Source organism: Haemorhous mexicanus, chromosome 3 (assembly GCF_027477595.1).
Source record: "Haemorhous mexicanus isolate bHaeMex1 chromosome 3, bHaeMex1.pri, whole genome shotgun sequence".
In the NCBI taxonomy this organism is placed as follows: Eukaryota; Metazoa; Chordata; class Aves; order Passeriformes; family Fringillidae; genus Haemorhous; species Haemorhous mexicanus.
In genome coordinates, this window is record NC_082343.1 from 84960065 (window position 1) to 85021367 (window position 61303).

General features: G+C 37.9%; 1 long non-coding RNA gene across 17 annotated transcripts; it reads left to right on the top strand.

Moving 5' to 3' along the window:
* Positions 1 to 3326: 3326 nt before the first annotated feature.
* LOC132325341 (uncharacterized) lies at positions 3327 to 44914 on the top strand. 17 transcript variants are annotated; one of them, XR_009485905.1, is made up of 9 exons: positions 3327 to 3440; positions 4503 to 4609; positions 8881 to 8964; positions 14962 to 15100; positions 24099 to 24274; positions 26763 to 26901; positions 27255 to 27359; positions 28902 to 28952; positions 41162 to 44424. It is a non-coding gene; the product is annotated as an uncharacterized LOC132325341 (long non-coding RNA). The 17 variants fall into 17 exon arrangements; XR_009485913.1 differs by lacking the exon at positions 3327 to 3440 and adding an exon at positions 44453 to 44914 and having other exon boundaries at positions 4447 to 4609; positions 41162 to 41286; XR_009485901.1 differs by lacking the exon at positions 3327 to 3440 and adding an exon at positions 39648 to 39785 and having other exon boundaries at positions 4447 to 4609.
* Positions 44915 to 61303: the final 16389 nt, after the last annotated feature.

Genomic DNA, 61303 nt, shown 5'->3' on the forward strand with positions numbered 1-61303 from the left:
ATCTACTGGATTTTGAGCTTTTGTAGGACGTACAGAGCTGATCAGGAACTAGAAAATTGCATAGAAATGGGCTGGTCATACTAAAATGTCTGCTTTATTTGAAATTAATTTTATTTAAAAAAGCCTTCATGCATATAAGTAAAGAGGTCACTAGAGGTATTGTAAGATTTGGCAAGCAAACTCAGTAGTATTATCTATGGATAAATCTGCTTGATGTTTCCCATCATCAAACTCTTTTTAACCTTACTTTTAAAGTTGCTTTTAATTTTTTTGCAAGATAGGTCTAAAATTTTCCATTCCATAGCTTTGCCTCAGGTTGTGTTTTATATTTTATATTTGGAAAAAATCAGGCTTGTCTGAGGGTTAGATAATAATTCTGGCATTTCTTTCCATTTGGGAAGTTTTACTGTTCTGTGCTTTAATGAGGCTTGAAGTTTGTCTTTTATGTACACCTCATTATTATCTGCCCCAATTCACCTTTAAGATGGTGTCATTTAAAAACAGCTGGGGAACTTTTCAGAGCTCAGCAGCCTGTTATTCCTGATCAGCAGTCAGTTCCTTCCTTGTCCCTAGGAAGAGCTGGAGTTAACAGATGTGTTTTCCATAGCATATTTGGGTATATTTCCTTCATCTGGTCCATTAAATTAATGCTCCTATTGAAAATGATACCTCATGTGTAGTCTGGACATAAGTACTTTATTCAAGTTTGGATACTGGGACAGAAAACAAAACTAGTGTCTGTTCACAACCACCTTACCCCCGTGGTGAAGGCAGAAGCTGGTGGGATCAAAACCAAGGGGGAAATCTGAACTGAGGAGGAACAAGATGAGAAATACCAATAAAACAATCCCCCAAGGAAATTCTTTCTAGCGAGTTAAACCCAGGTTGTGCATAATGCACAGCAGTGAGCACAACACAGTACCCAAGTGGCAATGGGAGTTGAACAGAAAATGATTGTGTGCATTCATGTAATGAAAGCCTGTATTGCCTGATTAAGTTTGTCCAGGCAGTTTTCATTCTGGCTGTCCTCAATCTCTGAATGCTTGGCTTTGAACCAACGAGTTCTTCAAGTTCTTCTAACATACAAAGTGTCATATATAAATGGTGCCTTTGTTTTGAAGTTTGTCACTTCACTGCTTCCTCCTGTTCACTGAAGAAAAACAAAACTTATTAAAGATGGTCATGAACAAAGGAAAATATATTGGAAAAAATTAATTTGTGCAAAAGTTGAAGTTTGGTACTGGAATCCTGAGGCTGTTTTGTAGAAGCTGAAAAGAAAATTATGCTTTTGACACGAGGAGCACGACAGCTGGACTCTTCATCAAATCCTTTTGCTTAGATATGCAGAAGTACTTGTATGTTAACTTCACAACAGATTTGACAAAAAAGCTGCTGGCTTACTCCAAGCTTTCTCCAAAACACTTGAAATGATCATTCAGAAATGTTTATTTAGGAAGAGATCAAAAAGCCAAAATCCAGACAATTCTCTTTTACAAGACAGCCATTAAGGACAATGAAAAAGAAATAACATCTGGCTGAATGGGGGTTGTGACAGCTGAAAAACGAACAGTTTTTTGGACAGTAATTGTGACCTCACTTCAATGCTGTCTTCCTTTGCATTTGTGCTGCTCCTTTTTTGACCAGTGAAAATGTGATCCAATCCACCTGCCCTTCATTCATAGAAGGGAGCTGCAGTCTTCATATGTTCATTCATTTACTTGCAATTCAAAGTTTCAAGTTCAATAGCCATTAAAAGACAAATTGTTCTGATCTGGGTAGTCAGAAGAAAGTACTTTTAGAAGAAAGTACACTTGTACTTTTTGGGGCTTTTTTTTTGATTTTCTGTTTCAGTACCCTTTGTTCAGAGAGAAGAAACAAACAAAACCCCAGGCATACAAGAAGCAAACCAAACCACACCAATATCTGCTTCTTGCATTGGAGTAATTCCTAATGGAGAATGGGCTTTTGTGTCACACCTGTGTATTGAGGGACCACTCAACAAGAAAGAGGCAACAGTACTCAAGACAAGCAAAGAATCATTAGTCCTCTACAGTGGGAGGTTGCTCTTTTAAGACAGACACACAAACACAGTAGGGGGACGACAGAATAGAATGGAGAGGAACATGTTATTTCCTGGTTAGTGTCTGAATCTTTTTTTCCTTAATTTTATTTTCCCTGAGCAGAACATTTGGGAAGAAAAATGGAGGCCAGGTTTTGTGTCAGAAGGCGGCTGAATAGACCTGGATATGTCATTCCCTTTCCATTTCCTTTTCCCTTACCTGCTTACCCCTTCCACTTTTACAAACTAAATTTCTCCTCGAGTGAAGTGTCCAGTTGTAGGTTCTGCATGTGTATATGTGTTGACCTGCCTGTGCACACATTTTATCTTCCAGTCCCTGAATTGACTCACCTTGCCTATGATTGATTCCTCCTGTTTCATGCTGTAGAGCTTCATGGCTACTGCTGTGATTCAGATTAGACCTTACTGTGTGGGCTTACTCTTCCGGAAAAACCTTTGATCTACCCTCAGAGTTCTTTGTTTATGCTTTCTTAATTCCAATATTAGCTTGTTTTTGGTAGCTCTTAGTTTGTTGTCTGTAGCAATCTGTGAAACTGCTTCTTAAGTGCCATGTCTTCAGGAAGGTTTATATTTTGATGGATTCCTCACTTGAAAAGAGGCTACACCACAAACAGATGGATACTTAATATGTTCCCATGGTCTAGAAAAACCCTATAACCTTTTTCTCATCAGCTCCCAAACCAAAAACAGGGGCCAGTAATCATTTTTGCTACCTGATAAATGTATGGGGACCGTATCTAAAGTGGGATCTTGGACTATGCTTGAACACATCTGTTGGAGACAGAGCTGTAAAATGCCTTCTCAGCCTTAGGGACTTCTACATCTGTATAGACCAAGCAGGGAAAGTTCTCATTGAAGAAGGTAGAAATCCAAGGAAAGTCTGTGTCAAAGGAGAATGATCCACCTATATCTGTCAAAAGTGAACATTTAGTGTTATACTAGCAAGAGCAGGCAACTGTGGTCAAGGGAGCTGTCACAGAGATTTTCTTTGTAACTTCTGACCTTCTTAGTCACTGTGCATGATATATCTTTGAAAGGGACCTAAACCCTACAGTTTTGGTTTTTGTTTTAGTCTTTAGACAAATACACTTCCAACAGAGCTTTAAAAAGTGTCACTCCCTTCTAGAAGATAGAACAGGAAATGTTGCATTTTATTGTTGTTATTGGCAGTCTTGCTTCCATTTTTTCTGACAAAGCAGACAGTGGGAAAACAAATAGAACAACTGCATTCTTTTTCTGTAATACCAACAAAGATATCTGTTGGAGGAGGAGAGTGTGGTCTCTACTGCTTTAACTTAATGTGAAACAGTGAATATCATGGAAACAGGGGTGGTTTTGCTCCAGAAAATTTCTTGTGAAGGTAAATCCTCTGGGAACATATTCAATGGGAGCAGAGATGTAGAAAGAGATCTACATAGATACAGATTTGTGTATGGTTAGAGGAAATCTGCTTTAGCAAAAATACAGTGTTCCTATTGAGTCTGATGATTTTGGAAAGTTCAGCAAAATTAATGATTTATGTATTTTATTTTATTCCATGGAAAAATGCAAAGTAAGCTGGAAGGGAACCTTACTGATCATCTAGTAAAGCTGCAAGAATTAGAACAACTTATAGTGTTTCCCTGAGATATTTGCTTGACTTGATGTCTTGGAGGATTTCACACTTTTTCTGGGCAATTTAATAGAGTTTTTTATTAAGTTTCTTGGTAAAAGATTGGGGAAGGTTTTTAATTTGTTACTTATCTATTTCAAAAATATAGAGAAATGGTGTTCTTACTGAAGTATCTAGTGCTTGACTTAATGCATAAAGAGGCTAACCTGGACCAGAGGCTGGACAGAGTTAAAGGGATAAAGTAGGTATTTATTGAAAGGCCTTCAAAGGATGCACCCTGGGCAGCACAAGAGCCCGGCTGGGGCTCTGCCCAAGATGGACACACAGTGATGAGTTTTCACATTTTTATAAGTGTTGGTCCATTTACATATTGGGGTCAATTGCCCAATTTCAGCTTTAGGTTATGAAGTCCCATCCTCCCAGACTGCTCTCCTCAATTCGCTGCTGTTTACACTTCTTGGGCCTGAAGCTGCAACAGTGTCCTTGGTTCTCAGGCTGGAAAAGGATTGTTTTGTCAAACTAAACTGTGAAGAGAACTTGCTGACACTTTATACGAGGTTCAGAGTCACACACTTAAGCAGTACAGAATCTAAAAATATGAAAGCTAAAACTTAAGGCATCAGATTTGTACTTAATAAAATCCTGCAAGCTGCACTAGAAAGGTAGTTACAACAAAGGGTTAAAATCTGTCACAGGAGAAGGGTTTCTAACTTGCCTTCAGATATTTACATGTTAAGTATAGACTTGTTACCCTTGGCTCCCTTTATAGAAACAGGCACCTTTGAAGGATAATTAATCTTTCCTTTTCAGCCACTCAACCTTTGGGAGGTGGAAACTCGTGATTTCCTACAGCTTTTTCTTTGAATAAAGCCACTCCACTTTCATCTGTTTCGTGCTTGTTTTGCAGGAGTATGCAGGTAACAAAGTTCGGTAATTTTTTTTTTAGAGACAGTGAATTTTATTTTTAGCACTCAAAAGATTATTTATTAGAAGTTTAAGGAAAGCAAGTTTCAGAGTCAAGAGGATTTGTTATTCAGAACAGGTGCCTTAGGCTGTCAGAGAGCCAAAATGTTATAATGTAATCTTAATGTTCTATCATAATTTAGTTTAATGTCAGATATAAAACATGTTCTATGAATTCTGTCTGAATAATACTAAAACCAATACACTTTTCTGGCAAATTATCTCAGACAAGGGATTTGTTTGAGAACACTGAGAGCTCTCATGAAAAGAGACTGCATTTTTATTTTGGAGCTGCTTCCTTTGTCTGCAGCAAATTTTCCAAGACTCCCAAGTGGACATTTAGTGCCTAATTGAAAGAGAAAGAAAACAAATTGAAATATTTCTCTTTGAATTCTCTATATGTATAGGCCAATACACAATGTGATTTAGATCCTGATTGTCATTTTTCTTTTTTTTTTTAAGCTGAGTGTACATACTTTTCCGCTTTTTTAAACAAGACTGGAGTCTATAAAGCTACACAGTTGTAGAGATTCACCCATGTCGTGCGTTGCTTCTCACATGGGAGATTTTTTCTCTCCTTATATTCCTCCTATTATAGCATGGAATGTCCAAGAGGAGAAAGCACCAAACACTCTAACAGGTCTACAGAGATTTGATCAGTGTCTTAAAATCCTGTTTAGAGAGAGGACCTATTTTAAAACAACAGTGGGTTATTATTTGGAGTTTCTTCAGAGCAGATTTCAGTTCATTAGAAGATTTTTATTGCACATGAGTAAACTTACTCTCAAATGCTACCAGCTGTACAAATCTAGAGGTCAAACCCAAAGCTATTTCACTCTCCAGATACTTCTTTAGCTTCATTTTCTGATGCTAGTATTTAAAAATTTGATCATAACTCCAGGAGTTTTATTTCTAATGGAGCTCAAAACTTTATGTGCAGTCAATAATATAGAATCATAGGAGTTTCAAATTTTACGTTTTGCTTATTTTTTAGCCACCAACTTTTCCTATTACTTTCTGTATTTCTTCATTCTCAGATTTAGTACTATGATTTCTTTACTCACAGCAGTAAATGATGAAAACTAAAATAAATTTTAAATTGAAATTAATTCAAGATTTTGTTAATGTGTTCTTAAATATCTCAAGCTTGCCTTGCATACACCAATTTTTCCTTACTCAAGAAAGTGTTTCACATGTGGTGCTGGTATATTTTTTTCTAACAGAGAGAAAACAGAATTAAATGCTGCTGAGAAGAATGTTGCATAAATAAAGAAGAAAAGTAAAGCAATTCACTAGTTTTTTTCCTCTGGATTTTCCATTACTTTTGCTTTGTTTTATAATTTCTGGTGTCACGATGATATGTCAAGGCTGCTCTTTGCAAGCTCTTGCAGCACCAGATGCTTTAAAAGGTGAAGGTTGTTAAAATTTTTAGCAGAAAACTAATTTCAGGATGTAGCAGATTACACCACTCTTATCAGAATGGGCTAAACACCACCACAGGAGAGGGGGGAGAGAACAGTGCTTCTGACCAGTTTTACTGTGTTAGTCAACAACATTTAGAGAGTAAAAATTAAATACTTGTAATGACTCCATAGGTCTACAAATATTTAAAGACAAAAAAATGTGGCTAAAAATGTTAAATAGTATCCAGGAAATTACATTTACTGGAAGTTTTTCCAGCTAGGAGAAGAAAACAGCTGAATTCTTGGAAAAGGATCCATTGTGAATATGCTGAGCTTTGGAGGACAAAAGAGTGCAAGGTTCAAAAGTAGTGCCTGTTAGTAAGACTGAATTTGACCTGACTCTAGGTGCCACATTTAGCTTATCTTATCCTGTTTTGACCATGTGCAATGTTCATTCATTGGTCTTTATACTCACAAGTCACGTTTTATCTCTGTTAATTTGGAACTAATATATTCCTTGAGAATTCCTAAGCTATAGCATATTTTCTCTAATGAAAGCACTGGTATGAAAAGTATTTAGTCTTAGCTGTTACCACACACCAACAAAGTACCAGGAGTAGGCTGGAATTAAGCTACTTTGCAGTCCCTGTGTGTTAACACTGTTTCCTTGCTAAGCTGCAGCCACACCAGTGTGGGTTGCCTTTTTCTTAAAGAACCAGCCACAACACTCCCTCTGGCTGCAGAATTCCTCAAACTAATGAGCACAGTGGTGCAGGAGAGGATTTCAATGTGACATCTCCTAAGAAACACCACAGAGAAGAGGATGCTTGTGGGTTCCCATGGCTCTCACACACACATTAAGAAATAATGATACTACAGTGAATAACATACTGCAATTATATACTCTATTGTATTGATATAAATTACATATATAAACTTTTTCACTTGTTAAATTACTTCCAGCTCCTTTATTCTGTTTGTGTTTTAAGCAAATGTGATTGATGGTGCTAATTATTTTTGAAGACAGAGCAGGAGATATCTGTGACAGAGTAGCTGAAGAAAAGCAGAATACAGGTAGTGATTACAAGTGTTTGGAAAAAGTGTTGCTGTTTGGAGCCTGAGCCTCTTATTCACATCTCTTGGTACAGTTCTGCTTTACAGGAGGCTGCCAATACTCCCCACTTAGCTCTGCTAGAATTTGAATGTAATCATATAAACTTCCTATCAAATAAGGATTGTAACTGGAATCCTGGCTAGCATCTCACTCTCTGCTATAATTGTAGTCTCTCTATTAATATAAAGAATTAGTGAGTGTAAATAGAGCAGTAGAAAGTTCTAGCCAAAACTCTGGAGTTGCAGTCTGGGTAGTTTCGATGTGCTCAGCAAGGAGAGCTTCTGAATAGTTGCCTGCTATGCAGATCGCTGTTTTATCTCATCTTGGCACCAAAATGATTCAGAGGGCAGTGCTGAATTAATCTGCCATCCCAGGAGACCTAGTATGGAGGAGTTTTGAAGCCTAGTTTTGAAGGCTATTAATTTATCCCTTACTAGCAGAATTTGGTAGTTTGGGGTTTTTTGTGTTTTTTTTTCTTTTTTTTTTTTGGGGTGGGGTGGAGGGGTTTGGAGTTCTTTTGATTTGATTTTTTTTTTTAACCCAACAACTATAAAACAAATTATTATGAGCTGATAGTCCTGTTTGGAAGTCAGAGGTTTCTCTCAGCTGTCTTTCTGACCCTTGTGGTGACACCCCAGGATGCATTTCCTCTTTCAGAGGAGACTGCTGCCTGTTGCCTCACCTCAGGACAGCAAGCAGGGCTGCAGCTGGCTCACCACTCTCTCTACAGGCAAATTTTACATTGTGTCAGGTCTGCCTTTACACAGGGAGAATACTTGCATTGCAAGAGTATGTCCCAACATTTTAAGGCATTGATATTTGTGATGTGAAATACTAGCTAGACATACTATTGTAAACCCAAGAGTGTAATGACATATTTTCTGCTCACTCTCACACTCTGATTTTCAGGGCTAGCAATGCATTTGACCATGGGTGAAAAAACTGTATGACATTTTGGTAGACAGTATTTTTACTTTCTTCATATGTGGAGGCTTGCAGTAAATGATGGGTAGAGTAGGGCCAGAGAGACTCTAATGGACAGTGTGTGAAGATTAGGAGTAAGATGTGCCTAGTAGTTTGAACGAGATATGTTTAGTTCAGCCCACAGAGCCCTGACCCTAAACTTCATGGCATTCAGCCCAGAGAGTGAAATGTATCCCAACAATAAATCACCAGAATTTTGTTCTATTTGACTGTGTTAAAGCAACAGTCTGCAAAAGCTGGGACCACCAACTATGTTTTTTCTGTTGCATATCTGCTCTAACCAATTCACTGCTTCTTTTTATAAGTCAGATGTTACTGAGATGACTGAGAACATCACTTAGTGAGCACAGGTCTGTGCTGTTCATCGCCCAACAATCTGTGCTTGATTTGCAGTGCACCCTTAGCTAGTTTCCTTGGGGAATGTCTTGACATATTGAAACCATATTTTGCTGTTTTCACATCTTCACGTTCCTTCAGCTCTCACTATGAAAATTCTAACCATCATTTCCAGTTACTTAAAAAACCTAAACCTTGAGACTAAGAATAATTTCAGCTTGTCCTAAACAAAAAAGATTACAATTTAAAGAACATTTAATTATAAATTTTCCAGTATTGGAGCCTATGTTTTGCTGGACCAGACTCTGCTCTGCTTTTAGCCATCTTAAGAAATATCTTTCTTTTATACTTGTAATACTTCAAACTCTTTTTTTGTTTGTTTTCTTAGCGTGGAAAAGAAAGCAAGATGTCAGTCTTCAAAAAATTCAATCCAATTTCTTTGGAGTAGTAAGCACACAGCCAAATTTTTCAGGTAAGGTGAGAAGAGCAATACTTTGCATAGAAAATGTGCAATATTGAAGTTCCTCTCTTAAAGAAAACCCAAACAAACAACAAAACAGCAAAACATAAATTAATTGATTCCTATTTTATAAGACACTTTAAGCACTCATGCAAGCACAGGCAGCCCTACTGCTCTTGTCCTGTTCCACTCTTTGGCAAGCCATGATGGAGATCCACTGATGTAAAAATAAAAATATATATATATATAGATGTATGTATATTATATATATATATATGTGTGTGTTTGTGTGTGTGTGTGTGTGTGTGTGCGCATATACATATTTGTGTACATGTGTGTGTGTACTAGTGGTATGATAGAAGTCCAAAAATATTGAAATTTCAAGAAAAAAAAGTATAGTTGTGTAATGCAGAGGTAATGGCTCTTTCTGAAAGACTCACCAAGAGATCCATGTCTCACTGGGGCCGTGGTGACTCGAGAGTGGAGATGTTGGCCACATCCTTAAGGCACATCATCAGGCGTGGTAGTAAAAGGTGACTTGTCAAACTGTTTGCAAAAAGTCTCTCAGGTTCAGAGAACTGCTCCAGCTTTGGGCATGAGTCTGAGCAATTTGGGCTGCCCTGGCCTCCGCCTTCTCTGCAGCCACAGAATGGGGTACAGCTATCTTTTCAGACTTTCAGATCTCGTTGGATATCCCCTTTACTGGCTTCTGTGGTTCCTATTCAGTCTGACACTCCTCCTGGATGGCAAAAGTTCTCCAAGAGTTGGTGTGTTTTCTCTAAAACATATTTTTATTGACTTGATAGTCAATAAAAAACTTGATAGTTTTATTGACTTTTATTGACTTGACTTGGTCCATATTTTTGACTTGATAGGAATGTACCAGGTCAGTGCTGACGGCTTTAAATTTTTTCAACAGGCTTTGCACAGCTTTAGATGACAGTAGCAGAGAATTTTGAAAAAGGGTTATAGTGGGTTGGATTCTGCAGAGATTTGCTACTTCCCTGGCAGTAATACTGAAACATTGAAGAGCTGGAGTTAATTGTGAAAGACTGTGGAATGAAGATGGCCACTAAAGATGTGAAGGTTCAACAGTTTGGGGGAGTCTGAGGTTTAATAAGCTCATCCTGATAGCTTTTATATATCCCTGAAAAGTGAAGGATTCCTGCCTCTGTTTCTGTGTAAGAGCTTGGTGTACCGTACCTCTGAAATGTCTCTTCCTTAAGAAATAAAACCAGAATATATTAAGTATTTTTGATATTGTGGAGCATGGTTTTCAATGTCTTCCATGTTACTGGAGGGCATCAGTGTCATTTTTGCTCCTTGAACAACTAGGCTTTCATTCCCTTAACAGGAAGCTTTTATAGGATTTTTTTTCACATGCTTCCCACTCATTTTTCTCAATGATCTTCCAGATAAATTATTCAAAGGGGTTTTGGCTGTAGGCTACTGTTGCCTTTTCTTGGAGTGGTGTTGCTAAAACACATCATGCAGTCCCTCAGGACATTTTCATGTGCCCACTATATGCAAAGAGTTTATTTAGCCTTTAAAAGCTGCTTGCGCAATTCTGCAACCAAGGCCTGAATACATAGGTCTCAATAGCTTTTATTTGAAGAAAGCATGTGTGTATGCAGGGCAGGTTTTGTACAAAAATAACCAAATACATAATATTTGCAGATGTCTCTCAACCTAGCAAAAGTTATCACTAGAAATCAGCACTCACTTTCTAATGAGATCCATTTATGTATCAGAGCTGCTAGTAGAATGTCACAAAAATATCTGTGAGATTGTTCAGCTGACTTGGAAACTCATTTGAGCTAGTTAGCAGGAAAATTTTAGCTAACACCAAGTGTGGTGCAACATGGGCACTTTTAGGGTTCTAATGTTCTAATCCTTGTGCTTGTTTGCTTAGTGAAAAAGTTTCTACCCGCAGGAATGGTTGCTCTTTCAGTGCCTTAAATCAAACATACCTGGAGGCCTCAAGATGAGAAAAATAAATATTTGAAAAAAAACCTGTCTGTTTGCAAGGTCCTCAATAGCCTGGTTCCTCACTGACACTTTCATTTTCCCCTTCAGAAACTTAAAAGAAATATGCAGAGATCCTGGACACCTAAAACCAGTACTAAAGAGGCTAAGAGGCAGGGCTTGTGAGTTGTGGGAGGAGATTATAAGCAAGAACAGGGTAGCCTTTCAAGGGTGTTTTAACCTTTATACATGCTTGACTGCTTTGAGCTCATCCTGTTTGGGAGAGAGAATGAAAATTAAACTAAACCAGAAGGGCAAGAACTTTGCTAGGTTGAATAAAAAGGTTTAACAAACACTGTCTGTTTATTCCACGCTTGGAAAAAAAGGCTGCTCTTTCATAAAATACCTTAAATTCTATTTTCACTGAAACCCAACAATATTTGTTTCAGAATGTTTAGTTATTTGTAAGGAGGAGTTTTTATATGAAGTAAAAAAAAGAGATACCTTCAACCTTGCTTTTTTTTTGGTGGTATTGTTAGTTTTATAGCATTTTTATTGGAATATAGATGCAGAAAGGATCTATTTGGATCATTGGGTCCAGACCATGATTTGCAGCCAACGTCACTACATATGCATAATACCCTCCATAAAACCAGATAAAAGTCTATCAGTAACAAGTAGTCAGACTAAAAACCTATCTGAAAGTTTTTTCAGTATTTCAATGCCGCAATAGTATAGACCTTTATCTAATTTCCAAACTACAATTTTTTAATCTTTTCTTACTAGATAGTCATCTGTTAATATATACTGTGAAAGAACTAAATTAACAGAGGGATATTGTAACAAGTTGTGAATCCAGTTAAATTCTCCAGGGTAGTGCATACTGTGCCAATAGAAATATTTGCATGGTACTAAAAATTAATGTATGTGGAAGAATATAAATCAAGTAATTCAATGTAAGCTTTTAAAGCTTCCACATGATTTTCACATCTTGCTTGAAGAATGTAAAAGATACACTGGTAGTAACCAATGAAAGTGCAACCAGGCACATTGTTCATGTGCTATAGGTTATATTTTCAAACACATAGTGATAGAAATGACTACTTATTTATTATTGTCATTCATGCAAAGCCAGTGTAAAACTATTACTTTTACAGAGGCTTGGAAATGTAAATAGTTTTGAAGGGCTGGAAGCATATAAATATGCATGTATGAGAGTCTATTCACCCTTTGATGTGGCAATGGTTAAGTCCTGCACAGACTGTGCTCCTTTCACAAGCCATGCAGGCACAGCAGGGCAGGGAGTTTCTCATCTGTGAGGGCAGGCAATTCTGCAGACTCGTGGGGAAGATACACATCTTGATTTCTGAAAGAGATATGATAGTCCTGAAATACGGGGCTAGGCTTTCTCTACCCTTTTCTTCGGGGAAGTGAGTCATGGGATCTGCTGGTGTTTATTCATCACTCTCCAGCTCTCATGTTACGCAGGGGAAATTGGTACATTACCCTGTGCACTGGTGTGTCTACCAAGGTGAAAAAAATATGCCCTTTGAGGGGTATTGCAGCAGACTGGTCCTTCTCCTGCAGTCTTCTTGCAGCAGACTGACAGACAGAAAGGAAGATGTGGGACAGGTTTGAACTGATTTCTTCCACACTTGTGAATCAGGCTATGGAGTGATGATCCACTTCGAGGGTGCAGCAAAAAATGTGATAGAAACAACAGAGGTAAACAAATAAGTGAATTTTGCCTCATATCCTATGGATTGCATATGCTTGGTAAAGTAATTATTTGCTTGGTATAATTATTCAGTCAGTGTCTTGACAAAATTCCATAGGTCTATACACTACTCCAGAGTATAGGAATTTTATTATAAGATGCTGCCAATAAATAATTTGATGAACCTTTTGAAAGACACTCTCTGACCACAAAGGAGCTTATTAAAATGGCCACAATGTATTATTTTCCATAGCAGGATTAAGCAGATAAAATAGTGGTATTCATAGCAGCGTTTGGGAGGTTTGGCTGTCAGTGATCATGTATTAGTGATGTGATAATAGGAAGTTCTGCAGAGGAAAATTGAGCTAAGAGGAGGCTTTTGATGCTGACATGGAAAACAGGCTAGACTGAGTAATGATCTAAGGAGATGGTTGTCAGTGCCTAAATGGGAAGGGGAGGGAGCAGGCTGCTATCTGTCAGCCTAGAGAATCTTGCACACAATTGTACTTCAGCTTCCCAAAATGTTTTCAAAATAGTTCAAAGTATTTTAAAATAATAGTTCAAAAATACTACCTCTGACCCATACGTATCCTTTGCCTAATGATTTCCTGCCACCTCCTGCTTGACCAAGGCAGCTCAGAAGGAACAATGAGTACTGTTTCCTTGAAAAGATTAATCCTTAAATGAAGCATTTGCAGTCCTTGAAGAGCCCAGTAGGTCCTATTTCTCCTCTGGTGTACCTGCTTTTTATTAAGATGCATTAAAAGGACAAAAAAAATTGGTCACAGATATGGTAGCACAGATTATTTCCTTTACATTATATGTGAGGATTTATAGGAAATGATGCAGATTTACATAGACTATGTCTAGGGGAACAAAAAGGTCAAGTTTCCAACTCTAGATCTTTGATTCTTAAGTTTTCTTGGAAAAGATTGGACTAATTATTGAGGTAATTGCCTAGTATAGACCGTTCAATCCTGTCAGAACAGAAGTTATATGGTTTTGAATTGATGGAGTTTCATCTTTTTTCAACACTCTCTTTCTTCAGTATCTCTTCTTCACTTGTGTACAACAGTAGAGGACACACATCAAAGCCAGGACCACTGACGTTTTAGTACAGGGTCCCTGGGTTTTTTTGCCTCTGAGCAAAAGGATTCTCAGCCGATTAAGTTGTGGCTGAATTTGCAAACCCAATGGTGTTTGGTCTAGGGCTTTGAACAGTGATACATTTTACATAAAGTAGATGGGGGAATGCTGCAAGCTTTGTGTGTGGAACATGTGAAATTCTTTGTCAGCACTAAGAAAGACATAGAAAGTGAATAATCTGATTTAGGGACTTGGATGTTTATGGATCATCTCAAATGATTTAATACAGAGAGGTGCAATTTGAGGCATAAATAATTCCAAGTGCTGAAACACCATATCCAGCTTTGCTGCTATATCTAGATGCTCCCTTGTGCTACTGTGATACTGAAAAAGCTCAGGAATAAAAAAATTGACTACTCATATTTATACTGACACTAACCTTCAGAGAAGAGTACTTTTCATGGCAAATTATCTGAGATCTTCATAGGGGTAAAGGCAAAATAGATTAACAACTAAATAAGAAAAGTCGGCGGGAGAGGAAACATGTGCCTCTTTCATTTAAAGGTGTTAAAATGCTGTGTAAGATCCTTTTTGTACTTCACACTTAAACTTGCAGACCACTAGAAATATTTATAACCAATGAAAGCCACAGCATGTGCAGGGAATTTCTTTCCTATTTTTAAGTGTAACTGTCTAGAATATTTGAACATGATTTTGTGTCTCTCCCATTGTTCTCTGGTGAATAAAATGAGAGCGCTCAGCTTTAAGTCCTGGCCCTACACTGCTGAGTCTGCAATAAAAACCTCTTTGAATCAGGGGATAAGAAGAGCTACATTCTGCTGGAATTATCACAAGTTCTGAATAGCCTTGGTAAACAACACATAGGCAGAAGTGCTTCCCTTTTGACATGAAAGGATGTCCTTGTTACAAAGTCTTGTAACCATATTGCCAAGACCTGATTTTATTTGTAGGTTTCCACACGATAATTTAGTAGAGATATTATTGAAGGATAATGTTTGAAGGACTTCTGTGTACATGCATTTTGCTGCTCTCTCAGGCAGTCTGTCTGTAAATATTTAAAATTTTTAGAACCCACATTTAATCCTCTCAAAACTAGAAAGAGATAATATTTAGTTTAAGAAAAAGTGAGATAGATATCTTCTGGAATATTTACTTTTCTGGAAAAGCTTCTTGACCTTTAACTTATGTCATCTTAGCTCTGCTTTCGTGTGATCTTTTAGGTTTCAGCAACTGTTACATATTTATGGGACGGTAGTGCCTGAAAGCCTCAATCACTCTCCTGTATATAAGGACACCACATACCTGCAGTGGGAAAGCTTCTGAAGAGCATCTAGAAGACCTTGGGCTCTGAAAGACCAGGTAACCAGGTTAAAAAAAAAAAAATAAATCTTTCAGTGTTTACTGTGGAACCAGAGGACAGACTAATGAAGTGAATTTCTTGAGATCAAATGAGAAGGCTTCGGGAGAATTTAGAATTTCTGAGTCCCTGACTACCAGCTCAATCACAGAACTGCCTTTTCTCTGATTAGAGGCATTTCACAAATATGTTCAACCTACAAATCTTGGACTTTTGGGGTTGAATCCAGGTGCAAGTTCCATGCTGGGGCTGTACCACATCACTGGCAGAGAGAGTCTGTCGATGCTGGTCTTATGAATACTCTGAAACTTCAGCTGTGGGATAGTGTCTTGAAAGGGAGCAGCTAGGCTGCTAGGCTGACATTGCTTGAACTCTTCCAAAGAAGCCATTCCCAATTCTGTCCTGCTCTAGAGAAGTGAGACTCTTTGCAGAGACATTCTCATTCCCTCCTTCTGGACTAGCAGGTCCTCACTTGCCCAGTCCAGAGGCCTTCAGTCTGTGGGGCATTGGTGTGCAGGTCGTAGGGTTAGAAGTATGTAAACGCCTGCCCTAGGCTGGATTAAATGTCTGATGTTACCTATTAAGGGAAAAACAACTTCTGCATGATTTCATATATTCTCTGGGGTCGTTCTTTGAGCATTCCAGAGAACTGCTGTATGTTCACCTCAGTTTCTTACAGCTTTGTAGGTCCACATACTGGACATTTCCCAGTGATTTTCTATTACTGTGCAAGACTCCTTCCTTGGTTGTTGTTCTGTAACTACGTTTGGCATTTGTGGGAAGGCTTTCTCCCTCTCCCTCTCCCTCTCCCTCTCCCTCTCCCTCTCCCTCTCCCTCTCCCTCTCCCTCTCCCTCTCCCTCTCCCTCTCTCACCATAGCATAACTTTTTACTGGTAGCTTTTTATGGATGCCATGATCATTTAACTGCTGTACCATGCTAGTGAACCAGGAAGCAACATTTAGGCATGAAGTGCTTCAGTCTGCAGCTATCAGTGCTTTCTTCATCGGCCAGCCACAACTTCCCTTACTATTGCCCACCAGGGAGGGAGCCACAAAACAGCCAGGGAGGAGAGTCCTGCCTGCAGGGATGGGGATACTCAGGGCTGCAGCACCCACCAGAGAAAGTGAATCAGTTGTGAGTGGGTATAGGTCAATAAATTGTGATGGGAGATGGATTGGAAAGATTCTTGTTTTTCTTGTTTTTCAGTTTATGCTCTTCTGGTTACACTACTGGAAAGCTTCACCAGCTTTTGATGACAAGAGAGTAAGAGGTTGCATGAAACAGCTATTCTGCTCTGAGTTCCCTGCCCCTGGATGGGCTATAATGGGAGAAACTATTTGACAAAAGAGGAACCTTATAAGGAACCTTATCCCATCTGTATAGTTGAGGTTGAGCCCTGATTTAAAATTGGCTCTTGGTGCAACTGAAGTCCAAAAATAGATGACGTATACTTATTCATCTTTAACAGAAATTAGCATGCCAAGACCAACTTTGTTGTAAAAGCATAACAAAAAATGTATTTCATTTGCTGTGTGCCTTTGTCCTATCTATGTGCATTTGATTTCTGGTTTAAAAAACTAAACCTAAACAAAAAAAAAAAATTAGTAAGAGCCAGTATCAACACAATTGTCCTGATACAACTTGTTCACATCAAGGAATCAATTTAAGAGTGGTGTCAAAGATAGAATATGCTGAAAAACTTTCTTCCTTGTGAGTTTTGTAATAATTTGGTTTCAATTAAAATGGATTTAGTTTGCTTCATTTACATTAAAGCATCTTCTGGTGAAATTTTTTTTTTTTTTTTTTTTTTTTTTTTCACTTTTATCAATTTGAGTAATTAAGCTTTCTGAAGAGAAGACTCAACGTCTTCAGTCCAAAAAATATTCTGGTCCTATTGAAGTACAGAGTAAATCCCACCAATTCACCACTGTAGATTCTGTAGATTCCAGCAACAACTTTATTCCCATCTCACTTGAGGGAACACACGTGAAGTAGGCCAGCAGGATAGATGATGAAAAAGGCAGCTTTTGTGCTCTGTGGTTTATTGGCTTCAGAGTTCTTCAGATGATATTTTAAGAAAAAAGATCATCTTTGGTTTCAAGGTGCTTTGATTGTTTACCTCTTAAACAGGGGAAGTTACAATATTTCTGAAAGCTGTCTGAAAATGCTGAAGAAAAGAGGGAGGGAGGAAGACATTTATCTTATTTTCTTATCTAAGTTTATCTTAGAAAAGCACTTCAGGTCCATGTTTTAGCATATACCCCAATCTATAAAGCAAAACTAAGCCTCTAGCATTAGTGTTTGAGCACCCTGCTGCTTCTGAATCACGGTACTCTGAAAATTATAATCAACTCAGTGAAGCTCAACTTCACACTCCTTTTTGAGCTCATAAAATCAGTTCTCATGAATACTAGAAATCAGAACACTGTTGAACACTAAGATCAAAAACTACTATTGAAGGATTTGAAGGCATTTGAAATTTGTGTCAGGCTTTATAAAATATGTAAAACGTACCAAAACTAACAACTCTTTTACCAAGCCGGTTCGGTTTCTTCTAAGAAAAGAATATATTTTTAATATAGATTGAAATATTGAGTGTCCTCACAGTAATGGCTTCCATCTGGGTTAATTTATTCTGTTGCCATATGAAGTTATGGATGATAAATTATGCATTTGTTTCCAGACATGAGAATTTCTCCCCTTTGGAATTACATGAAAGCAAAGGTGGATTCTGCCTCTCCCCAGGACTACAGTGTGTTCTGCAGTCTGTGCACCGCAGTGGCAGAGAGCTGTGACACCCCACAGTCACAAGTACTTGTCACAGTGACCTCATCTGACCCTGTTTTCAGGGCAGTTAAAAACTATGCTTCCTTCTGTGAATGCAGCTCAGTCTGTGTAGAGAGGAATTTGGCCAGCCATGGCAGTACCACAGATGTAAATAATTCTCATGTTTTCCCGTGACAAATTTGTTCACTGCATTTTTGGACTGGATTCCACTCAGGGAGAGCCATGTTGGCTTTTTAAAAGCTTTGGACGAAAAGTAACACACAATATCTTTTTTTTTTCTTTTTTTCTGATTGTTTGTGCCACTTTCCTCTAATGGTATCTCTGCTAGCAGTTCTGGCTGTAAAGGTTTTGAGGCAGCTATCTCGTAATCTAATTCATGTCAATTAGTTGTCAGTCCAGACAAAAGCCCTCTTATTCAGTCTGTGTAACTAGTTCCCAATAAATCTTTCTTGTGCTCTATCAGCACACATGGCACCTTAGTTTTTTTCAGTCCTCATTTTGTAGCTTTTATCAACAGCTCTTCTCAAGAGACCAAAACCTCTTTCCCACTCTAGCTTTATTTTGTATGTTCTCACCTATGAGAGTAGTGCAATAAAGAGGAAATGAGTGAAGTTGAGTAATCACACACATCTCTCTTTTAACTAACATTTAAGGAAGGTTTTTTACATATGAACATAAACCACTTAACTTTTTATTCAGGAAAATGGGTCCATGTGAAGATGACGTGTTCCTATATGGGATTGAGATACTGAAGAAATTTTTAGGGACCCACAACACAAAGAAACAATGAATAGAATTTTAAATTCTTAATTTCTTCATTAAGTAATGGTGCTTGTCTTGCCTGCGGACTGTCTCATGAGTGAGTCTAAAGGTTTACTATTTGGGAAGGCACAGGGTGCCCAAATTTTCTATTTAGTTGGTAGCCTTGGTAATTTCTGTGATTAACAGTGTACTAACAGAAACAGGGGGCAGGATGACCTAAGTGAAAAGATGTTTAAAATGAAGCTTCAGTACAGAGAAGTGTGAGGAAATAGAGTTTATCAAACAAGTGAGTGTTATGGGAGAAACACTCAAGGCAATTCAGGCAAGAAAACGAAATATTTTGTATGAGTTAGGGTAGAAACACAAAACACCAAAAGCTATTATTGCAACCTCACTGTCAGTTTTGCATTTTTTTTTTGCATATGTGGGGTCTGTTCCCAGATGGGAATTTGAGTCTGTATAGTTTTGGTCAAGTTCCAGCCCCTACTTGAAAGAAATGTGTCTCCAGTAGTGAAAACCAGAGAGCAGCTAACACAAAGGATGCTCCTTCCTGTACTCAAGAAGCAAGTGGGAAATACTCAGGGAAAATGTCCTGTGGGGAAAAAAAAAAAAAAAAAAAAAAGAAAGGGTTTTATTGCATTTAGGCCTCTAGAAATAAGGAAGTAAAATGGTACTAGATGACAGCAACAGAAGCTACAGTGCCAGCATGGAGGCAGGCAGAGAGGTCTTTCCCAGCTGGTAGCCCATACTGACACAAATCCTCGCTGCATGGAGAGTTGACTCTTAAGGTAGAGGCCTCAGGATTGCATTCTTGAAAGGCTGAGGGTTTAATGGCCAGTGCATGTCAGACAGGAACCAAGGGAATTGGAAATAGTTGCCTCCTCCTCCTGATAGGAAAGAATAATCTGCCAACGAGCCTCAGCATTTCACACAAAGTGTGGTCATGCCAGAGCCACACCTGAGACACTGAAGAACAGTTGCCAAAAGACAACAGCTCCTTTGCTTTCACTTTGCATTGGTGCTTCCTGTGGACCATAACAAACCTGAGAGAGGATCTGGGGATGATCTGAAAGAGGTGATTTGTGTCTTCCCATCTGAATATAAAAATCAGATATGAATCAATACATCCTGAAGATGAAGAGTGACTTAAATAATATTTAAACGTTGTTGCTGCGCTGTTATTGAGGTGCCCTCAGTGTGGAATGATGTTTAACATGGATGTTGAATGCAGATAAAATCAATTTAACAAATACTGTGTGAGTGGCTAACTCATGAGAAAGTTTTAGATTCAGACTGACACATGTTGACATAGCAGGAAAGACAGAAGTGTTGGCAGCGTTAACACCATCCAAAAGGTGCTGTAGAAAAGAAAATAAACTCTCCTGTCTGCCCTCTAAGGGTAGGACAACTACTAATAGTTACTCATTTAGCTAAATTTTCAGCAGCTGAACCAACTGTGTAACCTGATAGTCTGAGGACAGCAAACATTTCTTCTTATGTTTAAAACTTCCCCTTGATTTACAGGAGAGTTTTCTAATAGAAATAATCACATCAAACATCATAGTATAACAGTTAAGTCTACAGAAATTTGAAGTAACCCTTCAATCTAATCTATTCCCGTTCTGACTAACCTTGAAGATTCAATTTATTTTCTCAGTTCTGCCATGTGCAAAATAATGCTAATATTTCTCTACCTCAAAATTAAAGTTGGGAGTAATTGGCATCTATTCAGACTCCTCAATAAAACATACCCTGTACAGAGATTAGCTGGCACAATCACAGTTTTCCTGCAGTTGTAATAACTGGACAACTTGTGCCTATCTTTATTGATGGGAAATTTGTATAACTGTTGATAGCAATTTTGTTAACAAGTTGCAAAACAGAGGGGTGCTTCTGGGTAGGTTGTATAAACAATGTTAACTGCCTTATGTTATCCTCCTGCTGCGGAATCTTGTAGAACAGTGGATTTACAGAAATCACCTCTGTTGTACCCAGCTTGCCTCCTCCCACTGTTCAGATGTACCTGTTTTAGTTAAGCTGGCTGCACGTCAAGGAGGTTTCGGACACTTAAGATTCAATGCACTATGGGAAGAGTCTTCAGCAAAATTTATAGTTCCTATGTAGAAAATGTTTCCGTGACATCTCTGGAGACTTCGGGAAAGTTTAGGGGGCACAGAGATTGCAGTCTGGCAAGAGTTGCTGTTTGAGCACTCTTCAGAATGATGCCAGCTGGAGAAAAATGAGGGAAAAGGGAGGGTTGAATACTGGTGGGAGAGGACTTAGAGGCCACATCTTCTTTATCAATTCTCAGCCAAAGAGCATATATTTATGTACAGAACATTTAGTTCGTCTTGAACTTGACTCCTTACTGTGACATTGGAGGAGAGAATCTGTCATGCTGGTTTTAGCTCTTGAACAAGGATTCTCGATTTCCAAGGCTGAATTTCTTAGTTTTGGGCTTACATAACATGGAAGTTTTGTTCTCCAAACCTTTTCAGGTTTCACTGGTGTCCTTATAAACCAAGCAGGCATCATAATATGTAACACATACGGTTATTGAGTCAGACAGGCAGCGTATCAGTCGTTTATAAAATGGACCGTATATCGAAAAAAGGATTTAAGGCAGTTTGCAGAAGTGGATCAGTATTTGTGGAACCTGAATTGAAACCAAAACCAAAAATCTGCCAGTAACCTAGCACCCAGGACATAAGTTGGTTCGAGCAACACAACTGTAATTTTTGTTTTTTGTGTGTAGAGCACAGATTTCACAGAATATTCTCTGTTCAAGGACACCCACAAAGATCATCAAGTCCAAATTTTACATGAATGGCCCATACAAAGATTTAACCTGTGACCTTGGTTTTGTTAAAACCATGCTCTAACCAACTCAGCTAAGCTCAGGGGAAGTTCAAAAGGAAACAGCTGTTGTTTGAAATAATAACTTCACTGGTGTTAATAAGGTTTCTTCACTTTGGTCTGAGAGAAAATAAATTTAGATATGCTAGTTTTTGGTGTATTTTTCTCTCCAGTTCTCTTAAACTCACTCTGTTTTGAATAAGTCTCCCGGTTATTTCATTAAAATAAGTAGTCAGAAGTTGGCTGTGCCGTTTAAACACACCATTTCTGACTCTGATCATGTAATCTACACTAAACACCAATAAGTCAACTGAAACAGATAAAGTATGCTCGTAGCAGTGCAAATAAGATCAAAGCTTCATTTTATGAAATTTGTTTTATAAGAATACAGAAGACTGAGAATTTTAAAAGATATTATTGCTCCCTGCAACTTACTCCAGTAGAGATCTTCAAAGATCTCTCAGGTAAAAAGTAAAAAAGTCAATGGTTACTTCCTTAAAACTTCTGTGACCAGAACTACTGAGGAATCACTGATGTATAAATGCACATATAAATTCAACTCATGAAAATCAGTGTTATTTAACTGAATTTGTATTTTTAAGAGTAAAAGGATTGTTTAACATCCTCTTTGAAGTAGAGATTTTATTCTGGCCCATGCACATCTTATCTCATCCCATACTGCTTTAATACCAAGCTCATTGAGATGCACCAATCACAAAGTACCTTTCAAATTTGTACCTGAACAACACAGTGATTCCACTCTATTGCACTCTGATTGTATTCTTTATATGGTGCTCTAACGGAACTGAAATGGATAAGGCTGGATTTGAGATGTGTCCCTTATTGCTGGTTGTGTCAGTATCAGAAGCAAATGAAGATGACCTTTCAAGGTCAAGTACCTTGAGGATACAAGTACCTCTTCACCTTTAGCTATAAAACCAGTCTTCTTTAGCAGAACAAGTAGGAAGGGTGGAAACCAATGAACGGTATTTTTAAAAGTATTTTTAAGTTTTCCATATATCCCTGAAAAAAACAGTACCTATACTTCAACATTTTTTCACCACTTTCAACTAGTATTTTAATTTTTAAAAAAACCAGCAAAAAAAGAAAAAAGAGGAAAAAGTCAAAGTAAATTTAATTTTCCCCTAGTAAGTTAAATACTTACCTCTGAAGACAAAATGCTGACCTCAACTGTCTGAATATATTACTAAGTGCAGCTTTTATAAGACATTCACAGAAAATTTAAATTTTGAATTAAATAGATTATTACTTGAACTGTTTCATGTGAAAGGAGTAAGCTGTCTAGCTCCAAACCACATGTTTTTATTCTGGTACTTCTCATTGGCCATCTGTTCTTTGTTGTCTGTCCCAGTTCCACCATCTGTCCCAAAAATTTTACTCAACATGATGACTTCACCTACAAAACTGGAAGAAAGCAATAGCTCTGTCAGTCAAAGCAAGTAAACAACCATCAATTCCTCTGCACTTCTTTTTGTCTTCAGTGCTGGAAATAAGGAATGCAGATTATTGCCCCAGATTTTGGTTCCAATTGTGTCTTTTATTAAACTCATCTTACATTTTCACATGGTGGTAGGAGGAGAAAAAAAGGAAGAGAGTGAAAAAATCAGCTGATGGAGATGATAAGACGGGCAGCATTGCTTTACAGAGAACTCCTGCAACTTGCAGAAAAAAAATATTTTTGATCAGTCAAGGGAAAAACTTCTAACTTCCTTTGTTTGTTGCTTTTTTGCATTGTGTTCAGAACAAAATGCAGATTTTTTTTTAACATAAATTTTAGACAGCTCATATTATATGAGATGAATCCTGCTCCTAAAATCTATTTTAAAAGTCCAAGTCTTTCTCCTTTAGGCTTTGCACATGGCAAAACACAATATAGATGCTCCACACCTGAACTTCTCTATTCTTCCCACATGTAGAACTAGTTCATCTTCTTTCTTGTTTGGCTGAATCAATTCAACATTCAGCTGGCTCATGTCTGCAGGCCAAGGGACATCTCAATTATGTCAGGGATGCAGACAGGGGATGGGGTCCTGACCCCAGGTGAAGATAACTGCAAGGGATGTGAGAATTTATTGGACAAGACATAGCTAGAATTTCTGGATGTGACTGGTAACAATACATGAATCTGACAAAGGTTAGAGATATCACTGTGAAGGGAGGTTGGATTTCACAGACGTTTAAGGGAGAGTTGCTTAAGAAATGTCTGCATAATTGGAGAGAAACATGGGTGGCCTTTTGGGCGCAACTTGTGCAGAGCTAGCACTGTCTGGGTAATCATATCAGAAACATCTTAGAAACCAGGAATGTCTAGATAATGGTATCAAACCCTCCAAATTTGGCTACAGATGCAGCAGAACTGGGACTAAGGCAGAAGAAATTGTGGTTATTTAGTTGTGAAAGGTCAGAGATGACAAAAGAGAGAGGTCAAGGCACAGGAAAAGATATGCAAATGCATGTAAGTGGTGTAATTGAGGCTGCCCAGGGCTACCTCTTGCTCAGTATTTCTTTGAGCAGGACAACAAACCAAACTTGTTTCTGACCCCATTTCATGTCTAACCTGCTTCTTTTGTCAGGAGGACTGAGTACACAAGTGGTAGCACCAGTACCTGCTCCGGGAATGACAGCATCGGTGACCTTCTAATGTCCCAGAAGACTGCACAAATCCTTTCACCCTTGCTATTTAAAGTGTTTGTGGGTGAATAACATGAATACCAGTGAGAAATACCTATAGGTTAACTTTAATGTTCTGGTAAGGTCTTAAAAGTGCAGACATCTCCTTTTTCACTTCTGGAAACTAAGGTATTTCATGCTTTCCCTGTCAGAGAGATATTACGATAGTAGTAGAGTACTCTTCTTGGTTTCTGACTACTGTGAGAGGAGGAGCCTGGTGCCTCAGATGGTTACCCACAGAGGGCTGTTCATGTTGGAATATCTCTAGAGCTAGCTATCAGAAAGAGCTGAAACATCACACCTTGCAAGGCGTAGGTGTTTGAGGTCAGCAGCTCATTAGACATTTCTGTACACTTGGAAACCAGATGCTGCAGTCCCTCGTTTGAGGGTACATGCCTTACTGAGCAGGGCTCTCCTATTTCATGAAGGAAATAGCACCACCCATAGTCAGGCAGTCACTCTGAAAGGGAAGAGTATGTGTTCTCTGACCTCTTCAGGCTGAAACATTCATACCCCACCTCCTGGAAAAGTCCTGACTTAGCAGATGAAAGGTGAGGTTTCTCAGGAAGGGAACAGAGTTCTCAGTTCAGCTGAAGCATTTCACATAAGATAACTCTCAGAGAGAAAACTGCAAGGTCCATACGTGAGCTCTCAGCAGCTGCTTGGCTGGAAGAATAGCACTTTCAGTGTGATTCAGGGCTGTCTGGGTGAATGACGCATTCTCCCAGGAGGTCTAAAGGATTATGGGACTTTGGGGATCTGGCAGATCAGCCTGATCACCCTCTGGCTGAGGCTGAGCCCATCTGCTCTCGCACAGATGTTGATGGGTGACTCATGCCCAGCGGCAGAAGTCAGGAAGTCAGATGGATTTTGTTTAGTTGCCTTTCTACTTTAGTCCAGGTGGTTTGTAAGCATCCTTATTTGGTGAGATTAGGGTGATCCCCTTGGGTGGATGAATCAGAATTGATTTTGTGTTGGTGTTGCCTCATTCACAAGCTTAGTTGTGTGCCATGCTTAGCATGTTTTTTTAATAGGACTGTCACTTTGTCTTACTACCACTATAGAATGTTATCATACTGTGTGGAGGAGAAAAAGAAAAAAAAATTGAGCTATACAGGCTGTATTACAGAGGCTGAATATACTGCATATAACTTCATGTTTCAGAGACCTTCACTCAAAAGTTATTAAAAGCGACATAAAAGCTCCCAAGAAAGAAACCTCATAGATTTATTCTTAAGGTACATTATCTGAAAATTATGCAAAAGGCAACAATAGCACCCAGGAAAACAAGAAACTGGTTTTCATTTTGGTTCCATGGGGGAATGGGACAAGTATCTTCTTTTTCCTTGTTTATATGCAATTTTTACTGATACTGATTTTGTACCCCATCCCTATCTTGTATGGTAGAATAAATAAATTGCACAGTAAATCTTCTCTTTCAAAGACAATTATGGTGACTTATGATACTTCTGATCATAGATACTTATCATTGCTCACTTTTTATTGTCTAGGCCTTGCTATAAAATTACAACCTTGTGGGTTAGCACTTTTTGAAATAGGCATAAATATTTACATTTTTTCTCATTTTTGAATTTTTTTTCACTCTACTTTTGTAAGACATATCAATTTAGGAACTGAAATTTAGCCTCTTTAACCTGTTTTAAGAAGGAATGAAATCTGGACATGTGAAATCTAATTGTGGCAGCTGACTAGAAAGTCTATGGACGGTGTGTGCCCATTTAAGGCAAGTTTTCTCCTCTTATATGATGCTTCTACCATTGTGAATCATGTCAGCCAGTAGAAAATTAGAAGCACTTATATTTCTATTCATATTGAGACTTCTCAAAATGCTGTTTCTCTGAAAATATGCTTATCTTTAAAATCCAGCAATACAGCAGGACTTGCAACAAAAAAACCCTTGTCTATATACAAGTTAATGTCTCCTCCATGCCCACACAAATACTAAATAACCTCTGTTTTTTTCTACTAGCAATTTATGTGTGTTTGCTCCCTTTTTTTCTGCACAAAAAAGACATTTCTTTTATGATTTTACTAACTCATCTTTATGGTAATTAGAGATGCAACATCATAAGTTTTTAAAATAACTAAATAATGTTCAAACAGCTTTAAAAAAAAAAAAAAATTCACATAAGTGATGTTAGAACTCCAGAAAAATGTTGTACACTTTTCCTGTAAGTTCAGCACATTTTTTTAAATTTTTAATGGGTTTTTGAGGGGGGGTTTCATGTATTTTTTTTCATTTTTAAATTTTACTTACAAGAAATTATTTTGCATACTTTTATTCTTCCATTATAAGGATTTGCTTTTCTTAAACAAGCCAAGCTTACAGTCCAGCCAGAATTTTACATGCAAATATGACATTAAAATTTCATTTTGTGTGTGTGTTTATAAATGTTAAATTAGCTGAGAAATATGTCAAGCAGCTGAAAGACAATGAACTTCAGAGAGCTCATTAGACATTCCCTAACATTTGGAATGAAATTAATAAAACTCAGTCAATACATTTCCACTTTCTGGATTTCCTTTCTTTCCATTTGCTTACACAGCACAGAAGAGAGGGGAAACAAGCCAAGGCTGTGATAGGAAATGTCGCTGCACAACTCAGAACTGAAAGTTTTCTCTTTAAGTAAACTGCTGATTGTTAAAGTACTTACAGATCTGCTGGTCAAAAGAGCTAAATGCAGGGTAAGATAATTTTTAAGTATTCAAAACCCTTTCTGGTTTAGTGGTATGCAAGGCAATCAGTAAAAAAGGTCTTTTCTAGAACCATGTACAGACCTACTGAAATTGCTTTTAAATGGACAAAGTGCATTTGCCCTAAATGTAGTATATGGTTTCAAGCAACTGTTCTGTAGCTAAGACTATCTGTGTCAGATGTGTAAAAGAAAGCTGGATACCTAAATAAGGCTTACTGGGACCATGTCTCACTAGGTACAGGTATTGTCTCTTTAAACCTACATTGTCATATGTGTATGTGCCAGATGAACAGTTTTCTGTATACATAAAGACCATGCTTCTGTTCAAACTGGTTTTGGTAGGATGACACTGTAGTCTTCTGGGTTGCTTGCAAGCCTCAGGAAGCATGGAGAAGCTGCAAGGGATCTGACAGACTGGATGGATGCAGAACTGTACAGAGGTGCCAGGTGTGTATAAAGGAAGGCAGCAGAAAGAAAAAATTTCTAGAGCTTATTGTCTCCTTTTTGGTCTGAATACAGGCAGGTCATTGGGAAGTGTGGGAAAGGGAAAGATGCCTTAGCCTTAGCCTTAGCCTTAGCCTTAGCCTTAGCCTTAGCCTTTGCCCAGAGGCTGGAAATGCTCTGGACATCCTGATCATTCTCTTTTTTTCCTTGAGCTCGGATACTATATTGTGCTTTAGTGAGAAGCAAAAAGAGTGCCTGAATTTTACATCTGAATTGAAAAATTAAACAAAGTTATATTCAAATAGGAAAGAAATTCCTTATATAGAAAGTGAAATGCCTGTATTGGTGGTGCATAGAAATGGGATGAATTTTGCTGTTGTTAGTGGTCTCAGATGTAGATGTCTGTGATCATTCCATGGTCAATCAACTGTGACATCTCTCAGAAATCAATTAATTTTATTTTAGACTCGTATTTTCAAAGGGGATCAATTGTATTGTGATGTATGTATTCCCTTGTGATGATTATGAAAGGAATCCAGAGCAGTAACTTATCCAAATGCTTTCCTTTTGGATAGCAAACATTCATAAAGGTGAATCTGGCCCTTGATGAGGAAATGAGGCAAGCAGATGTACATGACAAAACTTTTGGAGGCTGCATCAATTTTCAGATTTAATTTTGAAGCAAGCATTACTTCTCGTGGCTGCAAAGTTGTTTTATAAAGGAAATATGCTTTCTTTGCTGCTTAAATATAGAAACTGGGTCACCTTTTAGGTCCATAGAGCAGGAAGAATCTGTCTGTCGATGCATAAAAAGAAAAAAGGAAAACAAAACCAAACTCACCAAAAAAACCCTAAAGAAGATAAAAATACTTCTATTTTTCATATCTGCTGATCAAAACTGAGCTATAAAAATAATAAAAGATAATAAAGAGGGAGCAGAATGAAAACAATGGAAAACTATGCAATTTTATGGCTGGTAAGTGCAGTTTACTGGAGATGTCTGTCATTTTAATTTGATATTTGTAAGAAAATAAACCTCCTCATCATATGTATTTGTAAATGGCATATTTACTTAATACATCTAAAAATTAGAGTTTCGTACCAGAGGACTATAAAACTGACATTGGCTAAAGCTATCAAAAAATTCCTAAAGGTTTGAAGGAGAATGAACACTAAAATTATTCAGCAAATAACTATCTTCTAATTCAGAGTTTTACAGTAATAAAGTTTACCAAAAAAAAAAGAGAGTAATATTTCAAGCCTACTTGGCAAATAAGTACTTGATTGATAAATGACATGACTTGAAGGAAGAATAAATTTTTGGTAAAATCAGCTTAGGATACGGTAAATGAAGAACTTCTTAGCACTTGCAGTGCTTGTGAGCTGAGCAGAGCAATCTATTGATCTTGTGGAAAGAGATTGTTTCGCCCTTTTACAATCAATTTTCAAAAGAAGAAACGTCTTAAGTTCATTAGTAATATTGTCTGAAGCAAGGCTGAAATAGAAAACGGATTTGAATTGCATTTTCTTTTCTGTTATTTTTAGAGACGTTATTCATTTTTTCCCCACTTTGGAGCTCAAGAGAAGAGAAATCCGGTAGGTAATTGGTGTATTTCAAAGAGTGGAATGAATTTGATTGATAGCAGACATGACATGAAGAATTAGTAACATGACAGTTTGCTGGCATGTGTAGGAACAGAGTAAATGGTTGTTAACCATTTGAATGCAGACAGCTAGAAGGAAAAGGGAAATGACTGGTGTGAAAATTTTGCTGCAGGTCTGCTAGAGCAGTCCTTCATGGGTAATGCAAGACAGCAAAATCTGGGGGAGCCCTTAGGTCTGTTTGAGTTGGTACTGGTATGCTCTGTTAAAGTCCTGTTACATTCAGTGTCATATCACATTTCTGGAGACAGTGCAACTCAGGCTTTTTTTCCTGCTGTCCTAACATTGATGTGCAGGACAAATTTGATTTTTGGATCTTAGAATCATAGAAACTTAGAATGGTTTGAGTTCAAAGTGACCTTAAAGACCACTAGTTCTAAGTGCTCCATCCAAGCTGACCCTGAATATTTTTAGGGATTGGGCATCCACAGCTTCTCTGGACAACCTTGGCCAGTGTAGCACTACTCTCATAATAAAGAATTTTTTCTGTATATGTAACCTAAATTTTGCCTTTTTCAATTTCTACCCATTACTCATTGTACTATCACTACAATTCCTGACAAAGGGTCCCTCTCTGGCTTCCTTGGAGGCCACCTTCAGATACTGGAAGGTGGCTATGAGGTCTCCACACAACCTTCTCTTTTCTGGGAAGAAGAGCCCCAACTTTCTAATCCTGCCTTCATGGGAGAGTTGCTTTAGTCCCCTTATCAACCTCATAGCCCTTCTCTGATCTTGCTCCAAATCCTCTGGAGTTACTCATATAAAGACTTGGGAGGATGCTGCACAGCTATCCATGAAACAACGTGGGGAAAGAGAAAGCTGTAATGTAAAGATGTACAGGATCATGGCACGAATACTGTAAGCCTCTCTTTCACCAGAATTTGTGATTCAAATATGATTCAATTTGTGTACTGCTGGTCACTTTTCTCATTTTTAACACACAGTGAACACTTTCCCCCAGCCTTTTCATTGTGCAGCCCTCTTTTCCATAGTGAGAGGAATCCGTGTTCATCAATAAGGAAGGTGGGAATAAATCTCACTGGCTTGGTTTTGTCTGTAATGGAAGGGGTGTCATGGCTGGGACAAACTATTGGCTGACACAAACTATTCAGTAATTTTTGTATGCAAGCATAATGCTCAGTCTTCACTGGATAGGGAAAATTAAGGAGCAGTAAATTCAGTGAATAAATCCAAGCATTGATCTGTAAACTTTTTACCTGTAGGAAAAATAAGAGTGACAGACAACAATGGCATGAAACTAGGAGGATTTAATTCAAATTTAATCTTATTTTGTCCATTCTTAGGTAATTTCATACACCACTTTCTTATCTGAGTAATCAGAATTATTCTGGGAATTGTATTGTTCCTTTCCTATCAGAGTATGAAATGGCTTTGTGAAAAGCCACAACTTGCCAAGTGGCTTGATTCTAATAGTTTCCGTCTTTGATTTTAGGCTAGAAAAATGAACAAAAAAACTCTCAAGATACTCACATTTCAGGGAGATTAAATACTCCCATCTAATAAATTATCAGCTGTAATTTGGCTGTGGTTGTTTAAATGATAAATCACTTCTTTCTGGCTACAACTTACATACTGGAAATAAATTTTCTTCGCTATTACCATAAAAATATAATAAATCATTCCAAAGATCTTTCAGAAATCTTTTTAAATATCATTAAGCTTTATTTAGACAGTCTTCCGTATCATTAATAATAATCACTATCAGAGTCTTCTGTCTTCAAATGCTGATGACATTCTAGTGCTGAGCTCAGTTGGCTCCCAGTGGGTAATTCCTTGGCATTGTTTGGCTTCCCTCTGTATCATCTGACTGTACAAGGTGAATCTGAGGCCCCAAAAATTTCTCTCATGATCCATTTGGGTCACTGAAGGGCTGTGGCAGGAACCGAATTGAAGCAGGGAGCCAGAAGTGGATTTTTGAAGATGTATCCTTATTTTCCTGCCTTAAGCATATCTTGTGAAAGGAGAAGAATATATCCCAACTTCACCTGCTTTTAGACCATGTTTTGCTTCTCTTTTCCTATTAGACAGAATGTATGGCCCTAGAGATGTAAAAGACTGCACTTCAGTATTTTTGTTCCTTTCAGAAAATGCAAGGAATTTTGATTTTGTTTGGAGAAAATTCAATGCTTAAATAACATCTCCTGCTTGAAGATTACCTTAAAAGGCAGTAGCAGGTTACATATGAAGCTCTTGAAAGTGTTTCAATAATTGCAGAAATAGCCTGTAAAAGATGAGCCCTTTATTTGGGAAATTCCCCCTTTTAATCTCCCAAGAGTCTTTGAAGAATTCTAGTCTTAATCAGTTTTCCTTTTCTTGACTTTTTCTTTGCTACTTACGTGCATGTATACTGTTAAGTACATATCTAAACTCACGTACTGCTGAAGTTTTTTGTCCATTTAAAAACCACAGCTGATAGGCACTCCTGATGCAGAAGCAGAACTTTTACCCCAGGTTTTCAACAGGATGGAAAACGTTTTTCATGTCTATGGTGGTGCTGAATGTGATAGTGGGGGATAAAGTGGCCCTTCAGCTTTTCCCTGTAACTCATTCACAGCAGTTGAGAAAGCACAGAGAGGCATCCATCTCAATGACACCTCAGTTAGCTGAAACATTTTATTCCACTCCCACGTTTCGTGCTTTCTGAGTAGCACAGCATGAAACTACAGCCTGAAAAAGGCTGGGAAATTTGTTTAGTGACTGCTTCATTGCCCTCCCCCACAATATTTATTTAATTAATGAAGAGTTTCAAAGCAATTAGCAGAAATCCTGAGAAGTAAGCCTAGGCCCTCAGTGCCTTGAAAAGCAGCAGATTTTGTTAAGTTAGATCAAGCCCATGACAGTTACATTGCAGCACAGACATGCAGAACACATCAAGCTTGCTATTGACATTTTGATTGCACTCTGTAGAATTTATGTTTAGGAAAAGCCTCAGCCAGTGTTTTGGCATATCTTATCTGTAGGGCGCTGCAGCAATAAATCCTATGAAATGCAATCAAATGTTAATAGAAAATCCTTTGTGGGAGAGATCTCCAACAGCGAGTTTTTCTCTCCACCCCCTTTCCTCTCCAAAAGGCTGTTTATCTACCCAGACAGATCTATACATGCCACTTGTAGCTGTGCTGCACTATGTTTTCTGGAGACAAAGAGTGACTTTCAGAGAAAAGAGCTGGGCAGACTTCTCCTAAGGACATGCCAGTCTCGGCTATGAATCTGTTTAAACCGTTGGGCGAGGTCAAGGCTGGGTCTCAAAACATCCCCCCAGGATGTACCTCAGAAGAGAACCCCTCCACCAGAGCAGAAGAAATACAGAAAATAGACTCTAATATGATGGAAAGGCTTTGGACAGGATGAGTCACTGACCAGACTGCTTTCTTCACCTGTCCCAAAGTATGTAGCTATTGACGAACACAGAGCACATTTTGGCCACAGTTGGGTACATGTATATCCTTGATCCTGTTTGCTTTTCTCATAGGCTGTAGTTAAGGTAATTAAGTTTCTTATGTGTTGCTGTGTGTTAAGTGGCACTGGAAGCTTGGCCTGCTCCTGGGGCACTGGCAGCAGGGCCCAAATGGAAATTAAAGAGAGACTGACAGCATCTCAGCCTCATGCTTGTCGCCTGCTTCAGCTCTAAAACCTTCAGGAGCCTCCAGTCCATGTTTGTCTGCCTGTAGCTACAGCAAGGTGTCCCAGGCACAGGGAAAGGGAGCAGGAGGATCTTCATGACACGTGCTACCTGTGGCTGTAAGTGAGCTAGGGGCAGATACCTGTGTGTGCCAGGGGACTTGCTTGATGGAGACAGAACCCACAAACTTGTGTTCTTGCGCCAAAAGAGCCACTGTCTACAGGACAGTCTGGCAAAGAGGCCACAGCATGCCTCAGGCTGCCCTGGTGTTTTAAACCACAGTTCAGGTTCCAAGTGCTTTTCCCTCAGCTCCAGAGACAGCCTCCAGCTCCAGTCTGACTGCATAGACACGGAAGAGAAGTCCTTCAGCCCCAAGCCTTTCCTCACACAGAAGTGCTCACTGCAGCTCAGACTTGCAATCACAGTTCTTTGCAGGCAAAGGAAGAGATGTTTGTGAAGAAGCTGCATTCATCTCTCAAGGAAGGGTGATAGGCCAGGACAAAGTGTCAGAAGGCCAGGAGCTGCCAGTTAGATCCTGGTGATAATGGAAGAGATACTGGATAGTGGAAATAGTCCCTTCTAGTTAGCACTGGTTAATTTTCCCCCCCTTTTTTTCCCAGTAATAGAACAAGCACAGGACATTGAGTGAGTTGCTATTTTAGGTCTATCCTGCTATTTCCTAAGTGTAGAACTAGGAGGATGACATGTAAGTGTCCTTTTGGAAGCTATAGTAACTCAGATCTGCATTCCAACAGCGCATCTACCACCCATTACACTCTTGTTTCAATGTTATTTTCTCTCCTTGGTAATCTCTCCATGGAAAAATATTTTCTTATAATGAAATATGCCAAAAGAAGGCCATGGTGACAGACTGAAATAAAACTGATAGAGCAGAGTCTGGAAATTCCTGGCAAACTCAAATACCCATTACAAAAAAAAAAAAAAAAAAAAAAAAAAAAAAAAAAAAAAAAAAAAAAAAAAATCCAGCCTATGAATGCAAACAAGAAAGTCTAACCTTGCAATAATTTTTTCAATTTTTTTCTTAAGTTTATAGCAATTTACTTCATCCAGGAAACACTGCAAAGTGCTAGTAACAAGGAAAGAGACAGTCAATAAACATTACAGCTATTGCTTGATTTTCAAAGCAGAAAATGAAAAATTAGTTGGTTTATTCACTATTGTTCAGGGTTTATTCACTATTTATTGTTCTAGTGGAACAATTTAGGCCATTTTTGCTCCATAGCTCTTATTTAATCTCATTTAGACTAACCCTCTGCTCACACAGGGTGTGAACACTGCCTAGTTTTCCTGTGGCAGCATGACACTGAAATATTATTACCTAATTAGACTGCTTTTCCCTGGTAGCATGCAGCTCCCATTTGTTTTAAAGACATATGCTTTTGTTGTGCTGTTGGAGAGGTTAGCAGTGCTTGTGTAGATATCTGAGAAAAACACAAAAGGGAAATGAACTTAAAATTTACATCTCAGTACACATTTTTATTCTTGACGTAACTTGGCCTGAGCTGAGATTGTAAGCTCACAAAAGGCCTGGTACTGGGAATAGCAGGACTGTTATTACAGGCAGAATTCAAACACATTGGCAGAATCTGTGGGAAAGTTTGTCCATTTTAGTCCTGGTTTTACTGGATGGTGAAACATTCCTTGAATAGTCAGTATGCTGGCCCAAGGCCTGAAAAAGTCGCTAAACCCTTCTTTTTTCTTTATCTTTTATAGTGAAAGCTGACAAGTAGATTAACAAGACAGCTTACTCACAGCAGGCATTTGCCCCATCAGCTACAAACTGGTCGAGGTTATCAGCCTGGTTCCAAGTGAGGAACACAGGAAAGTGTGTGATGGATCTAAAGGGGACATAACACCCTACATAACATCTTTCTTGTTGCAGAGGGTGTAATCCTCTGCAACATTTTTCTCCTCTTTGCAAGAAACATCTGCTGCATTTGCAGCAACTAGAGTTTACCTCCCATTTTGTAAGATATCATCTCCAGGACTATGACATGTAAACAGAAGGGTTACTATCATCTTTCAAGAATGTGAAAATTTTTCTTTTTTTTCCCCTGCATGATGAACAGTACGTCATCAAACTCTGCCTTAAGAATTACTTTCTCTTAAAATGCTTTTCCTCACTTCTGGAAAATGAAAGAATAATAAATCAAAGAGAAATTAAATTTATGCCTTCAAACAACCCTTACACTTTTTTTGTTCAAAAATTTCATGGCTGCTAGTGTAACTCTACATTGGTACCAATTTCATTGATCCAGAGTCTGAAAAATATCTGGCTCTTTTTCTCCAACTTCTCAAGGCCTATCAAATTTTGGGTGGGGGAAAACATTAAAATTTAGCTTTTTAGAGAGGTCATTGGGTTAGGAATGGCTTTACACTTTAAAAAATATTTGCTTTTATGTGTATACAAATGTACTTTAAAAAAATAGAAAATAGGATTTTTAGCAACAAAAACTTTTAATTCTACAACTTGTCATCCGAAATGTCTTCTTTTTTTAATTTGCATTTTTTTTGTCTTTCTTTATAAACTTTTACACTTCACTTCCTAGGCTTTCACAATTGAGCCCCACCTCAGAAACAGATGGGAATAGTGACAGTAGGGATTCAGAGTTCATAGCTCTTGTTGCAGCTATTTCTAAGCTAACTAGAATGAAAAAAAGTTAATTTTCAGTTAGTGTTCATCTGTCTCCTTAAAATGCAGAATTTTTCTAGTCCACCACTCTGTTGTCCTCAAACTCGAGGTCTTTTCATGTGTGAGAGAAAAATAACATTGTTGAAGAGTTATCTTTTCACAACTTTCTTTTATTTCGGTCAATATAAGGGATCATTTTCAGTAATTTTTGTAGAGAGGAGGACTTTATTGTGAGACACACTATTTGAAATGCAGTATTATAAAATAAAGTTGCAGAATCTTGAGCAGTTTACAAAAAAGAATTCTTTTTCACTGAGAAATTATGTTATTTCCTCATTTATTAAATCATGAGTTAAAGAAAACCAAATGTCTTAAAGTCTTGGAGGAATGAAGACTTGGAAAACATTAAAATGTTTTGACAGCAGTTTATGATTATGTTGACATATAATAATATAAAATTATCCGCTATAGTAAATAATAATTTTACTATGCTGTGTCAAAATTAATGTCATAAAACCAGCTGAGGGAATAAAAAAAAATTTATTGTATCTAAATAAAATACTTTGATGTTGTCAAAATTTAAAGAAAAAAAAAAAGCAAATATTTTGACACTTGCAGATAAATGTCTCAAAAATCAACACATTCCCTTGAGACTTTTTATTTTGACAGAAATTGAGATTTCTGGTCTAAAACTCATCTGTCAAAATGTTTTCACCTTGTCTGAGTGATACCATATTTGTAGCCAAACTTCTGTTTCAGGCTGAGCTTCCACACCGAATAGCTCTGTACCTCACTGTCTCACCTACCAGGGCAGGTTTGATCCAGAGCCAGCCTGAGTCAAGAGTCACATTTTTGTCAAATTAGCTCGTGCACATGAGACAGTTTTTTGTGCTAGAGTTAGGCTGTTGGAGGGAAGAGAACACTTAATTCTGTTTAAAGCCTGTCAGGACAGCATTATTGCTACAGGATGTTACAGGATGTTTTCTGACACAGTTCCAGCCTGTAAGTTTGCACTTCACATCTTGAAGTGATTGTGTTTCTGATCTGGTAGCCACAAAGAGGGCTCTTTTGGAAAAGTGGCTAATGGCCAATGCAAGTTGATATTCATGGGAAGAAGATATGGAGTCATGGCTAACACTGAAATGTCTCTGGGAAAAAACAATGCTTAAAAAGATGTTAAATGGAAGAGAAATTTTCAGCTGTGGTTTGATTCCTTTTTTCCCAAGAATCATTTATATTTGTTGCCTGAGATCTGAAAGACCAGAAAGAAGGAGGTTAAACTTGTTCCCTATAAAAATGTTGTCTTCCTAAGTGGTCAGAAGAGAGTGGGGCTGGGCATGGCTTTCCCCAAATCCTCCCACAGCTCTCAGTATCCCTAACTTTGGGGTATTCTAAGATCTCCTAAAGCTATTTGCTAGACTTACAGCCCATTCCATTTGCTTTTATCCCTCTGGTCAGTGAGGAATGGCACTGTAAATCACACTACACAACCATCTGACACGGTTCTGACCTGCTAAACAGGATATTCAGGAAGGTGGGTGAACAAGTGGCAGCAAACAGGAATAACTATTCTCTTTTATTTTATGTTTACTGTGCAAAAGTGTATTTGAGTTAGCTCATCTTGACTAGGCTTTAGCTAAACTCTTCTCCCAAGTCTTCATGACAAATAAAAAATGTGATTTTTTTCTGCCACTGCATGCCTCAAGAGAATTTCAGCCAAATAAAGAATTTAGAATATCAGACAAATAAAGACAATGGGCGTTGCAAATGAGGATGATTAGGCATTAAGTACTTTTAACACTTTTAGTTATAATTCAGTTAAAATTTCTCTATAGAGCAAAGAAGGAGAGAGTGAAGACCCTTTAGTCTTAAGCCAAACATCTGTTGCGAGCATCCATGCTGTTTCAGTTCTGTAGACCTTTTCTCAGAAGTTCCAATAGAAAAGCAACCTGCTAAACACATGGGTCCTTTTTAGTCAGTGTGGGACACAGCCAGATGGTTAAAAGAGACACAAAGATGCCAAATTCATGAGGTGTGGCCTCTTCATTTTAGCAACATACTTTTTATTTGTTGAGTAGAGAGGCTCTCGGTAACTGTCTGTTGAAATCTCATGCACATACCTGTGTCACAACCAACTTGGAGCACTCTGGCTTTGATCTTTTGTACAGAATTATTTTTCAGCTTCTCTGAAGTAACTCCTGATTTATGTTCCTATAAGTATGATGCCCAGAAGGCATGGCACATGTTCTTATACCCTCATATTTTATGGTTAACGAAAGATTTTGGCAAAATTTCATTTAAAAACTTGCCAATTTTACTCTAGATAAACAGATATGGTTTTCTCACAATAAATACCCAAAGAATACAGCAAATGCTGAAGTAATGGGGTGTTTTTATTTTTCAGAGTCACTTGATATGTTTTATGGGCAACCATTATGATGATTTTTTTCCCACTTGAAAATACATAAATAAACTTTTTTTCTTATTTGCTTAAATCTCCTTAAGTGAATTCAGGGTTTCGTTATAATTTTATGGATGTATGAGCGTCTCAAAATTTCATATTTCCATGTCTCTGAGCATTTAATTTGCTTTTCTTCCCATAATGATGGTACATGCATGTAGAAATTCTGCATTGCCTGCAAAGATTTCATTAGTGCTTGTGTCATGCACAGTGATGTTTGGAATGTCTTGGGATAATACAAAGCTTCTCAGGGATGGAAGAGGACTTTGCAGTATGCCCTCCTTGTGCACTATTAAATTGATCTATACAGGAAAAAGATTTAGGTGCATTTTTCCAATCACCTTTCATCAACTTTCACATAAATGTTTTTTGGGTTTAGTATGAAACAGACTGGGCAATTCCAGTGCAGCAATTCCTGGAGCCAGGACAGGCTCAGGTGAGGGACTGAGACTCCTTATTCTTTCCCAGACAAAGCATTTGCCTAGGAAAAACCGTGGTTTTGGCTTTGTCTGTGATTGAGGAACCACCTCCACTCTGTTTGAAGAGCGGGTTCTGCCACAGTTTTCAGTTCAGTCATGAGCGTGTGCCTGGTGACTTGGGGTGTTACTTGGCAAAAGGGCTGCTGCCTCACAAACTTGGAAAGGAAAGCAGGGAGCTTTCTCACTGTTCTCTGGACCTGTGTACCTGTGTTAGTACTCATGTTCAGTGGGAAGATTGCCTCCTTCAGGAGAAGGGCTTCAGAGCTGTCCGGTAACAGGGGAGGAAGAATAGGCTGTCTGTTGGTGCTGAGAAGGGTTCTGCAGTTTCAATTCATGATCTCAAGGTGCCTTCAGTGCCTTGGTGACTGAAATCCTGTTCTGACCTTTGACAAGAAACAGCTACAAGAAAGTCTATTACACACGGCTATGCAAATTTTCTGGCCTGTTTTGGTGGAAGTAGCTCTTGTTGTTGTTATAGATGGCAGGTCCTACATCACTCCAGAGGGTCACAGTCATTACCAAGGTAGCAAGAGGGTATAAGAGCTCTTGGCATCACCTTTTTGAAAGTACTGAGATATTCTGAACATGGTAAACACCACGCACTTTACCACTGATATGATAAACTTTCATGCGTTTCTCTTCATAACTTCAACATAATCTGGACTTTTTATATTAAGTAAAAAAGGTAACTTTCTTCTCTTACAAAAGTCAATCTTACCTAGGATTTTTAAAACAAGTCTTTGGCCTTTATGGTTCACATCTCAGCGTTAGTAACTGGAACTAGCACAACTTTTTAAAGGTGTATGTAGAGTCATCGTTATACTCTCAGAGCCTATTGCCTCCAAAGTCAACAGGATTAAACAATAGCAAAAATCATCAGCAGCTAAACCAAGCCTCTTATATCTTCAATATAAACAGGAAATGTAGTTACTTTTCTGACCATAATGTTGTTTTTAAAAATCCAAGAGCAGTTCTCAAGGCAACAACACAATATACACACAATACATGTGCATTGCTGCACCTTCCGCACTGGGTTATGTGCTGTACATACATTGATGAAAATAATGCTATGGATACTCTGCCAGACTTCCTAACACCAGGGAACAGGATGGTTTTCCTAAACACAAAATTCTTCAACACGTGTAAAACTCTTCCCACTGATACAGAAGGTGGTATGTTTGTGGCTTGTTGCTGTCATTGAGATTACCAGGTAGATCTTTTCATAAATCAAATGGGAAACAGAGGCAAAATGGAGGTTAAAGTGCTGAAAGGAGAATCTACAGAAAGTGGATGCCTGTATTTCCAGCTCGCTGACAGTCTGGTCGGGTTGGATTTTATATTGCTTCTGAATTATCTATTCACGTCTGCTGAAGGGGATTTAATTTTTTTTCAGACTGAACCAAACCTGTAAACATTGAAGTTTTACCTCTTTTTCTGCACGTAATCCAAGAGATAAAGCTGAGTGTTAATAAGGATTTCTAGCACATTACTTTCTACACCCTGCTTCAAGCAATAGGTGCAGTTTTTGCTGGTGAGCACCAAAATTGCCTATAATTAAAATCACTAGGAGAGCCTCTTTAAGCAAGAGGACAATTAGCATTTCTCAAGTCACGTCTGCATGTGTTAAAGCTGTGTATGAGACAGACCAGACAAAATGAACCTTATTTTAATTTAGTGAAAAGAGTAGCAAAAGTCAGATTTGATGTTGGTGGGAAGAATGTCATCTCTACTGCCAGGGACACATGAACAAACCACTTAATCACAACAGAAGTATCATTGAAACGAGTAGAAAGAGAGATGATAAACAGCCATAATGAAAAGCAATTGCTTACAGGTGTGTTTATGGTTTTTGTGTGCTTATACAAATGAAAGCACATGTTTTGTCATACATTTTCTGCCTTTGCCAGCTGGTTTTCCCTTAGTCAACTCAATCTGGTCTTTGCTTTTTAAACTGGGTTTACATAAGAGAGTCCTAAAAAATTAGGTATTAATTATCATTATCACATAGTATTAGCAACTTCTGCAGTTATAAAATGTAATAAATGTGCAGTGAGTCTCATACATACATGATGGGACACCGTGGTGCCATCTATGGTGCTGAGCTGGAAGTCAAGGCAGCAATGCCTGAGTCAGATGAAATGAATGTCTGAACATACCTTGCTGTACTAGAAAATCTCTTTTCTAAAAGGCTTTGGTGACAAATGCTTTGCAAGATTTCAGTGAAATAATTGAATAAATTTAAACAACTTGTTTTTGTGTAGAAAGTGGAAAGTGATAGCAGGAATTTGAAGGAAAGAAGTGCCTGTTCAGATTTACTTTCATTGTAATATCTTTTCAACTGAATTGGCCTTTAAAAATGAATACAGCTGCTCAGAAGGAAAACAGGCACTGCAGAACTGATCCCAGCATTTTTCAACTCTTCAGTTAAATCAAAGTAACATTGGGGAGTCTGTGATTGGTACATTCCAGTCAGAATGGTATTTGTCAGCCCCTGAAAAAAGAACAAACTCATCTGTCACTGGCTTGTAAATGACAACCTTTCCCAAATCCCAGTGAAGGAAAATAAAATAGGTTCCCATAGGACTTCAGAGGATTATTAAGATAGTGACCAAAGAGATTTAGAAAGCTTTGTGCTGCTCAGGACAATATGAAAAACCCTTGGGCAACATTAAAATGGGACTCAGGGAAAAATCCCCTTAAAAATTGTGATACAAAGAAAAACAAATAATTCTCCTTCACAAACACACAAACCTCAAAAATTTCATGAGAGCAAGACTATAAAATTCTCAATACAATGTAGGATGGGGAATGAATAATTGTTTAAACAAACTGTCTAACTTTACAAATTTATTTATCTGATGATAGCACAGATGAAAATTAAATCTCTTTTTTTTTTTTTAAATCAAGAAACATCAAGTCAAGGAGTAGAGATGTGGAAAACAGATCAGCTCCAAGGACAGAGATGATCTTCTCATAAATTATTTTGCTGCCAAATGAGAAAAAAGAGAAGATGGAGACCATGCTGAGAGATGGTACTTTTTATTTGAAGAAGAAAGCTCTGACTACTCATGATGTTGCAGTGCCAGTAGCTTAGGCTAAATGATTACCAGATTTTGTGACACAACATTTGGCAGGATTTAACAAGTTGTTTGTGAGCTGGTTGGGAGATAGGCAGTAGACTCTTCGCTGAACTAAAGCCTGAAAGGCAATTTCAGTCTATAGAACATGACAAAGATAATTAATTAATAGAACATGACAAAGATTAATCATAGAATTATAAAATAGTTTGATTTGGAAGAGACCTTAAAAAACCTCTAGTTCCATCCCCCCTGCCTTGTGCAGGAACACCTTCTACTATACCAAGTTGCTCAGAGCCAGCCTAGCCTTTGAACACTGACAGGGTTGACACATCCAAAATTTCTCTGGAAAACGTGTTCCAGTGCCTCACCACCCTCACAGCAAAAATTACCAGTAGCAACTTTAAAATATCAGTTGCTGCAAAAAAAACTGGAAGGAAAGAAGCTCTTTTATAAATGGCAGGGGAATGTGTAGTAGCAATTTTACCTACTGGTGCACTTATCCTTTGAGAGCCTTATTTGTCCAGGTTATAATCTCTGCAAGAAACAGATATTCATTAAGATAATTCACAAGGGAAGACAGGGGAAAGCCATTTTCCCTCATGATGATTAAATCCTCACTTCTGAAAATTTTTAATTAAAACGGGTTTTTATAGCATTTCCCATATCCAAAATAAATTATTACTTTCCTTCTAAAAATGTAACCTTATCCCAGTGAAAATACCAGTTCTCAGAGATATGCATTTTTCCAAAAGAATTTTGTTTTCATTTGAAAATATTGTTCAAGGATAAAGATGATTTATTAGCATACAAAGATGAACAGCTAAACAGGCACAAACATGAGTAAATACACCAAAAGTTATTTTTTATGTTTTCTGTTCTCATCTTAATCGGGATCTGTTGATTGGAATGCAACTGAAAACCATAGATAAACATAGAAAGTACTGTGTAACAGGTTCTTAGTTGTTTTATTTAATGGATTTAGTGGCATTGGTTGAGGGTGCCTAAAGAAATTTAAAAACAGTTGTTACAAGTGAAAATCTGAAAATCAATATTTTTTGTGAAAAAGTTAAATCCGGTCTGTCATGACTAAGAAGATATTTAGAAAATAGCCCATATAAATAAAGAAATCTCTAAATATTACTTGGAGAGTTTTCTTTTTAGTTTATTAAAAGGAATCAAATTAGAGGAAAGAAAGGCTGCAAATGCATCATATAGTGGAATGAAGTGCATGGTTCTTCCATATGTACAGCTGAAGACCTGCAATTTTTGCTGAAGAATTGCACTTTACTAGACACAAGATAGCAAGTGGGACAAAATTAAATCTTGTTTTATCAAGGGGATAGACTAGACAACCTCGTGGGCATTTTCTATGATTTTAACACTCTTTTACTTGAAAGTAACAGAGTTACTCTTCAGGTCTGGAAGAATGACTAATGATTTGAGGAGACACACTCTCAATAAATAGAGGTGTTTTATTATTGAGACTCTTTGTTCTCACAATGCGAATGTTCTTCTATGACAGCTGAGCAGCCTCTGTCCCTGTCTGTGGCAGGGGTATTGGACTAGATGGTTTTAAAGGTCAGTTCCAACCCAAATAATTCCACAATTATTAACTTAAGAGTAAAATATGAAAGACTTGTGAAGTTCAGGAGCTACTGATTCCAGACAAAGAAATAAAGTTACTTTTCTAAAATACTTCTGTGTATTTGGGGTTGGAATGGCCAAGTTGGACATCATACATGATAAGCTACCATTGACCACTTTGTGTGATAGTTAACTTGGCAACATGCTACCATCTGCAGATTAAAATTTAAATCTGCAATTTAAAAATGATTTAAAATATAGCAGAATTAAGAAGATGCTGTAGGTGGCAAGTAGTTCTTATTTTCATATTTTAAAATTTATAAAATAAAACAGTCAACCAAGTAAAATTGTACATATTTTAAAAATTTTATAAGAGTCTGTACACATCAACTTTTCCTTTTTCTCCAGGCAATTTTGAACATTAAGAAGTTTGGAAAAATTTCAGCAAAGTGTTAAAAGTTTTTAATACTTTTATGAAAGGCACCTCTATCTGTCTTTTATTAATATATGTTGCACAATAAGGCTACAATAATCTTTCATCTGTCCATTGAGCAATTTTGATGAAAAGAAGAAGAGTTTTGTATTGGTTTACCTTGCCTAAAAAAGGGTAGATGCCTTTCACATTTTCAGAAAGAAAAAATATGTGAAATGAATTTTCATTAATGAGCCAAACTTTCAGAAGAATACTTCTGTTCTTAAAAATATTATCTGTCTGGTTTTTAAAACTAAGAATTTTTAGAAGAACAAATTTGTCATTATCAGACAAGAAGGAGGAAATAAAAATATACTTATCTAAAAACCTGTATAAAGTTAACTGTTTATTTCTCCTTTCCATAAATTGCAAATTGGTAAGCCCTTATGTGTGAGTAGTATGTATGAATGCAGGCACTTTATAAATGCGTTTCTGAGGTCATAGAATTAATTACCACACCATCATGTACATAACTAGAAGAGTACTTTGCAACCTTTTTTCCATGTGCTCTGCTTCGCAAAAAAAAATTCTTTGACTATAGATCTTTGGTATGTCATGGTGACTCTTATTTGTCTTCATATGCTGCTACGTGGTTGGAAACTGAAGTTGAATTGCTTATCACTTATCGCTTGATTTCAGTCTTGGTTGCATGGTTGCATGGTTGCATTATAACCAGCATTATAACATTATATTGGTTTAACAATGGTGAACACATATATTTTTCTTTGGGAAAATGGTGGCATTGGGCTGATATTTGACTAACTAATGGGTCATATAAAATGTTTTTATAAATAAGTTTCCTTGGATGCGGAATGTTCTTTTACTCCTGTTTCAGCTCACATAAAAATCCATTCTACTCGTAAAGGGTCTTGATTCTATTTCACATATTTAGAAGCAGAATTGGAAGACCTGAATTGCACTGTAACATTGCAAATGTAATGTAGTCACCATAGAGAAAGTTTAATTATTCTATTGTTTAGTAAGCAGGTCAACAAGAAATAAAAAGTCTAACTCTACCTTTGGTTTCTGAACAAGCCTAAGTGTCTGACTCTCTGGTTACAGAGCATCACATGCTGGGACTATTTCACAGTCTGAGGCCTCCTGACCTGGCACAGGAGGGAGATAGCAGTGTCTGTCACAGCCTGGCACCTTGGCAAACTGTCCCATTGCATCTGCCTTGGAGGAGCCTGATGCAGGTTTAAAGACAACAGCATAATATATACTTAATTTACTGTTCTAATTGTTTGAACTGGGTTAAAAAACAAAATAAAACAGAAGAGATGGTGAAGGACTGGTTTGTATGCTGGCCACACAGCAGGCATCACAGACACCACTGTTTAAAACATCACAAGTTTATTGATCATGCAAGATGCCAGGTTGATTGGGACTGACACAGTATTTACTGACTATGAAATGTAAATGCCTAAAGCTGGAGGCTAGCTCCACACAGAAGTTTATTTCATTCAGTTTATGGAAATTTTATTGCTGAACATTACTAGCAAAAAAATAAAAGTGTGGACATTTCTACTGGTTTATGTTCTGTTTGGGAAATTATAGCACACATCCATGAGATTTTCTTTGCTCCAAACCTTCCTGGGCAAATGGTTTTCTCACTCGGGGAATGAGGTTTTATAAGGAAAACATAGCAAATGAAATAGCTCCCAAGCATCTGTGTGGAATAAGAATACTTTATAACTGATGAATTTAGCATTTCATCAGAAGCTTGTTAAGTCAGATTTGGCAGGCGAAAGCACGGTGTGCTAACCTCAAACTCATCCTGCTTTGGGTGTGCTGGTAGTAAGCAAATGTACTAAAGGTATGAGAACTATTTCAGTGTGTGGTACAGCATCCTAGGCAATGTTCTCATCAATCAAATAGGTTTGGCTTTCCCTTTCTGTAGTATGAATTTTGCAGCCTTTTAAATTAATTGACTAGAATGAAGGTAATTCTCATCTACACACCCTCATGCACACCCTTAAGAGAATAAGGCCCTAACTGGAAATAGGGAATAACTTTGGGTAGTGCTGCTTTGTGCCCTGATATTCTACCTTTGAATCATCAGAGACTTTTAGGGTAACTAATATACAATTTCTGCTTATTCTTAGTTCCCTTGTGTGTCTGCTTTTTAATATTGGAAATACAAAGGTCCTAAACTGAGAAACTGCGTGCGTGGTTGGCACCAGTTTAATTATCAGCACTTCCATGATGCCTGAAAGTACAGGAGTCCTGGGATAAACAAGAAATAGCTCTTCTCAAAGATGTAGCAGATGTAGCACCCAAGTGATCAAAGATAATTGGGAAGTAGAGATTGGCTTAGGAGAAAGGCACTGAAATTTGCAGATAAGCACAGGCTGGAATCCTTCTCTCAAGTTACCTTACTGGTTTGATGTTCAGGTCTGATAATTACAGATAACTAGCACACAACTTGGAGTTACCAGGTATGTCTCTTTTAACTTACTATGAAGAACAAACCATTTTTTAATTTTTCTTTTCCCTGTGTACACCAATACCAAGCACACAGATCTACATAAAGACTGAAAAGGAAAGTTTTTTTCCCACCATTTAGGGTAGGAAAAATCTGTTTGGAGAAGTCAGGAGAATGCAGCAGTACAGAGTATGAGTACACATGGAAAACACATATCTTTCTGGATTTTGACAACTTACTTTTATGTCTACTGCAGCAGAGCTAAATCTGGAAATTTTATCCCATAGGAAACTTGCGTATTTTAACATTTGCTTTTTTCCTCAAATCGGGACAAAAATATTATAATGAAAATTCCAGAAAAATATGAGTCTGGAGGCATTCTGACATTCCTTAAGTTGAAGCTTTATCTCTCAGCTAATTCAAGTAAGCAGATATACTTTAATTTTATTTTTTTTTAAATTAAGCTACATTTTCCCAGTGACACCTCCCTTCAACAGCACTGGAGTTCAAAGCCCCAAGCAGTACTTCTGTGCTGCAGCTGGAGTTGAGGGTCATATCCATGCAGGCATCACGAGTGCCACTTTGCATTAGGCTGTTGGAGGCTTTAGTCCTGCATGAAGCCTGGCCTGTAGAAGCAGACACTAGTCTTTCTTCTTACAAAGGGATGTGCAGATGGTGGATTTGAAACAACATTTCTGAGCACTTTAGATAAAGCACTTTAGATAAAAAGGCATATCAGATAATGACCTGAGAAAATATCTCACTTGTTTTTCAGTAGAAAATCTTGGTTCATCTGGCTGGCTTTTTTGAAGCAAGCATTTTCCTGAACTATGCAGAAAAAAAACCTGCAGATATGAAAACTCTGAGAAACCTCCTTCTCTCACTTGCACTGTTTGCAAGGTTTCCTGCTCCCTGGAAAACCATATTCTGTGAGCACCAGTACCTAAAACCCTCACGGCAGCAGCACCTCCACACAGGGGTAGCTCCTCCAGAGGAAAAGCTCCTTGGCACACAAGTATTTATCTAATTTTTAGCTCCTGCCTTGGTGATACCACAAGACCCCTTTTATTTCAACAGCCATTACTCTTTGAGGCCTTGGTTAGCAGCTTTTTTGATGCTGAAAATTTTCTTTTTGTCTACACACATACATGTGCTCCATATGCACTTCACGTGTGTGAATAGATGTGATGTAGGACAGGTTTTGTGGGCTTTGTGGCTATGGACAAGCACACTAATGGTGCAGCCTCGGTGTTGTATATGGATGAAGAAGACACAGCAAGCATTTATATCTTAGTTCCATGGGTTAGTAAATCATGGCCAATATTGTGTTACCTGAAGTTGGATTTAAGTCACAATTGTGGCTTATACATTTTATTTTTTATTCATAGTTGCTCACAGTTTTTTAACTCTGTGTGAGGTCAAGACCTTGGCTAGCATAAATTGAAATTGCCATATTTAAATTAACTGAGCTATGTTAGTTTATACTGTCTAGGAGCTGGCTTTCATACAATTTAAGTTGGTAATTGCTAGAGCAATTGCAAATGTCCCTATTTATGAAAAGTTCTGGCAATAAGATCAATTTCTTTGTACTTAGAATTCATGTTGGGTTTGATTAGATGTAAATTAATTAGACAGGAGCCGATTATATAGACATGTTTGTGGTTAGTATTCTAATTAACAAAAACAACTCTCTCTTGACAATGTATCTTCCCACCTTCCCCAAGGAAAGAAATTGTCCTTGTTATTTATCCTGCCCAAAGCATGCAAACCTTTGGGATAGGCAAATAAACAAGTCATTTGGCTATAAATGCACTTTTGTTTTTGTCTGAGCAAAACTAAATGTGACTGCATACTTCTGTATTATATTTAGCTATGGATGTTTTTTAGAAAACACTTGTCCTGAAAAAGTATCAGTGTCTGGCACTGCTTTCCAGGATGATTTGATTCCAGTCAAATCTTTGACTTTAAGATTTGAAATGAAGATGTATATATTCTGACTGCTGATAAAACAGACTGGCAGCTGTTGATGGTCACAGGTGGTGAGTGAATTAACTGTAGAACAATCTCAATCCATACTTTTGTGAATGGTCCTGGCAATGGTTCCCTAAAATAAAATCATTCTGAAAAGGAGAAGTTTCTCCCTCTCAGGTAGGACAAACTTATTTAAACATTGTCAAAGCTAAATTACTTATATAACAGAAGTATTTATGCAGTTGATAGATGTTAAAAATATCATGTGCAGCATACGCTTTTAATAAAACATTAGAAGAAATTTGATTTTAAAGTGGAGTGGCTGAAACCTCAAGAGACATTTCTGGCAGTGAAAGATTATTTCTAGCTTATTTATGGCTTTACAAGATGTCTTGTATGACATGCAATGATCATATCACATGCATCCCATTTTTATTATTCTGAAACATTGGAATAACCATGAACACTTTTCACTGCTTAAATGGTTCTAAAGCAAATGTTTTGAGGTTTGCTCATCTTATTTCATTAGAAAGCAGTTTAGACATTCCCAATTGAAAATGCTTTTATGGTTTACCATGTTCCACTGGCAAAATTTTGAGGACAGTGGATTGTTGCACCACCATTTTGAAGAATTTGGACAGCTAAGTTTTTCAAGTATCCTGGAAAAGTTATCTTTGAGGCAACTCTTTTAATCAGTAACTTTAACATGTTTCTGCCAATGTAAATTATTCTGGTCTACTGCAAAACTGTCAATAAATTTCATTAATTTAATATTTAGTATCCACCCTCTCTAACTGGGAAAAGGTAATGCCATAAGCTAAAAAGAAACACTCAGGATAGTTACAAGTACTTGAGAAATATCTTCAGATCTTTCAACAATTGGACAAGTTATCCACATTCTTTCAAAATGCTTAAAGTTTATTGGCATGTGAACTGCTTTGCTGAATGGATAGATGAAGAAAAAAAATTAAATATTGTGCAATCACTTTGGGCAATTTCTTTCTCCTTATTCCGGGAATGGTCTGGTTAATTAGCATGCTTTAAACACAACATTTGGCTGTCTGATCTGCACAGATGTACAATTTGTGCTCTGCTGGTGATCCAGCTCCAAACATGCCACACTCCAGCTGCTTTCTGTGCATTGGCAGAAGCAGTATCTTTACTGTTACATTTAAATTTTTTTATTTCATTTTTTTTTTACCTTCCACCCATTTTTCTTTTTCTTTTTAACTTTATCAGTCACAATTTGAATCATTACATTTTAATACAAAACTATTTTACCTCAAGCAGCTTTTCCAGAGATGATGTCAGTAATATAAAAAGACCCTCATGAAAAAATAGCTTTGACAGCAAATCCTAGCAATAAGTAAAAGAAAATCCATTGATAAAATTTCATGGAGTCCATAAAATTGTTTTAACATAGTCTGATTTCTGTTCTTCCTATTTTGAAGAGCTGAAAGAGTTTCAAAGTGTTCCATAAGACAGAACATGCCCACCCAGCACAGAGAGGGTGTAATAGATGCACAGTTTAAATCACAGAGTCTCAAGGATCTGATGGAGAAGCTTTCTTTAAGATTAGACACGATTTAACTACAGCAAAACTACATACTCTTTCAGCTTCCCATATGGTCCTCAGAGGGAACAGAGCTGCCTACATGAATTGGTGGGTGTCATCTCCATGGCAGTAGATGGCCATTACCTGTGACATTATTCACTCAAATAGTTGTTAGGGGTTTTTTTTTCTGTTATAAGGGTACACATTTCAAACTATGAAAAGAAGGGCAGAAAAAGGGAATCACAACAGCATTAGAGTTCAAGGCAAACTGCAGCAGTCACAGAATCACAGAACTTCAGACATTTCTCTCTCCAGCCTGTCATGGTCCCTGGTGTATTTGTCACTCCTCCCAGCTTTGTGCCATCAGCTCACTTACTGAGGAGCCATCTGCCCCTGTATCCAAGTCACTGATGGATAAGTTAAACAATACTGGGCCCAGTATTGAACCTTCGGGTGCATCACTAGTGCCATCCTCCTACTAGATCCCGTGACTCTGGTTATGATTGTCTAGGATCTGCCATTCAGCTCGTTCTCAAGCCACCTCACTGTCCACTCAGCCAGTCCACACTTCCTCAGTTCACCCATGAGGATGCTGAAAGGCTCCAAACAACTTGCTCAATGAGGTTTTTGACAGGGCTTATGGTTTTTCATGTACTCTGAGCTGAATGCACTGGAGAAATAATAACAAGATATTCTGAAGAGGTCAAAACAGCAAAAAAATACTTTACTGGCAGCTTTAGAAAATCAGAGAACTTTGGCAAAGGGTTTAGAACAAAACTCAAGCAACATAAAAACACTTCTCAAAGTGTCAACTTGGTCCATTCAACTTAACAAACTTCAAGCCTATTTGATTTCAAGTTACTCAAGAATTCCAAATGCTAGTTAGAAGAAGAAAAAGAGAGAAAAGATTTAGAAAAGCACATCTATGCTTACCCACTTCTGGGTTCCAAGGATGATAGAAGAAGAGGTTGGGTCCAGACAATATGGCAACTTTGTGTTCAGCCTTAAATAGCCCTTTGCCTTCTTGGGCCCTTGCCCCAGGGGGGATTTCTGGTTCTTTGGCCACTCAGCTGCTGGTTTAGAGGCTCCAGGGGCAGGTGTGGACCATTACCTCTGGTGTGCCATGATTGGTAGCTGCAGGGCTGGGATACAGGCTCTAGGGATGCAGGGTAGGGCACTGCCTCACATGGGCTAGGCCCAAACTGTCCCTTTCCCCACACATATGCATCCCAAAATGTCTCGAGGCATTAGTCTTTCCAATCTCTCACAGATGCTGTGAGACCGTGTTGAAAGCCTTGCTAAAGTCAAGATAGACAAAATCCACTCTCTCCCCCCATTCATTCAGGCAATTGTTTCATCACAGAAGGCAATTAGGTTGTCAAAGCATGATTTACTTTTAGTGAATCCATACTGGCTATTCTTGATCATGATGTCATCCATGTGGATAGAGAATGAGGTGCATCATCACCTTCCAAGGTGTTGAGGTGGGGCTGGTTGGTTTATACTTCCCTGAGTCCTCTTTCTTGCTCTTTTTGAAGATGAGGGTGACATTTGCTTTCTGCCAATCCTCAGGCACCTCCGGATCTCTACAACTCTTCAAGGACAATTGTGAGCAGCCTCACTCTTGTGTCCACCAGCTCTGTCATCACTGTGGATGCATTCTGTCAAGGCCCAAGGACCTGTGCACGTCAAATTTGTCTAGTTCTCTAACCCAATTGTCCTCAACCACGGGAAAGTCTTCAGTCTCGAGGCTGATGGTGACTTTCCTGTGTAGAAGTCATACTTTGACAAGTAATAATATATCATCTCTGACACAGAATTGTTATAACACTTTTATGAACGCACCAACAGTGTTATTAATCAAACTGTTTTTATACAGCCTACTGTTTTTAGAAAACCTTTTTCCATGATATATTTGTTTTCTTCTAAAAATTGTTGGTTTTCTTCTTACCGCAGTTTCTGGTATCCCAAAGGAGCACCTGTTCATATTTCCATTTTTCTTCTTCCAAAGAAAGGACAATTATTACAAAATCTATCACTGTAAGATTAAGGTCATATTTTATTCAAACAGTTTAAGGGAGTAAAGTCACATTCTGTACAGAAAAAATAGCCTGCAGTACTATCAGAAGTAGCAGAAGTAATGAAACTTTCTGTCATCTAAAGTAGACCAAAATTTTGTATGAAATATTCATGCAATTATAGAGTTGATAATGGAGTCCCAAGAAATGACAACTGCAAGGTCTATTTTCTGAAAAGTGTTGTCTCTGAATCTTGTGCATGTAGGAGTAATGCTTTCAGTGTATTTTTTAATGTGATCATAATATAGCACTGACAGGTTGGACCATAATGGCAGCTCATAGAAAGTTTTTATTAGACAATATATTTAGGGGTCAAGATGACCCCCCCTATGCCTCATTGTCTTTGTGTGCTTGGGTGCCACTTAGACATAAGGAGAAGTTACAGAGGAGCAGGAGGAGCTGTCTGCTGGGATTAAACCCAATAATGGTTTTAAAATAAAACAAGGTATATTTAGATTAGGAAGAAACTTTTTACAATGAAGGTTGTAAAACACTAAAATAAGTTGTCCAAAAAGGTAGTGGATGCCCAATTGCTGAAAATATTTAAGGTCAGATTGAATGGGGATGTGAGCAACATGATCTGGTTGAAGATGTCCCTGCTTGTTTCAGGGGGGTTGGACTAGCTGACCTTTAAGGGTCCTTTCTAGCCCAAACTATAGTACAATTCTATGATTCTGTGATTCCCCAGATGGCCATGGTGCCATGGCCCCGGGGCAGGGTGAGACTGCAGAGAGGTGGGGAAGCCAGCAGGGGAGCTGGAGTCAGTGTGGTCATGGCCTCAGGCATGGGATGTGCCCTGTCCTAATGCTACAGTGCCTGCCTGGAGCAGACATTGCTAATAAACAAAAGCAGGGCTATGAAGCTAAGCATGTCTGGTCTGCCTCACTCCAAGAAAATAAGGGTTTTTTACCATTTAGAGGGGTAGAACTGTGGAGAGTGGTCACAGTGGCTTTACCTTTGCTCCCAAGAGGAAACATTATAGTATAGTCATAAATGTCAGCACCCTGGGCCAAGCAATAACTTTTAATGTCATCGTAACCAAGGGGCATTTAGAAAGTTTGTGAGGGAAGGCTGGGACCCAGCCATATATATGCACATCAGCTCATATATAAATTCAATCATTTCTTAGACTTCCTCAATAAGAATTTATTTGTACTTCAAACTTAAAGTATGAGATTTATGACTTTCAAGCAGTTCTTGGCTAGAGCATGCAGCGGCATGTCGGCTTTTCTATGCCCTTGGAGCATGGCATTTCCATCCTCTCAGCCTGCCTGTTCACATTTTAGCTCCTACCGAGACAGCACCATAATTGCCTCCTCCTCTAAGGATGGATACTGGCATGTGAGTACTGGCTTGCTAGGCACTGAAATGAGGGCCACAGCTTCTTTCTCTGTGGCAGCCAAACATCTGTCTGATGTAATAATAAACCTTCATGCATGATTTGGGACAAATTTTACTTAAAGATGAGGGGCTAAAAGCCTTTACGTTCCTTTTTGAATTCCTAGTTCCTGTCCATTCAGACCTAAGCACACTTGTGTGCCATGGCAGAGCCTTGCAATACAGTAATTAGCCATGCTGGTGATAATTCTGTGATAGTGGTGGGTAAGAGTTGCTCTTGTTTTGAGTGACTTCCGAATGTGCCGACCTTGTGGAAGGTACAAGTCAGTTTGAATCTCTATGACCATGAGTCACTGATGGGGAGAATTTTATGTCCTGGCAAATCAGTAGGAAAGAAAGGCTTTACCATGCTATTTGCTAAACATTCATCACTTTTGCAGCAGAAGAATTTCTAAACAGGAGTTAGATTCCTTGAAAAATCTGTGTCCCTTTAAAATCAGTAGTTGAGGGCTGCCAACAACTTACAGAGCAGAGAAACAATGGCTTTGTTTTGGACCTGTTGGGACAAAACACCTTTCTGTGCTAGAGGAGAGAGAAAAGGCAAACATGAACAGCTGAGGAGATTCAGAAAGAGCTGCTGACCACCTTGAACTGAGCTCTCCATTGTTGTATATGTAACCAGAGATACTGATTCTTGTCTGAATGCCATAACCTGGCCTTACCTCTGTGCCATGTTGTTCATAGATGCACAGGGAGCTAACTCAGTTGGCTATTCAAAGGTGTTTTACAGCAGGATTATGGGGCTGACTTTATCAAAGTCTACCCATATCTCATTTTCAAAAAAAGCCCCAACCATTAGAGAGAAAGGGGAAGATAGGTATTCTGTTCCAAGTTAATTGTGTATGTGCTCATAGGAGAAGGAGCATATGGCATTTCAATAATTATTTTCCTTTATTCTTTACTCTAAAACCAGAAATATGGTGGTTTTACAACCACTAACTTTCTTCTCCTAAGTGTTCTCCAGAGTCAATTTGTTGTCAGCTATAACTCATTTCTTTGGTTGTTAAGTGTAATGGCAGAGGATAATGTGTTGCTGGTTATAGATCACATGAGAAGAATGAGCCCTTCAGTCATGTCTGGTAAAGTATTGTTTGCTTGAATAATAAATGAGCTCTTATAGCCAATGGCATTCACATAGGTATCCTAAGTGATGCAAGGGGTAAAAATAAAACCAATGGCAATCAACAGATACATCTAGGCCCATTCCTGATGGAAACAGTTATTTCAAGTTGTCTACTGAGTCACCCTCAGGTTCAATAGACTGACTATTAAAGTGCAATGGGGCGTACTAAAAACACTATACAGTTCCTGCAAAATTACTAACTAAAGCTGCAGACCCTGGAAACTCTCCTGACTGTCTGCTGCAGACAGCTTTGCCAGCTCAGAGCTGCTGGATAGGGAGCTCTCAGGCCTTCCCTGAAGAGGCCAGGTTTTACATGTCCATAGACATCTGCTTAAGTCCTCTGACCCCATTCTCTCTATACCTTGATACCTTGATTTAGATAGATGCAATTTTTACTTCTAATTTTATTTTGATGAAGTGTTTCACTCCCTTGAGTGACTGCTTATGAAGTAGGAAGAAGAAAATTTTATAGGTTAATGAATTCTTGAAAGAATACATGCACTTACTTCCTGAAGATGGAAATAAATAAAGACTCCCAAGAAATCTAATTTCTATAACACTGCCCTATTTTTCCTGTACTGGGACTTCTTTGGTGAAAGGTTAGGAAATCTTTTCCTTTGTTATCCTTTAAGGGCAACAGCAAAATTAGAGAAGATGTGTTGTCCCGTCTTTCTTTCCCTCAGGAAATTGTCCCTCAGGAGCAATTAATAAAATCATAGAATCATCTAGACTGGAAAAAATCTCCAAGATCATGGAGTCCAACCTTTGATCAATCACCACCCTGTCAACTAAACCATAGCACTAAGTGCCACATCCAATTGTTTCTTGACCAACTCCCTGGGCAGGCTATTCCAATCATCCTAACCCTTAATTATGCCAATGCAACAACATAACCAGACCAAGTATGGGATTTTTCAGGTATATGCACCTCTCTTAATGAAACTATTTTAAAGTTTCTCTTGGTGTTTAAGAAAACTGCATTTGAAAATATAAACCTACATAACCCTTGTATTTCTCTCATGCAATTCAAAGAGCTGAATGAAATATGGGTGTTGTTTGAACCACTTAATTCTCACAGATAGTCAGTATAGAAAGTTTAAGAGATTCATTTCAATCTAAATAGACATCTAGACTGGTCAAGTACTAGCCATTATAAACTATATCTGATGATACCTCTTTGAGACACTTTATTAGTTATCTAGGTCTTTGAACAGGCAACCTGAGGTTGGAATGATAAATTGATTTGGAAATACTCACCTGTTCAAAAACATAGACACCAAGTAAAGCTCTCCAAAGTTTCAGTTTTAATTCCAAAGCCGTATTTTATCCTTATTTCAGTATATCGTGTGTGAACTGCACCAGTGTTTCTCTCTTTCTCTTGCTTTGTACCTGAATGGTGGAAAATAAAAGTAAGATTTTTTTCTATAAACTACAGCTTTCAACTGTTTAATATACCAGAAGAAAGATGACATTTTGAGGATTATTTCAAATTTTCTGTCAGGGCTTCAGTTCTGTTGATGCCTATGTGTGACAAAATCTAAATTTTCTGGCTTCTATTTGGAATATTAAGGCAAAAAGCTGGCTTCACTGACTTTACTGGGAACAGCCCTCCATCACTCAGTGCTCACCTACAGTGGGCTGACTGGCCATTAAAAGAAAGGAGTTCAGAGCTTAGGACAAAAACTGTATCTCAGTCTAGGATGAAATGGATCCTTCCTTCTTTCCTTCTGCCCCTATTTCTATGATTTTTTTTTAAGGAAAGCCAAATCCTCTTCAGGCTCTCCTCCCTGAATTTGATGGAAAATTGTTGCAGTAGTCCAATATGGAGATAGACTCGTGACTCTTGGCCAAAGACAGACATTTCCTAACTCTGTTAACATTGATAACAAGTTTTAACAGAATCTTCTGGCTGTGTGTTACCTTGGCAATTCAAACCATTTGCCTTCAAGCTCAAACTGCTATTGCCTCCCAAGCAATACCACTTTTTCTATATTTGGCTAGAAATTGAAATTTCTTCTTTTTGTGCTGGTATTTATTTCTGTTAGGTATTGTCATCCCTGACCAAAATTATATATGCTGATGATCTATGCAAATGTTTTGTAAAAGCCCTTTGTAAAAGGAGGCTGGCATAACTTTGTCAGTTTAGGCTTGAGGTTGTTCATGGATCTGTGTTTCTAAATAGGAGGTGTATGTGTGCATTATGCCTGTCCAAGGTCTGTCCAAAATTAAGGAATTAAATGAGTCTGGTGTTTTGCAATTTGTTACCTCTCTACAGCAGGTAAGCGCAGCAGAAAAGGGCCCAAGTGGTGTAGAGGCAGCTATTTGCACATGAGCTAATTACTGGAGTCATTGTACTGATGTTTTGTCATTTGTGGCATTCTATTATAGGAATTTTCCCTTATGCAGCAGTTTAACACACATTTTCCAGGTTTTGGAGTACATATCCTAAGTAGAAAACCACAATATCTGTTTGCATTCATTGTCCAAAACAGCCAAATTTTTGGAATTCTTTGCTTGTAGGCTGTATTTCAAATTGACCTAAGAGTCATAACTGACACCAAATTTCATTTAAAGTTTTCTTGGGTGCCCAAATTGCCTCTTCTCAACCCATTTTTGTTTTTTGGTTGGTTGTTTGGTTGATTTGTTTTGTTTTTGGGGGTTTTTCTGACAGTGAAAGCTAACTAAACAAGAACAACAGTCCCTGAAAATAGTTTTGTATTTACATTGTCAATCTGATTAAATCTCAAGAAATAGTTGCACCTTAATCTTGTTCTTCAAATTGAAAGAAAATGCCCTGTATTTCTCACTCTGTTGACAGCTTTCTCTGCATTTGTGTGCAGTTACACAGCTGGAGTGAGATAGCCTTTAGGATATACAGTGACATATATTTGGATGTCATTTGCTTAGGGACCCTGGCAGAGGAAGAAGTTATAGGTATGCAGTGAAGTTGAAATACTTTTGTTTATTTAATTATTAAATAACCTTTTGGTCTATGTCGTGACCTTGAGTTACTTAACACATGCATTGAGTGAGTTGGTGAGAGCTCACCTTTCTCTCTCACTGCACTTTGTATTTGCACAATACATAAAACATTGCCATGTCTAGCATGTTACAAGGATTCTGCCATCTTTCCAGCAGTGTTGGGTTGCAGGGGAAGTATTATCATTTCTTACCAGATCTTTTTTGAGCTGCTTAATGTTCTGTGTTCTGTGGTCTCCAACAAAGAAGCACTGTGGAGACAAAATGTTGGTCTCCATGTGCCTATGCCTTATCCGTGACTTTCCTAACTGTCACCTTTCCCTTTTTCTGAGCTTCAGAAAGCTGCAGACCACATGCATCTTTCTCTCTCTGAGCTATGTTTTCACTGCTCCTCATCCAGACTGACAAATCTGAATCTTTTTCTATCAAAAGACATATCTAAATGTGCAGAAGACACATCTAAATGTATTTCAGCTCTAACACCCATTGCAAATGCTGTACCAAGGAGATATCCTTTATAATTTTACTTTTCTTTTTTACTTTTCTACTTTTCCTTTATAATTTTACTTTTTCTTCCTAAATATTGTTATGAAATGCATTATACCTTGCTCTCTTCCTCTTTTAATCTCATCAACAGATTGCTAGCAATAATTAATTTTCTTTTGTACAAAAGAAGACCTATTGTTTCAACATAACACAGATATACCTGCTATCATCATGCACAGCAGCTGAGTTTGCCAATTTAGCCATGGATAAATTACATAGGATAGTCATGCCTTAAAACCAGTTAGTATTGATTTGCAAATCTTTCATTTGGTATAATTTAGAATTAATTTATAAAAATATGGTTTCCCTTAATAGAATTAGTATAAATTTTTTAAGTGTGAAAAGAGCCTTAGAAAGAAATTTAAAGGTTTGTAACTATGTGAGAGAGCACAGAGTAAGAAGCTTAAGACTGGGAAGACAAATGTATGGACAAGGTTCTTCTCCTTCCTAGTCAGACAAAAGGAATGGCCATTATTCAGTTCATAAAAGGGTTCTGAAACATATTAACATAATTAGGGGTACGATGCTGGGCCAAGTTTTGTTAGCTGTTCTAGTGCCACCACAGCAAATTCAGAATGATTTTTACCAGAAGAGATTTTCAGTAATGCCAAGTACAAATGGAAAATACATTTTCCCCCATTTAAAAAAAAAAAAAATTCCAAATATTTTGATGGTGTCATGACAAAAGCAGCTGCAGTATAAAACTTTGCATGTAAATAGTCTTAATGAGGGGAAGTGTCTTTAACAGATGGGGTGTTGCAAAATTTTAAGGAAAAAAAATCTTCACAAGCATTTTTTAAGAATTTCATGATAAAATGGATAGATCCACACATTTTATGAGATGAGGGGACAAGGGCTCCTGCCTTTTCCCTCAGGCTTTCTTGTTTCTGGTTTCAGCTAAGGAAGAAGGTAATTGTAAACAGCAGACTCTTGGCAACAAGTTGAAAGCTGTACTGACTTATTATAGCCCTTGGTAGTTGCTATGTACCTAGTTTTTCTTCTTGGGAAATGAATGGCCTCATTTACACCTGAAAATGCTGTTGAAACATCAGACAATGCAAGTTGACTTATAAATGAAATTATTTGGTAAAAAATTAGACAAAGTGGACAAACACAGGTTTGTAGATAAAGTGATGTTTGAGGTAGATTTCTGTCACATCTCCCATGAACGCATTGGCATCATCCTCAGGGTTTAGCGGCCTTTGTGTTTCCATAAGGCCTTTAAATGTCTCCTGAGGTGGATGAACCCATCACCATCAGTCAAGGAAAAAAGCTTCCAATGGAGTCTACAGATGGTAGTGTTTGAGTATTTGACTTTGGGGGGAGAAGTTTTTCCCCACAATATACCGAATCCTGGTTCCTAGGCAGGTGCTGTTTTGTGTGATGCCAGGAAACCTGAGCCATGTGTCACCCACACCTTCCAGAAGTACCTGTATGGCGTCAGCAATCACATCAGTATCCAGGCTCCAGCACTGATAAGGTAAGGCAGTGCAGGCAGATACGTGGTTTGCTCAATCCTGACTCCAAGGTCACCTAATGTGGCGTACTCGAGGCTGGGCTTTCATTGATCCTGATTCTGTCACTATAATTATGTTCATTATTTGCCTGCTGTTGAATTAAGCTCTTACTTATTTCAAGTGCTTGAGCTTAGCTGAAAATGAGTTTTGAATTTCCTGATGGGATCAAAGGTTGTGAAACTCTTTTCTGAAAACTCAGACCTTGCTACATTAATTAAATCTTCCTTCCTCTGTCAGCCACTCTTTAATAGACATTGAGTCATTAACCTTCCTCTTTCTTTTTCTTTCATAATGTGAAGGAAATTCTTCAGCCTCAAAAGCAAAAGCCCATTTCTTCTTAGGACAATGATGAAAGGATCTTACTATTTGTTTCAGTTGTGGCATAAAGAATGGCAATTTTATCTCTGGCATACTTAGATCAGCTAATTATTAAATTAGTACATTACCAATCACTCTGTTTTCCTTTTTCACCTACTTATTTTAACATATCTTAAATGTCTGGTGCTGTCTCCATCTGGCTTCTTCAGTAAAAACTATGTTCTTATATTTAGTGCTTTATAAAGGCCCTTGGGAGACAAGCAGCCTATCTCCTTCTCTGCTCAACTCTATGTCCTGAAATGCCTTTAGTAACTCAGGGCACATTTCACTTTGCATTCACTGGCACTTCACTGTTCCAGGACAGCCAAGGAACTGTCTTAGGGGAAGGAGAACGTGTTCATTAAGCCAGAAGTTTCTACAGGAATACAGTGATTTTACAAGGTACTGCCTAAGAACTGACCTCTGATACCTCTTCACGTGTGTGTTCATATAACTGATGAATACTCACATTATTAAGTTTGGCACAGTAACTGATATCTTAATAGAAACTCTCATTATTCATGAAGCAAGAGTGCAAACACAAGGGTTAGGTACATGCTTTCTTCCATTTGGGTGTATTATTTTCTTGAACCAGAACTACCGGATGAGAGGGATTTTTTTCTCCCACAGACATGATCGAGTTCTGTTTTTTTTTATATTGAATAGTTGAGCCTGAAAGGGTATGATTCCCAGCGCAGAAAGCCAGTCTAAAGTCCTCTGTATCACCTTGATCCTGTGAGAATCCCACATCAGAACCAGGCGGTGCAGCAGCAGAAAAAAGGATGAAGGGGCCTAGTCTGGAGAAGGCCACTGGGATCTGTTCATGATTCCACCATGTGGATCAAGATTGCCAAACACTTACCTACAGCCCCTGATCTTATGGTGTCTGCTCCACCCTGTGAAAATCAGCATGTCTTCAGCAAGGTTTTGCCTTATAGAAAAAAATTATACAGCTCATTCTAAGCTTTGCAAAAATAGTTGTAAGAGTGAAAAAACACATGTTGTCTCCTGTCTTTGCTGAGGCAAATATTGGTGTACTTAGGTTGTCATTTGCAGCTTCTGGGTTTCAGTTTGTGCGTGTGACATAACATGACAGAACAGTACATCCAAACACTGAGAAGTTTCTGCTTTGTACAACACAGCTCAGAATTTCAGCTTGCTTCTTATTTGCAGAACAATTAATGGTCATCAAAGTGTAATTTAAAGCTAATACCAATAGCTGGAATATTGTAGTGACTCTTTGGTTTGCTTCTGTGCTTTGTTCATATTGAAGCATTTGTGCCAAGACTGTAATTTTTCTGTTGTGCTGTTGCTTTTTGAAATCTCTCATAGAGAGCTAAAAGAAGTATTTTGAAATTGTTACCATTATTATTTTGCAAGTGCGCGAAATTTAGTGTTCAGGAGGGCGACTTGAACTTGATAATATAGTCAAAGACTATGATTGTATTTCAAGTTAAGATAATTCTTTTTAAGTCATAACTATCTTTCTAGTTTCTCCTGCATATCATAGAACATTCTATCATCTAAGGACATGAAAGAAAAAAAATGGATTTTTTGTGTCTATTCTCACTCTTGTATCATTCATACATATGTGAGTTATGACATCAAAACATTCATTTCAATATATTGAAATTTATTTTTGTCCCCATAGGATTATTTTAAGCAAGAAATATTTGGAGAAAATATTTAATTTGCCAGCACAGCTGATGCATTCAGCAGGGCAATTTGATTGCATTAAAATGTCTCCAAGAAAATAACATGCTTGGCTAACACATAATACATAGTAAAAGCTTCTGCTAGCAATTCTTGTCAAGCACTGAAAGATGCAATGTCAAAATAAAATGAAAAAAAAAATAATGTTCATATGTGATTTTTCTTACATTTCTTTCTTTTTTAGCACATTGTAACCCTCAAGAATCTTCCTCTCTCCTTTGCTCCAAGTAACTAGGTGCTTTAAATAAGTA